General features: G+C 33.3%; 2 protein-coding genes across 2 annotated transcripts; both read right to left on the bottom strand.

The window, feature by feature from the left end:
- Positions 1–24,837: 24,837 nt before the first annotated feature.
- Positions 24,838–34,060, bottom strand: LOC143079445 (uncharacterized). The gene is made up of 7 exons (XM_076254790.1): positions 33,249–34,060; positions 32,089–32,277; positions 31,255–31,350; positions 29,779–30,572; positions 29,171–29,369; positions 28,181–28,291; positions 24,838–27,136 (listed from the first exon to the last, which is right to left on the bottom strand). Exons 1-7 carry the CDS (start codon positions 33,310–33,312, stop codon positions 26,364–26,366), a joined length of 2,226 nt encoding a protein of 741 aa, XP_076110905.1. The 5' UTR covers positions 33,313–34,060; the 3' UTR covers positions 24,838–26,363.
- A 15,040-nt stretch (positions 34,061–49,100) lies between these two features.
- On the bottom strand, positions 49,101–52,827 carry LOC143079436 (uncharacterized). Its single transcript, XM_076254778.1, has 3 exons — positions 52,517–52,827; positions 49,687–49,911; positions 49,101–49,369 (listed from the first exon to the last, which is right to left on the bottom strand). The coding sequence occupies exons 1-3, from the start codon at positions 52,740–52,742 to the stop codon at positions 49,134–49,136; spliced, it is 687 nt and encodes a 228-aa protein (XP_076110893.1). The 5' UTR covers positions 52,743–52,827; the 3' UTR covers positions 49,101–49,133.
- Between the last annotated feature and the right edge of the window lie 19,262 nt (positions 52,828–72,089).

The raw sequence follows: 72,089 nt of genomic DNA, 5'->3' as shown, positions 1-72,089 counted from the left end.
GAAACTGGATGTATTATGTGAATAGTGAAAGATAATAATATCACCTGGAATGTACTTAGCAATCGTCGAGATTATTCTATTTTTATACGACCGCAAAATTTGAAAAATTTTTCGTCGTATATTGCTATCACGTTGGCGTCGTCGTCGTCGGCGTCGTCGTCGTCGTCGTCGTCGTCGTCGTCGTCCGAATACTTTTAGTTTTCGCACTCTAACTTTAGTAAAATTGAATGGAAATCTATGAAATTTTAAAACAAGGTTTATGACCACAAAAGGAAGGTTGGTATTGATTTTGGGAGTTTTGGTCCCAACATTTTAGGAATTAGGGGCCAAAAAGGGCCCAAATAAGCTTTTTCTTGGTTTTCGCACTATAACTTTAGTTTAGGTTAATAGAAATCTATGAAATTTTGACACAAGGTTTATGACCACAAAAGAACGGTTGGGATTGATTTTGGGAGTTTTGGTTTCAACAGTTTAGGAATTAGGGGCCAAAAAAGGGCCCAAATAAGCATTATTCTTGGTTTTCGCACAATAACTTTAGTTTAAGTAAATAGAAATCAATGAAATTTAAACACAATGTTAATGACTACAAAAGGAAGGTTGGTATTGATTTTGGGAGTTTAGGTCCCAACAGTTTAGGAATTAGGGGCCAAAAAGGGACCCAAATAAGCATTTTTCTTGGTTTTCGCACCATAACGTTAGTATAAGTAAATAGAAATCTATGAAATTTAAACACAAGGTTTATGACCATAAAAGGAAGGTTGGTGTTGATTTTGGGAGTTTTGGTCCCAACAGAATAAGGGGCCCAAAGGGTCCAAAATTAAACTTTGTTTGATTTCATCAAAATTGAATAATTGGGGTTCTTTGATAACAAAAAATGAATCAGTTAGGTTCTTTGATATGCTGAATCTAAAAATGTACTTAGATTCTTGATTATTGGCCCAGTTTTCAAGTTGGTCCATATCGGGGTCCAAAATTAAACTTTGTTTGATTTCATCAAAAATTGAATAAATGGGGTTCTTTGATATACCAAATCTAACTGTGTATGTAGATTCTTCATTTTTGGTCCTGTTTTCAAATTGGTCTACACTACAGTCCAAAGGGTCCAAAATTAAACTTAGTCTGATTTTAACAAAAAATGAAATCTTGGGGTTCTTTGATATGCTGAATCCAAAAATGTACTTAGATTTTTAATTATGGGCCCAGTTTTCAAGTTGGTCCAAATCAGGATCTAAAATTATTATATAAAGTATTGTGCAATAGCAAGTCTTTTCAATTGCACAGTATTGCGCAATGGCAAGAAATATCTAATTGCACAATATTGTGAAATAGCAAATTTTTTTTAATTAGAGTTATCTTTCTTTGTCCAGAATAGTAAGCAAGAAATATCTAATTGCAAAATATTGTGCAATAGCAAGATTTTTTTTTAATTGGAGTTATCTTTCTTTGTCCAGAATCAACTTAAATCTTTGTTATATACAATATACAATGTATATTCACTTTTTACTACCAACTGATAAATTAAAATAATCTTTACCATTCAGTGATAACAAGCAGTTTTTTTACATCCTAATATTTTATGATGTATTTAAATGAGTAGTTATTGTTGCAAACTCCATTAGAAATTTTAATTGAGATTAGTTTTGGAATAAGGGAAAGGGGCATGTGATTAAAAAAATTGGGTTCAATTTTTCTCATTTGAAATTTCATAAATAAAAAAGAAAATTTCTTCAAACATTTTTTTGAGAGGATTAATATTCAACAGCATAGTGAATTGCTCTAAGAGAAAACAAAAATTTTAAGTTCATTAGAACACATTCATTCTGTGTCAGAAACCTATGCTGTGTCAACTATTTATTAGAATTGGAATGTATTTTCAACAAATTAGTTATCAACGGAAAATCCCTTTGCGTAGCTGATAAGTGAGACATAGTTATTGACAAATGGACATCTTTAATTAAACAATATAAAGAGAATGTCCTATGTGTAATCAAGCATTTGAACATGTAATGTTCTATAAATAGATTGTACATGTGTGATATCAGAACTTTAAGTCTGATGAATATGACAATAAATAATAGATATGAATATACTGTTTTGGACTTGTATTTATATTTACATTTCTGAATTCTAATATCTTGAATTATATCAAATAAATATTCTGTATAATAATTGCTGTTATTATTCATACATGACTCAATGTGAGGCGATTTATATACAAATTCATTCTTTTTGTATCTTGTGTTACATTTAACTATTTCATATTTTCTAGTTTCATGAATATTCATCCCTGAATGTATGTAATCATTTATTACATCACACTCATTTTTTTTTTTCATTTTTTACTTGTGATAAAAATAAGCTATCTAAAATAATTATATACAAATATTTACAATTGCTAATCATGATTATTTATTTTGATCTTTTGGTATTACATAACTTTATCGTTTCTGGACTTAAGTTTTAGTCTTTTGTATAAGTCCAGCTTCTTTATGTTTATCTTCTGTCGGGGTTGTTGCATTTCTCTTGCCTGTGTTTTTAACTTTAGGTGTATCAGTATTTTCAGATGATTGTCCATTAAAATACTGTTCAATATGTCCTTCAGGTTTATCATTCTTTTTGTTTTTTTTGTTTCTACCCCTTTTGTTTCTACTACGGTCTCCTACAGGATCTGGTAGGTCTTTCACATTATCTCCACTTTTTTTTGCAGGTGATTTATTGCCTTGATCTAGATTTTTGCTGAATGACGCCATTGAGGTTAATGGCTGAAGTATCGATTGGGATTGAGGTGCTTCATTGTCTTCAGTATCTGCATCATTGGCATCTGATTGTTCATTAGTAGCGTCCTCATGATTGCTACTTAAATCATCTGTACAATCTGCTTGCTTATGTCCAGGTTTTTTGCACTGTCTACAGACCCAGTCGTTAGGACACTGCATTAGTTTGTGGCCGGTCTGTAGACATTTGTTGCAGACTAACTTTTGACCATCTGTATTTTGCCCTGCGTGAAGTACAGTGGCAATATATTTGCCAACAAGCATTGTTCTAGGCAACGGTTTACTAACTTGGTCGCACATTACAATTATATCTCCGGTTTGACAATTTGTCAACATTCCGTCAACTCGGAGGCGTTCTCTGTAGGATTTATAAACGACACATCCATAATATTCTAGGGTTCTTTCAATTTGTCCGTCATCAGCCGAACATGGTACATTTTTAACTTTTAGGTGATTTGGGTTTTCATGTACAATGATTCTAGGATTTCGTGTGTAAACATTCACTAGTTTGTCTCGAATTACAAGCCCTGATGTTATCATGGATTCTCTCTCTGAATCGTTGTCGAGGTATATCCTCCACAGACCTTTGACTCGTTGTAGTCCTTTAATATGACTTCCCAGACATACAGTGGCGTCTATTATCTTATATAGTTCAATGTGTGTGAGGAACTGATCTTTATTGGGTCTGGTGTATCCAAAAAGATCAGTTTCTTGTATAAATACTGGTTTGACGTCGGATAGTACACTTTCAATAACAAATGTTTTTTGTGTCACCGACGAATATGTCTCACCTTGATTTTTGTTTTCGGCCATCTTGTTTTTGCTGTTTTCATCTGACATTAAGTTTTGGTTTTTTTCTGTCATTTGCGACATTATTTCTGACAAAACTACTATTCAACTATGATTACTAACCACCAATGAGTGCTAGACATCAAAACAGTCAACTTGATACAATCTAAACTACGATTTTCATCTATTTTTCGGAAGGAACGAGAAAAACCGCCTTGGCAATTATAGGTCCCTTATGTCCTCCCTAATCTGTTATTTTTATGACCACACATATAGGTTATCCAGTGTAAAAAAAAGTACATCCGATCCGTTGCTTACAAGTCTTCGTGCCAGAACAAACGTTTGCATGGTTTTACTCCAGTGTAGTCCATTTTTCAGTTTTTATGTTCTGGTCAATTTAGAACAGAACTGTGTTTACACATAATTAAGAAAAGTCTCTGATCAACAATGTATGAATGTATAGTACTTTCTCAGTCATGTGTGTTTTATTTTTTGGATAAACATAAATTGGCAAAATATAAGAACAAGAATTGCTTCTACTCAACGGATTTCCACAAATCTTTGTACAAATAGCTGATGCATGTGATATGTTATCTAACTTCACTTCGTGAATCTTCTCACTTTCATAGTCATTTACAGATTGAGACCCATTATATGTGATCTATGTTTTGGTCTTGTTGGTAAATGTGCAAAGCTGTTGGATGATTTGAACTTTTACAAATATTCACATGCTAAAAAACTTTAAAAATTAGTCAAGAGAAAGAAACTTATATTTAAAAAGAACTTATATCAATTAAAAACATTATCAAATTTGCAAGAAAAGGACCCCCAAAAATATTGGGAACTCATAAAAAAAATAAAAAATGAAGACACTAAACAGGATGCTTGTTCAAATATTAACTTAAATAACTATGAAAAACATTTTTAAAATCTTGGTAAAGCTGAAATTAAAAATATTATAACTCTTTTAAAGAAAAAGTTAAAAAAGATTTTTAAGAATGCTTGAGAGTACAGCAGAACATAATATTTGTACTGATAGTTCATTTTCAATATCAGAAGTAAACAACTGTAGCAAATAATTGAAATCAGTCAGGGAAATGCGCTTGAACTGGCTTAATATCTAATGAAATTATAAAATGTAGTAGCATTGTAACAGTTACAGCCATAGTTAAACTTTTTAATCTTATTTTATCATCTGGTATTTACCCCACCAGCTGGAGGAAAGCTTTTATTGTTTTAATCCATAAGTCTGGAGATAAAGAAGACATATGTAACTATATATAGAGGTGTTTCTATTTTAAACTGTCTAGCAAAATTATATAGCTCTATAAATAAAGGACTAATAAAACATAGAACGTCTGATAGCAAATTTAAAAAACTCTTGTCACCAAATACTTGAAACAAAATAAGACAAAGCTGTTTGCTTGTTTTGTAGATTTGCGTGGTGCTTTTGACTCTATTTGGCACAATGGCCTGTTGTATAAATTGATAAATGATGGTGTCGGTGATTTTTTTTTATACTACTTTGAAAACTATGTATATAGCTTATCCCAGTCTGCACTAAAGATTGGTAATGAACACTCTTTGTTTTTCTCCAATTATAAGAGGTGTAAGACAAGGGGACAGTTTAAGCCCTACTTTGTTTAATTGTTATATTAATGATTTACATTCAGCTTTTGATGAAAATTGTAACCCTCCAGTTCTTGACACTTCAACTGTCAAACTCTCAGTTACGCTGATGATTTAGTTTTACTGTCTGAGGCACACCAGGGGCTTCAAAATGCGTTAGACAAACTAAATAAATATTGCATATTAAATGACAGTTGAGTGTAAATACAAATTAGACTAAAATTCTAGTTTTTCAGAACATTTATAAACAATCCCCTATTGTTCAATAATAAATTTTTGACTGAAGTTATGGACTTTAAAGTTTCTAGGGAATATTATCAACTATCGGGGGAAATTTTACAAAAACTGCTGAAGAGCTGTCTAAAAAGGGTATTAAAGTTTTATTTTTATTGAGAAATTATATGTCAAATTTCAATCATGTTCCCACTAATTTGTCATGTAAATTATTTGATACTCTTATAATGTAACGTGCAGGGGATCCCACACGCCAGATGGTACTTTGTGTACCCGTAGATCCGTACCAGGGTTACTTCCCTAGATTTGTTGTGTATCGTTGGTTAACCCTTACAAATAGTAACGTGTTTCCTGAACTAATTCAACCTTAGATATAAAAGCCTAATAACAATTAACAAAAGATTACTTCTAGTAAGGAGACAAAATGTAACCCTTAACCTAACAATGGAGTACAACACAAGGGACACTTAATTGGAGCTATGACTTAACCTTGATTCAAAATAAGATATATGACTATTAACCTATTTGCCTTACAGTACTTTAGTTCTTGATTCAAAGGTAATATGGAAATATGGTTTCCAGTGCGCCCCTGGTCCTTGTTCAGGGCCAAGGTGTCACTGGTCCAAAGGGACAGTATGACGTTGTCACCTTATTTATTATATACCACAGGACAATATGTCACCACCTTATTCAGATAGTACAATTGGCTCTTGCTTATAAAAGTTTAACCAAAGGTCCTTGGTAGATCTTGGTAAGCTACTTCTTATTCAGAAATAGTTATAATTACCGTTTCTTTAGTCTTCGCTTTAGGAGCTCTGACGACCGAACTGATTAACGTTACGAGAAACTCTACTTATATACTAGAATAATCTCTAACCAAAATGCATATAATCTCTAAACAGAAATAAATATATTCCGTATTACTGTTACGTTTTAGTATAACACCTATAGTAATTTAATATCAAACACTTACTTTTCAACTAGTTAGGATCGGAACCAGTACCAAAACTACGGAAATCGTTTTCCGTATTACAACCGTAATTAACGTACTTCATTAAGAAACGAAAGTGAAAGGATTTAAACATTTGCCGACTTCCTAACAGATAAACTTAAAACGTCTTAACATAATTAAGGTAACTGAATAATTTTCGTCACATTACCCACGCCTCAAAAGAAATGCGCCCCGCATTTACAATACTCGAGCTAAATCGTCGACCTCTGGCCCTTTTTCAGACCCAAACTCTATCAACTATCTATTCGACAGTAACCACTGATCAGGTTCTCAAAATGCAAAGTACTCTCCATGGTACTAGACAAAATAAATCGAACAAAATAAATGTCCACCTTATCAGCTCGTAGACATAATATCTACCATATGCTCAGATTTCAACCAGCTCCTACCAATACTACTACCAATGGATAATGGATTCCTAACAACACTACTTAACTTAATACCTTACCCTTACTATATGAAATCAAAATACCAGAGGCATACATCAATTTAAACTGTCACTGGAAACTTAATCTTCCGAAATAATCCTGGTTGCAAAATTTAGCCTATGTAGCGGCCCCTAGGAGCCTACTCTTAACGAACTCTACAAAGGGATTTTTAACGTGCACAGGACGTGACATTTCCTGAACACGGGGCATCGGATTTAACGTCCCCAGTCCGACCGGACGGTCATACCATAAAATTAAAACTAAAACACAATAATAATATCGGGTATCTTTTATCATATTTAGATCTACAATTATAAAACAGATATTTTCTATTAAAAATACATATTTACACTGTCTATTTACATCTCAAAACAAACAATTTACCGTTCGTAGTCCTTCATCCACGATGGAGGTTTAGGATGGAGGTTTTCTAAACCTCCTTGGCCGATCATTGTCTACATCCTCATGATCATCTAGATCTAATAAGGGCAAAGAGTCAATGATAACTTCTTCGTCATGAATCTCTGATTCTACCTCTCCTGTTTTCTCAGGACTTTGTTCGTCAACAAGTTCTCCCCTTAGTATTTGTTGGGGACAAGGGCGCACCCTATCAACATGTGTTACTTGACCCGCTCCCTTACGCCCACAATCGACGGTGTATGTGACACTTGAGTTTATCTAAATTACCTTATATGGACCACACCATTGGTTAGTGAACTTTGGTGACAAACCCGGATTTCTAAGGGGAAAGTATACATAAACCATGTTGCCAGGTTCAAATTTAGCCCAACTGACATTTTTGTCATGGTTTTTCTTTTGCCTTAACATTTGACCAGAGACATGTCTCTGAACAATCTGGTGTGCCTCTTCCATGTGTTCTTGTAATTCCCATGCCCACTGATTCTGAGGTATTGCCTTAACTTGGGATGGCTAATTATATATTAAGTCTAGGGGGTAGACACTTCCCTCCCCAACATTAATCTATTGGGAGTGTAACCAGTGGTCTCATGTTGAGAGGACCTATAAGCCATCATGACATAAGGTAGTAATACGTCCCAATTGGAGTGATATTCATTTACATACCCCGTGAGCATGGTAGCAAGAGTTTTATTGAATCGTTCAACCATCCCGTCAGATTTCGGGTGATAAGGAGTCGTCCGGGTCTTTTCTATCTGAAGCAACTTGCACATCTCCTTAAACAAGTGGTTCTCGAATTGACTACCTTGATCAGAATGGATAATAGTTGGTACCCCGAAACTAGAAATAACCTCAGTCATAAGAATATTTGCAACTGTAGTTGCCTCCATGTTGGGCATGGGATGACTCTCTGTCCACTTAGTATAATAGTCACTTATAACTAAGATATATCTGTTGCCTTTTTCACTTGCTGGGAGTTTCCCAAGGATATCCATAGCAATTCTCTCCATGGGATATCCTGACTCTTTAACTTGCATTTTGGGCTTTTCTCTTAGGAATTGGTTTCTTTCTCTTATTACATATTGAACAACCAGCAATGTAACTCCAAGTATCACCTCTAACACCTGGCCAATAAAATTTTTCCTTAATCCTAGCCAAAGTCTTATTATCATGAGCAAACTCAAGAATTTTACGTCTTTCCTTCATTGGTATGACAACTTGTTTCAAATTTGTTTCCGGGTCTTCCCTAAACAATATACCATCTTGAACCTTCATAACATTCCATTGGGACCAAAGGGACTTAACAACATAACTGTGTTTGCCGGTTTGTGAGTCTGAAGGTTTTGAGCCAGTAGTCAACCATCCTATGACAGTCTGCAAGTCCTTGTCTGTTTCTTGCAATTGTCTTATATCTAGCTCAAGATCATCAGCCTGGCCCCCCTGAAATTGTACCATATTGACTAGGCCAGCTGCTTCCCAGTTCTCAACAAAGCCACACTGCTTACAAGAGATACGACTCAAAGCATCGGCATTGCGATGTTGGGTACCTGGTCTATGTTTAATAACCATATCGTATGAACTTATAACTTCCAGCCAACGGGCTAGTTGACCCTCTGGGTTTTTGAATCTAATGAGCCATTGTAATGAGCTGTGATCTGTCCTTATAATAAACCGCCTACCGTACAAGAAATGCCGAAAATGTTTAACAAAATGGACCACGGCTAGTAGTTCCTGCCTTGTAACACAATACCGGCGCTCTGTTTTTGAAAGGGTCCGACTCCCATATGCAATAACATGTTCCTCACCATCAATAACCTGTGATAAAACAGCACCTATCGCTCTGTTACTTGCATCCGTATCAAGAATAAATGTTTGGGAGCAGTCGGGATGACTGAGTACTGGGGCACTGACTAATTTACCTTTCAGCTTTTCAAAGGCCTCCTGACTATCATTTGTCCACAGAAATTCGCGACCCTTTTCGGTCATTTGGTGTAAGCTCTTAGCCGTATCTGAGAAATTTATTATGTACCGGCGATAATAACCACACAAACCCAAGAAGGATCTGAGCTGTCACGTTCTGGGGTACTGGCCATTCCTTTATACACTTAATTTTATCGGGGTCGGTAGCAACACCCGATTCTGAAACAACATGTCCGAGAAAAGTAACCTTTTTAGCAACAAACAAATGACACTTTTTGGGTTTGAGTTTAAGCCCTGCCCCTTGTAACTTTACAAAAACCCTGCGTAAATTATGTATCATTTCGTCAAAATTCTTAGCCATAACTATGATGTCATCTAGATATATGAGACAAATGTCCCATTGGAGCCCTGCCATAACATTCTCCATTAGACGCTCAAAGGTGGCAGGGGCGTTTACCAGACCAAATGGCATACAGCGAAACTGATAAAGACCCTTCCGTGTGGCAAAGGCTGTGTTAGGGCGATCTGATGGCTCTACTTCTACCTGTCAATATCCAGAACATAAATCCAAAGTTGAAAACCACTTGTTTCCTGACAACTGCTCCAGTGAATCATCAATTCGAGGCAAAGGATACGCGTCTTTGATAGTACATGCGTTTAACTGTCTATAGTCCACGCAAAACCTAGTGGTCCCCTCTTTTTTTCTCATCAAAACTATTCCGGAGGACCATGGTCCTTCCGAGGGCTCAATAATGTTTCTTTCCAACATATCGTTAATATGTTGATCTACCTCTTCCCTAAGACCTATTGGGGTGCGCCGTGGTGGCTGCTTTATTGGCCTTGCAGCACCAGTGTCAATTCTGTGTTTCACAATATTTGTTTGTCCAAGATCCGAATCTGAAGAAAAAAAGATGCTTGAATTTTCAACAACTCTGTGACCTTGTCTTTTTGTCCAAGTCCAAGATTCTCACTAGACCTATCTAATAATTTTTTAAATTTCATTATTAAGAGCATAATCCTTGTGATTGTCTACCTGACTAACCATTTCCGCTCCACTGAGATTTCCGACCACAGTACCGACATTTAATACTTGGACACTGTCACTTATATTCAACAGCCTAACAGGAACTGTTTTATCAGACATTACAACAGACTTCCCTACCAGAGCCTTTCCTCGATCAAGAAATTCTTCACTGGGTTCAATAATGCCAGTCACCTGAACAGCTGAATTATAGTTCAGTACTTCACCCTGGATTACTACCTCGGACCTTTGGGCTATGCTAACTTTGTCTTTGACTGCCACCCGATAAACGCCTAACTTTCCATGTAGTAACAAAGGTATATGTTGATTATCCCTTTCCATTACTTTATTGCCTAAATCAACTTTACAACCGTTTGTTTGCAGAAAATCTAGTCCAAGAATACCTTCCACTGACAAACCTGCTATTACACCTTCAATGACAGTGTGAAAACTACCAAGCTTAAGAGAAAACAGTGCCTTACCAATGATTTTTAAAGACCCTCCATTAGCTGCTATTATTTCATGGGTGACCTGCCGTACACTTGGCCTATCGCGGGACTTCAATTTCTCAAAAAGGGTATCCGACACCAAACTAACTGTAGCGCCTGTATCAATAAGAAACTTGGCAGGGATTCCATTTATGAATAACTCTACATAGAGCCCTGCCTCATTGTTAAGAATATTTGAGCCGAGGTACAAAGATTTATGTTTCCGTTTACCACTGCGGTTGTTCGTACGCCTAACCGAAGGTCCTGGTGATCCTTGGTTGTTCTGTCTCCTATTTCTAGGAGCATTACAATTTCTAGCCATGTGGCCGGGTTTACCACAATTATAGCAAAGAAATTTTGACCTATCTACTGACCCAGACATGTTGGCTTTATTCTTAAATTCATCTAACTCTTTACGCATATTTGCCAATTGGTCATTAAATGCTGCTAACATGCCCTCTATTTTATCTGACAACCTATCATGAGACTCTCTAACCACCTGTTCATTATTGTCTACAACTCTTAAATGGGCTTTCCCTACTTCAAATTGCTTTTCTGCCTTGTAAAATGTTTCTAATTCTACAGCTAAACATATAGCGGAATTAAGGTCAGGGGGGGCCGTGATTGTTTGATTTTTATACGCATTTCCGTATTAATCAATGCATCTAAAAAGTGTTCTTTAGCCAATGTTTCTTTGACTTCTCCAGGGGCAGTGGGGTACGCCTTATTCACCAGCCGGCGTATCGTTTGTCCTAACTCAGGAAGCTTTTCTGAAGCCCTCTGCTTCCTTTCTTTTAATTGTAGCCGGTACAACTCTGACTGATTTGGGGGAGCAAACTTCTCTTCTAGAGATCGCACCAACTGATCAAAATGACTTTTCTTGTCATCTGATAAATCCCCAAGAACACCTTGAGCTTGACCTCTAAGGGAAGCCGCTAAGTACAACCCTTTCTCTAGGTTATCCCAACCGTTAATAGAGGAACAAGCCTCAAAATGTGACCGGTAGTCATTCCAATCACCTGACCCATCGTACGTTGCAACCTTAATATCTCTACGCTTACTCATGTTTGTCCCTGGGGCTTTCCCTGGTGACTTCTTATCGGACAAGTTGACGGCGTTTTCCCTAACAATTTTAATGTCATGAGGTTTCAACGGATTCGAGACTTCTATATCTTTGAAAACCTTTGGTCTTGCGCCAATGCCTATATGAAGTGGACCAACTGGGGTACTATGATCGGGGTTGTTTTGTCAACATACGTTTTGTCATTACGTTGTGTAGTAATAATTCCTGAGTCACTTGCAAACCCAGGAATTGGTGTAGAATGTGAATGACGACTCCTTGACAAGGTGTCCTGAAGATCTTTGTCAAGCCTAGACAATTGGGCAAATAAATTTTCGGCTTTATCCATATTTAATCCCACCGCTGCCACCAAATTCTGTAACATAAAGGGGGTCCTACACGCCAGATGGTACTTTGTGTACCCGTAGATCCGTACCAGGGTTACTTCCCTGGATTTGTTGTGTATCGTTAGTTAACCCTTACAAATGGTAACGTGTTTCCTGAACTAATTCAACCTTAGATATAAAAGCCTAATAACAATTAACAAAAGATTACTAAGATTAAGAGACAAAATGTAACCCTTAACCTAACAATGGAGTACAACACAAGGGACACTTAATTGGAGCTGTGACTTAACCTTGATTCAAAATTAGATATATGACTATTAACCTATTTGCCTTACAGTACTTTAATTCTTGATTCAAAGGTAATATGGAAATATGGTTTCCAGTGCGCCCCTGGTCCTTGTTCAGGGCCAAGGTGTCACTGGTCCAAAGGGACAGTATGACGTTGTCACCTTATTTATTATATACCACAGGACAATATGTCACCACCTTATTCAGATAGTACAATTGGCTCTTGCTTATAAAAGTTTAACCAAAGGTCCTTGGTAAGCTACTTCTTGTTCAGAAATAGTTATAATTACCTTTTCTTTAGTCTTCGCTTTAGGAGCTCTGACGACCGAACTGATTAACGTTGCGAGAAACTCTACTTATATACTAGAATAATCTCTAACCAAAATGCATATAATCTCTAAACAGAAATAAATATATTCCGTATTACTGTTACGTTTTAGTATAACGCCTATAGTAATTAATATCAAGCACTTACTTTTCAACTAGTTAGGATCGGAACCAGTACCAAAACTTCGGAAATCGTTTTCCGTATTACAACCGTAATTAACGTACTTCATTAAAAAACGAAAGTGAAAGGATTTAAACATTTACCGACTTCCTAACAGATAAACTTAAAACTTCATAACATAATTAAGGTAACTGAATAATTTTCGTCACAATAAGACTTATTTTGACATACAACTCTGAAATTTGGTTTATGGATAATATTCAGTTAACTTTTATGGCATCTAATAGAGCTGCTGTAATTAATACGTTTTGTGATACTCTTGCATTAACAGAAAAATATTCTTTTGAGAATGTTCATTCTAAATTTTGTAAAGCAGTATTAGGACTGAAAAAGACATCCACTAACATAAGTGCACTGCTAGATCAGAATTAGTAGATTTACTTTGGACTCTTATATAAAAACTCAAACACTCATGTACTTTTATAAAATAAACTGTAATGATAATCCCCTGTTTAAAGAATCTCTACAAACAAACATAAATTTACATTCTGCAGGAATTTATTCTTGGTACTCATATGCAGATAAAAAATTTAAAGATGTGAAAATAAACCCAGAAAAACTACTCTAATATCAATGTACCTTTTAAACAATCAAAAAACGTGTGCAAATGTAATATTAAAAAGTGTGTTTTATTTAAAAGTTGCTTATTGGTTTAACGCGCATAAACAAAGTTATTATCTTGCTGTCTGTTACATCACATATTTCTTCGTGATATAATACTGCCGTCAATTATTCTGAAAAATACCTACTTTTGCACTCAATTCAAAATTACTGAAATATCTGTGTCATGGTTTGGTTCATTCGTGTCATGGTTAAGTTCATGTTGGACATGGTTCAGTTATGCAATTCATGTCGTGTATAATAAAGAGTTACTATCAAAATTAACAACAATTGTTTCATTTGAAACACAAAAAGGAAATAAGAACGCACATACAATGTAGTAATATGTTATCAGTAGATGCAATATGATTGCCAATGAGACAACTATCCACCTAAGATCAAATCACGTAGATGTTAGCAACTATATGTCATCAAGAGGCCTTCAACATTCAACAATGAGCAAAACCATACTTCTTAGCAAGTTATAAAAGTTATAGCAATAAGAAAACCACCAGCCTAATTTCTGTTCAAAATAAATAACAAAATATGATGTACAGTTACAAACGATATTCACGGCATTACAGAGACAGTATATACAAACTATTGCGGAGTTAAACATGTTTGCGGGCTCCCCAACCTCTTCTTCGACTTAACCATGGCAGACATGCAAGATTTACCAGATCGGTTTTAAACAATAAAATCAAGTTGATTTAGTGGGACCTAGTTTCAAACCAATAACAAATTATAAAAAAAATCATGATTCCAAGATAGCTTCCTTTTAAATTTCAGGATGGAATTCTGCTGCCAATATTGTGAGCTGTACAATTTAGATATATTTTCAATTCTAGGACACACCATACTAAATCATTACATAAAAAGTAAAATATTGGAAAGAATTAAGTGATACTATACACGATGCATTTATGCAATATTACTGCCATTGTATATAAAGTACGAATCCAGTTTGTTCATTTTCACTGTTATATGCGAGTATTTCTATTGTAGAATAAAGGATGACGGGAAAAACTGCGTTTGTTTACTTTTTGAAAGTACGAAATAATTGATTTAAATGTATGTTTTAACACAATTAAATAAGAATATAACTTTCTAATGTATAATCACAAGAATAAAGTCCAAAAAAGTGTAATTAAAGCAGAGCTAGCTGAATTCATAATATCGTTGACTGGATGCTATTCATTTCAACTATAATTGCGATAAATTATCACTGAAAGTGCAATCATTTCTGATGTGAAATTTTTGCAGGTGCGATGATTTTTCATTATCATTTTGTATGATAATTCGAAATGCAACAACTGAAAATAGTCTTAAAAAATTTCTTTAATACTGATGACATTTAAAAAGCAAGCTGGTCGTAGATGATCATTTGAATATACACGGGTATAACCAACTTATGGTTGATTTCGGACATTGTGTACTGTTCATCGATATTTTTTCTGTACTAAATTTTATGGGTTTTTTTTCGTCATAGTTCTGTACCGTTCGTAAGTAAAACATCGAGAACATAGTTATGAGAAATGCTAACATATATCAAAGTGACTCGATTGTTGCTGGAACTTTTTTTACTGTATAAGATGTATATAAAATGGCATTACAAAAACTAATTACGCAGCCATCCAGACGTCAAATGTAAAGCAATTGTTTGTGCGAGACGAAAACGCTACCACTCATCAATCGTGAAATGAAGATCTTTATGTGACTTCTCTTTGATTTTCATAGATGCATCCATTAGAGCTATTTTCATAATGCTTGTAGTTAAACGGTTTGGATGACTTGTTTGCTTTTTTTAGTAGAAATGTGTGCTCTATCTCAATTACAATGCCTAGGCAAACATGAATACAAACCAAGCAAGCAAGTCTTAAGTATGTGCTGTATATTTAGACAAAAATTGTAAACTGCTTTTCCGGTAGCAATCGTTTGATTTTCGGGGGAGGAGGGGTTACTTGAAATGGCACATTAGTTTATATATCAACATATTACTTTTTGAAAAAAAAGAACAATATTAATGTGTTATTGAAGAAAATGAGTATAGTCTAATTTTCAAAATTTTCCTAGGGGGGGGGAGAGGACCCAAACCCTCCTAGCAGAAGTTACTTTGCCTGGAAAAAATTACAGGTTATTTTGAATGTAAAAACATACATTTTACTTTGGCTCAATGTAAAAAAATATCCAAAGCTCCCTCGCTCTCCCCCCCCCCCCCTCCCCCAATCTGAGAATCAAATGGTAGCTACTTTAGCTGTCCAAGTTATATGTATAAAATAATGGCGTGTAAAAGGAAAGGACATATTTCATCTTACATATAGATCTGGGTCTGAACAAATTATCAGAGAATATAGGATTGACAATATAAAAAAAAAAGATATGGTATGTATGCCAATAAGACAACTTTCCACAAGTGACCTAAATGACACAGACATTAACAACTATAGGTAACCGTACGTTCTTCAACAATGAACAATACATGTCATTTTTACGGCATTTATTGAAATATTACCTCAGACTTTCACACTCACAAAGTATGCTTACATAATGAATCCTTCTGACTTCATAAATTATGTTAGAGAGTCGGCTAAATTACGACTTTATATAATGAAAATTTATTAAAATCCTTCTGTGAAAATGCATCGCATATACAACAGTAATGAATCGCTCTACAGTGAAAAAGAAATTTATAAATCATTAGTCAACAGTAAACATGAATCGCATCACAAAAACAACAAAGTGGAATTTTGATTCAATATCAACAAGCTGAACAACAAACCCTATTTTAAGTTATACTACATTATTAACCATGTTAAAAGGTACATTTTTTTCTGCAAATGAAACTTGACTGCTACTTTTAAAACTCTTGTCCGCTCTGTTCGTTAACTATTCTTTATCAATCTGTGAATCAATTTTACACTTAGATGGCTGTAGGGTCCGCATGAAATACATTTATCATGAATTTATGAAAACAGTACGTATTGTATATTATATCTTATTTTATTCAAAAATCGCGAATTTGTCGTCTGTTTATTTATCATTCTACATAAGAAATTCATCACGGATACAGTGAAAATGGCATTTCAGGATTCGTACATTACATACACTGATTACAAAGATTTTTATTGATTTGTAATTATAATTGATGAACTTGAACGTTATGTCGGCTTAAATCCAAATCGAAATTGTGATCTTTCATATTTTAAATTCGAACTTTGAAAGCGTTTTTTTTTATTGTAAATTCACATATAGTTTTAAAACCAATATGTTTTAAAACTGGTGTCCATGTCACGTGTAACGATTCGGTTTCATAATTCACGCTTTGACAATTACACCCACTAAATTTGGTTAAACTTGAAGGCTTTTTTCTTCTTAGGCAGTTAATATATAGTGTAACTTCGTTCAATAACAGGCACTATCAAACACATTTTCAGTATTAAAGTGAAACACATATATATTTATTTCGATCTAAACCATGACAAACTTGACCAAAACCATGACGAATTTCTAGACTATTAACCGAACCATGTCAATCGCTTAACCAAACCATAGCAGTTCCGATATCTTGCTTATTCTGCATTAATTTCGTGAAACAACAATTCCAATGTAGATCGTTTGACATCCAATACAGATTCAAACATCTTGTGTGCCCTTCCTCTGCTTGTGTGAATAGAACTGAGTCAATAGTTTAGAAAAGTAACATAAATTAACCATGTCAAAATTATCCAAACTATGACAAAATCACTGTACTAAACGCTCCTCGATATGACGACCTTACTACCTGTGCAGTTACTCTCAAAATTTAGACTTAGTGATCATTCCCTAGGCATTGAATTGGGAAGGTACAGAAACATTCCAAGAGCACAAAGATTATGTAAAAAATGTGGAGTCCTAGATGACGAATTTCATTTCTTGCTGTATTGTGACATTAACATATCATTGGTTCGAATTTTTTGGCTTATCTAAAAGACTATGTACCATCATTCCAACATCTTGATGCATTTAATAAACTAAAACACATTCTAAACCCCATCCCTGAACTTGTTTGTCATATTGGAGTCTTCATTAAGCAGTCTTTAGAACTGAGGGGGTCAGACCCATGTCAGACAAGCTCATGATTGTGTTTTATACATAAATTTCAAATTGAACTTTTAGAATATGTTCTATTATATTGTATTGTATTTCATTGTATTGCATTGTATTTAAAATTTATATTTGTTTGTTTGTATTGATTGACCCTTATGGGTGTAATTTTGCAATAAAGATTATATAATAGAAAACCACCTTCGTATAATAGTAAACCACCTTCGTATAATAGAAAACCACCTTCGTATGATAGAAAACCACCTTCGACCGCTTATAATAAAAAAAAACACCATCGTATAATATAAAAGCACCTTTGTATAACAGAAAACACCTTCGTATAATAGAAAAGCACCTTCGTATAATAAAAAAAACCACGTAAGTCAGCTATGGCGTTCCATAGATTGTCGTATAATAGAAAAGCACCATCGTATAACAGAAAACACCTTCGTATAATAGAAAAGCACCTTCGTATAATAAAAAAAACACGTAAGTCAGCTATGGCGTTCCATAGTAGGGTGTGTGCTTGGTTTTTTATAGGATGAAGACATATTCTATCAATCAGTTTGAGTTAGTTCTGGAGCTGGCATGTCTGTCACTACTTGTAGTCCCATGTTAATTTAAGTAGCATCATGATTGTCATTTTGCTTAGTTTTTTTTGTTGTTACCTATTCAGACATCGGACTCGGACTTCTTTTAAACCGATTTTAACTGTGCGTATTGATGTGTGTTGTTTATTGTTCACTGAATAGATGCATAATGGTAAAATTAAGATCTCACACAACATGTTTAACCCTTGTTGCATTTTTTGCCTGTACCAAGTCGGGGGCCTCTGGTCTTGACATAGTCTGGTATGTTTTATAATTTTAGTTCATTTGTAAGTTTTGGAATTTGGTGTGACGTCCATTTTTACTGAACTAGTTGACACATTTTGTTAAGGGGCCAGCTAAAGTCCGACTACGGGTGTGGGTTTTTCTCCACGGGTCGAAGACCCATTGGTAGCATTCGGCTGCTTTCTGCTCTTTGATCAGCTTTCTGCTCTTTGATCAGCTTTCTGTCTCTTTGAAACATTCCCTATTTTCATTCTTAATCTTATAAACAGGTCCCGTTTTTGTAACAGTAACTGTTAACCGACAAAAAACATTATTATGGACAGTAAAGCCCCAGTATTTCATTTTTTTGTTATACTAAACTGAGGTACAACAAAACAGAACTATTTCAATCAAAGAGAAGATATTCCAGAAATATACCGCATTTTTGACAGATCTTGTCAAATTTCGACTTTTTTTTACATTTAATATGTATGGGTTCGAATCCCGGCGAGGGAAGAACAAAAAATTTGCTTAATTTACAGATCTAACATTGTTTGGTTGATGTTTAGACGAGTTGTATATAGATATATAGATTGTTACATTGATACAAGTGGGATTATCGGATTTATCAAATCGAGATAGTTAAATTATCAATTTTAAAGTCCGAGGCTCGGCGAGGACTTTAAAATTTGTAAATTAACTATCGAGATTGGATAAATCCGATAATCCACCCGTTACTATGTAATACTAGTAATCTGTTTCTCTAATGATTAAAAGATAAATTTCCTTTTTTCTAAAACAAAATCCCCTTCGCGTGCCTTCCACTTTCCACGAAGTTGTCAATTTCATTAACACCTGTTAGAACATTTTGATCATTTCAGGGAGCTGAGAAAGGTTAAGACCCTTTGACTCAGCCAATCATCTTCTGAGATCACCGGCAACCACACGTTGATTTTTTTTATACAACGGGTTCGGACAGGGATATTTTTCCATAGAATTAGAGAAAGTAACTTGGTGTTATTTCGACCATACGGGGAAATTCGACCGGCAGTTAATATTTCATAAATAAACTTTAAATTGGAAGGTGTACCTTCCTCAAAGTAAACGTTTTACTGATTATGTGGTAGATGAAATAGTATTTTACCTGAATACGGTGACAGTCATCAATATCTGCATTGTTTCAAATTAAAGTATCGCGTGATTTTGCGGTCGTTCTCGTTTTGAAGTTGGAACAGCGGGAAATTTTAAAATATATGCTTTGTAGAGAACTGGTACGTATCCATTAAAATCCATATATTAAGACTTCTTTACCTTTATCAAATTACATTTTACTGAAATGGTATGGTTTATATTTTTATTCTGTGCAATTTTTTATAATATTTCCTAACTGTAAATCTAAATATTTGTAAAATAATAAGTGGTCGAAATTACCCATATGGAGAAATTATATATTGTGTTATTTCGACCACCCATAAGAACAATATGTACACTAGGATATGCTTAATGTCTATATACCTCCTTTACAAAATTTATCTCAATTGATGGTGCACCAGGCAAAGGAGAAGTATACGGAATACAAACATACAAATTTTTATCCAGGCTGTAAATGTGTGGGGGTCCAGATGGGGTCCTTCATTTTTGTATTCTTCTATTTTTAGGCCCTTTTCCATTTTCATTTTTCTATTCTTTCTTTTTTAGCACCCCATTGTTATCTTTTTTTTAAATTTTTTGTCCATTTTTCTCTCTATTTGTCAATTCTCCATATTCTGTAAACCCCCATCCACGATCCATACCTTCACGTATAAGCCAACCATATTGAAAAAAAAAAGAAATGTCAATTTGATGGCGACTGAAAACATAGGATAAAGAAATATCTGATGAAAAGATAAAAAAAAATAAAAGACATGATAAATAAAAAGAGTCATCATTCAAAAAAAACTACGACTGCTATTATTCATTTCTTTACAGAAAATGAGCCAGTTAAAAAGTTTTAGAGAAAGGGAATTAAGTGGTGTAAATACTTCCTACCAATGGCTAGCGTTACGTAATTTGAAGGACCTATTTGACCAAGAATGGTATTTTGAACACGGTGATATGTTCAAACTGTATTCAATTTTGTGTGAATTGTGTACAAGCCATAACATCGCCCTAAAAGTAACAGAAATAATAAAAGAAAAAGAGTGTGAGGAAATACAGAGTATTGTTTTCACAGCGACACGTCTCCAGTCCAAAATAGACATTAACTATCCAGAAATGTCAGAATGTATAGAAAACATTAAATCGTCTGCTTTCTAAACTGAATTCACACTGAATATATGTAATTTTTTTTCTTCTATTCTTGATTAAATCGAATAAAAATATTTAGCCTAGCCTTTCTTGTTATTTTCAGATAATTGAAGATGCCCAGAAAAGAAAAAAAATTGTACATGAAATATGGCAAAGAAAATCTGGAAAATGCCATTAAATCTATTAAAGATGGAGTTTACAGTTATAGAAGAGCCAGTCAAGTATTTGGGGTTCCGAAAACTACTATAATTGACCATGTTAGTGGCAGGATTGAGTTGCATGCAAAACCTGGGAGGAAACCAGTAATTCCAATAGAGATGGAGAATGTTGTAGCGCGGAAAGTAGTTGAGGCTGCCAATAAGGGATTTGGCATCACAAAAAAACAGCTGCAAATGAAAATATCACGATTGTGTAAATTACAAAAGATTGAGACCCCTTTTAAGAGGGGAATACCGGGAGATGACTGATGGCGAGGTTTTAAATCTCGCCATCCTGAAATAGCTCTGAGAAAACCAGAAAAGCTGAGTACTTCACGCTCAAGGATGCTTAATCGGGTGGTCGTAACAAAGTATTTTGAGGATCTTGGCAAAGTCATTACTGACAACAATCTAACAGCTGCCACGATATGGAATATGGACGAAACAGGAAAACAATTCGAACACAACCCTACAAATGTTTGTGCACGTAAAGGTTCCAGAAATGTCCCAGGCCGAACAAGTAATTCGCGGGAAAATGTTACCATACTAGCATCAGTAAATGCAGAAGGGAACGTTATGCCTCCAATGTGTGTGGTTAAAGGGAAGACCATAAGATCAGTTCAATCCTTTTGTTGCTTGGATGCCCCAGTTAATACGGTTTGGTCTTTCCAAGAGCGTGCTTGGATGTGTGACATGCTGGGTGAACTATGGTTCAAAGATGTCTTTCTAGCACATTGTGGGCCTGAAAGGCCACAACTGTTGCTACTTGATTCTCATAGATCCCATGAAGTTTTAGGTCTTTTGGAGGAGGCTTGCAAAGAAAATATTATAGTGTTCGCTCTTCCTCCACATTGCACACACATGCTTCAGCCTCTTGACCGGACGGTGTTTGGACCCTTTTCAAAGGCATATGATCGTGAATGCACAGAATTCCTGTCAAAGCATCCAAACAATGACATAAATAAACAATCATGGCCAAGAGTTTTCAAAACGGCATGGGAAGCAGCACTCACAGTTGACAACATTAAAAATGGATTCCTTGCCTGTGGTATTTTCCCCTTTTATGCATCTGTAATACCAGATTCAGCATTTCTTCCTTCAGATCCATTTGACGTACCTCTTCCAGTAAATGAGAACAATTCAAACAGCTTGCCAGCTACTGAAACTCAAGCCATAGTAACTGTTGCATCGGACTCAAATTTGGACATAAGCGTAAATGAATCAGCAGTAAGAAATGACGAATTCTTACCAGTTATTATTTCCACACCAAGCAAAGACGAAATTGAAGTACTCCAGCCGGCATTTTCACCAATAGCCGAAACAAGGGATATTGATGATGGATTTCCTTCACTTGATCAAGTCCCATTACTGCTAATGGCCCTCGGCAATGGCGAAGTCCAGCTTGAGGAATTACATACAGAACTAGAGAATGTTGAAAGCGTCACTCAAGTCAACACTTTGACCAATTCAAATCCCTGGAACCTGGACGTAGAGGCCATATTTGGTTTAGAGACGGCTAGTTCGGAGAAAAAGAAAAAACTGAGAAAATCAACAAGTCTGACATCTCATAGAATTCTGACAAGTGAAGAGGTGATGAGAGAGAAAAGAATAAAAGAGGCCGAAAAAGAAAAACTTATCTTTGAAAAGGAGAAAAGAAAAGAAATTAGACAAATGAAAAGAGAGTCCCGTTAAACTGTACTTACATTGATGAACTACGTTGTTTTTATGAAGTATTAATGGAATATCTGAGTTTTCAAATTGATTGATCTCTAGTGTTCTCTATATTGTTATGTGTGTTCATGTCATTGACCTCCAAACTAAATTAAAAGATATTATAGTGCACTTCATTAAGGTGGATCAACACTAAATATTTCTTGAGACAGAATTTTTTTATATTTTAAGTAAATGCAGTTTATAAAATACTCTTTCGAAAAAAACAATAAAAAATGGGGGTCACCGTGCTTGTTTGGTCAGTACCCTCATCCAAAGTATTGTGTATTTTCGAGGTTTTTTACATAGATATTACAGGGAAATCGGCATTTTTAATCTTTCCCTAGTTGAGAAAAAAATTCCATGAGACAGATTTTTCTTATTTTCTCTAAAATTGTAGCAAAGATATAGATCTAAAAAAAAATAATAAGAAAACATAGGGTCACCGTGCATTTTAAAGAAATATTTCATCATTTGCTTGAATATTTTCGGATTTTCAGAAAGGGGAGATAACTGTACCCAGATTTCCCGGAAAAAGATTAATGTAAATACTCATTACTAATAGAACTAAATTAAGTCAATTCTCAGTCCTAATTATTATTTGAAACACTTTTTAGTTATATTGAAGGAAAGCCTCATAAGTAATTTTGAGATATCTGGACCAAAATTTGGGTAAAATCCAATTTTTTTAACACAAAATCCCAAATTTTGAGAAACTAATTTTTGTACTTGAATTTCAACCAAATTTATATACAATTTAGAAAATGTTATGTTATTAAAACTTGATTTTATACACAAAAAAATAATTCGATCTTGTAGATTCTTCTCGTTTTAAAAAAAAATCACAAATTTTGAAAAATGATGTAAAGGTAGTGTTGGGCGTTCCAAATCATATCCAGATATTTATCAAAATTTTTAAATATGTTGTAAAAACTGACTTTTTGACCCCATGAATTGGAGTTGCATTCACTGGATGATCCAGAAGTAGGGGTCTGCATCGGTCATGCTTCAGGGATTCCCTACATAATCAACCCCCCCCCCCCCCCCCAAATGCACTACCACCACCTACACCGCCCCTTTTTCCTGCATGCATCAATCTCTCTGTGTCTCATAAAAATGTGCAAGTGGTTTTCTAATTGTCGTCTTCTTACCTTGTTTTCATGTCAATTTTTTTATCATGTATTTTGTGGGAAAATGCTAATTTTGATGTACTATTTGTGGATTTTGAGGATTAGCATCTCTTTCTGAACAATTGACCAAAACAGTTCCAACAATCAATTATCAATGTCTTGAGTACTTGTAATTACCGTTTTTACCATGTTACAGATTTTAGTGGAAGCCATTTTGCTAATGATAATACCATAAGATAAGGTGACCTATTGTTGCTTACTTCAAACTACACCTGAATAGTTGTTTCATTGTCAAAAATATCACATTCTTATTTTTACAATAAAAATTTGATTAATGTTTACATTTCAACATTTTCACAAAAGAAAGCAAACAAAGATTTGTGGCTGGTCATGTGTTGTGGGCTTTGCTCATTGTTGAAGACTATGGTTACCAATCGCTGTTTCTGTGTCTGTGTCATTTGTTCTCTGGTTGAGAGTTGTTATATTAGCAATTGAACCACATCTTTTTTACATGTATGCTCTGAGATATAGTTATATACAGACACGTGTTTGGGCAACATTCACTTCACAACTTCTGCTGGAAAATAAATGAGTATTTATATTGTGTACCAATTTGCTGAACACACATTCTTTTTACAGGTTGATCAATAATTTGAAATGGTCCTCTATATGTTAATCAGAAAGAGAGATGTCAATTGGCTTTGTTGACTTTTATTCCATTTGCATCCAAGTTAAAAAAAAAATTATAAAATTAATTGAAGAAAACACATGACCTCAATCTGATGAAAGGGATCTGTATTATGTATCCAAGATATATAAGATTGCACTTATTCTGTTCAATATACAAAAAGAAATACAAGCACGAACTATAAGCAATATTTATTTATTAAAATAATAGACTGGTAATTTAGTCCATTATGTATCATATTATATGAATTATAATGTTTAACTCTAAATTAACATTTGCAATTTTATTATCTGTCACGAAAATTTATCACAGTAGTAACAAACACTAATTGTATTATACAATACAATACAAATAGTTTATTTACGTCTCACCATCAATATCACAATACATAACATAATACATACAATAATATAAAATATTAATGCCATTCTAAAAAGAATTATGAGAGACGGGATTAAAATATATATATGTATATATATTGAAAATTAAATATCACTGTACAGCTAGATTAAAAAAAAAATCCTTAAAATATTTATATTTACAGTTACAAAATGTTTAACGATATAAAAAAACAATGTCTTCTATCTAAGATAAATTTTCAGATTTTGGCACTATAAATAATAATACTATCACAGTTACTGGCTAGAACAACAGACAATTTATCCAGATTAGAAAAATTTAAAAAAGTTTGAGTGTTCTGACAAAATAATTTTAAAAAGTTCATTTCGCAGATCATCGTACAACGGACACTCTAACAAGACATGTTCCTCAGTTTCAATATTACATATTGAAAACTAAAATGTCAGTAGGAACAGTAAAATTTAAAAACCATCAGTCAAGATAATCTGAAAAAATGTGTTAAAGAAAAGAAAAAGACTTGCAACCTGTATAAAATTTAAACCACATCAACTCTTATTGATCTTTGCAAAGTGTTTGAATTCTTTATTTGATAAAAGGCAAAATAAATTCCAGCACATATTAACATACATGCAAGAACAGTACTACATCATAACCCTTCATGTACAAGATTGGTAAAATAACAAACCAGATACTCACATGTACGTGTATTTTCTCATATCATTTTTCTATAAATTTTCTTTATAAACATTTTTTTTTATAACAAATCATTCTCACAAGTCATTCTTTAATACTATCATTCTGAACAAATATCTATCTTACAAATTTCATTAATAATCATGTTAATTTTGGATAAAATTTTACCATCAAGTGTCATATAAAATAGAATATTTCATTTTAAATTAATAGAAACATGATGTTATAAACTATATATATACAGTAGATATAAGTTTAAGTGGTCTTTTTCTTGTCTAACAACCAACAATCAATCAATCTTGTCTAACAAATTACATTCACTAGTCTAATATGGATCACACAACATATGTGTGGTACACAATATGATCATTCTTACTGTGGTAAAACAAAATGTCACCTTTGACTTTAAATCCTTCATATTATTTAAGAACTATAATAGATAACATTATAAAATACAAAAAATTTTACTACTAAAAATTCTATTTCCTGACATTCAGCATGGACAGATCAATCAAATTGCTAAAAATAAGGGATGTGTAGTAGACTACAGGACCACTCAAAATTTTCTAAACTCTTATCCAAATATTTAGCTCACAAACAAACATTAACTTTAACATTTATGGTGCAATGTAGTATTTTTCAATCTTTATATTATTTATATTGACCTGATTCGCCATAAGGTCAAAGATTTGGCATCATAAGAAATGAGTTTCTTTGATAATAACAATTATTGCTTATTGATATAATAGAAGCATGGTTACAGGAGCAAGACATAGTATGCCTGTAGATTGAAATTTCTGTTAATCTCTAGTAGCATTCACTATAATTGTATCATTTAGATTCTACAATGTATAATTAGATTCATATGGAATCTAAAACAATTTACTCTTCATTTCACATAACAAAAATCATACACCTTCTGAATTATAGATTTTGATGCTGTAACACGTACTACACCTGAACTATTTTTTTGAGACAAAAGTGCCCTCAGTCCATCAATACCATTTCTTTGAATTGATAAAATAAAGTGCTTCTTGCACAACCCAGTTGAAGCTGCCTTTTTGGCTAATTGTTTTGACATTACTTTATTTTCAACAAGAGCTTTAAAAGATAAGTCATTTTGGCAATATTTTGGGTACATTCCATCAAATGTATGCTTACAGAAATGAGAAGCTAAATTTCCATGTAATTGCACCAGTTTAAATAAAGATTTACAGTCATACAAAGCATTATGTGCATCATAGCTTTCCCCTAAAAAATCTGACACTAAATCACACTGCTTGTAACTTTGACGACCTGGATATTCACTCCTAAACAACATTCTTGTGTCAATAAACCCATTAAAATATAGGCAAAATTCATCCCACATCTTTAATTTATTCAACTGATTATACAGTATATGGCAGTCAAACGTTTTTATATTGTGTCCAACAAGTGTTGGTTTAAAAGGAAACTTGGACAAAAAAGCAATAAGATTAGTAAACACTTCAAATGGTGGTGAACTTTCCACAGGAACTTCATCATAGTACATTTGCCCATCAAAGAATGCAAGTTTCGTTATATCAGATGCCTGTGGTGTTATCTTCTTCGATGGCATAACATAGGCTGAGAAAGTTTCATTTTCAGTAACAGCTGCTATTTGTACAATATCTGACTGACGAGCTGAAATTTTTAAAATGATCTGTTAATCAAACTCAAAAGATATAAGAAGATGAGGTATGAGTGAACTGTTCATCCAAGTCACAACTTATAAAAGTAAACTATTATAGATCAAAGTACGTCCTTTAATATGGACCCTTATATATATAATTAGCTCACATCCAACTACAAGCTAGAAAGGGTCCCAAAATATTACTATTGTTAAACCATATAAACGGATAAACAAAAAATGATTGACAAGAAACACTTATATACCACATCATCAATGGACAACTTCGGAACATCTGGTAAACAAATTTGTTATTTAATTTATGAAATAAAATGTTAATTTAATAAAAAAAAAAAAAAATAATAAGCTCTGTATTTCTGTAATTGTTTTGTACATAAATCAGGTGGATAGTTTTTTTCTGGTTTTGTCATTTTGTGGCCTTCCATACCTGACTATGTGGTATGAGTATTGCTCATTGTCAAAGGCTATACGGTAACCTATATAGATAACCACCCCTTTGCTATTTAGTCTCTGGTAGAGGATTGTCTCATTTGGAAACCATACTACATCTTCTTATTTTATAATCATTATGATAACTTCAAAACACGAACAACTGAAAATGCCAAGGACGGTTCTGTATATATCAGAGTTTTATTGTCGTGTAATAGCAATGACTTAGGCACATTTAGTATTCATTGGGGAATCAATTAATAATTAGAATATTTTATTATGAGAATATACCCAATACTATCACAAAAAAGAAGCATTCAATCTTGTAATTATAATATTAAGCTACCACCCAATGAGTATAATATCCCGATTTCGTTCTTTTCCCATGCATCATTGTGACATTGTCATAGGAAGCACACACATTTATGAATGTTGTATTTTTTTGAAGAAAAGAAAGATATTTTGGAATTTTTTGTGATTTTTGTTAGCCAGCAAAAGCATACATTTTTAAGAAATGTAATTACATGTTAAAATGAAGCTGTTTACACTAATAAATTTTGATTGATTATGTCTTAGAAACACATAAATTTCTCTATAGGAATACTTACACAAGCCTGTAGTTTCAAGATCAAATACTATAATTGGAAAGTTTTCTTCAGCTGTAATCTGTTTCCAAGTTGGAATTTCTTCTAGTTGGTCAGTTATATCATCCTCAATGTCTACAAAATAGTATTAGTTACACATTGTGTAATTGTCCTATTACAAGAATTTATCGGGTGAATAAAATTCATATTCATTGAGGCAATGCAAAACCTGATATGAATTTTATTCACAAAATAAATTCCATATTAGGACAATTGCACATGTGTAACGAATTTCTCCTGATTTTGTTATATTACATATTATTATATTCATATTCAATTATTTGGACAATACTAACAAAATATATTTAATTTAATCTTTAAGTATTAGGAATTTGAAGCCACTAATTTTTCTTGTTTTTTTTCATAATCTCAATGGTATAAGGGAGATAACTCCAATTTATGTAATAGAAAATTGTACTGAAATTTATAAGGACAATATCAGGTAATCAAATTGTGAGAAATTACTCTAAATCATGATAATTATTCTTGTTATTTGATTATTGCTAAACATTTGGTTTATTTCTGTTAGTTAATTGTGCTAATGAGGATAATAGTTAAAGAAAGAGATATTCTATGTCATTTTGTAACTTGTGGAAAGTTGTCTCATTGGCAATTATAAACTGTTATATATTTGTTACAAATGATGTTGTATTAGAATTATATTTGGCTTATAACCAGAAGCTTTCAGGAGTTTGCTAGAGCTTATTTGCATTAACTGTGACATGAATGAGAAAATTTGATTTAAAACATGTTGAAATGTAAGGCATGAGTTTCTTTTCAAAGGAAAAACTGATTGTGAGAAGTGAATTAATAAAAAATGACCATGAATGCAAAGTGACGGTATCACCTCACCATTGCATCCAGCAAGGTGACCTTTAAATTAAAAGTGGCATTCTCCTGTGATTGTAATTGTGTCAAACATGATATTTAAAAACAGAAAGAAGATGCATGTACCAATATTGCTTTCATAAGTTGTTCCCTCTAGAACTTCTGCTATACCATTACTGTTACTTTTCTCTGACTTTAGCTCAATTCTTCTCCTTTTATATTTCCTCGTCTTCTGTAGTTTACTGTATTTTTTTCTGATTTTATCCATTAAGGTAGCACGCTTTATGGTAAAATTGCCTGGTGAGAGCCCCATTGATTCATGAACCTGTTAAATGCATATCAGAAATTTTTTTTTTTAAACATTTAGATGACTTTACAGAGTTATCTTCCTGTAGTGTTAGGTACCTTAATAATTACAACTGTAAACATGTGCCATTTTCAGCTTTAATTTTAATATTGTACGCACTCACCGACTGAAATGTTATGACTAAAATTTGAAGACGATATATGTCTCTGTTTGTATACCTTGCTGACTCTACATAAATATTATTAAACTATAATAATATTGAGGATTCATTTATTTTGATGGGTATCAATGTTCTGTAATTTCTAAAACCGTAGGTTTACCATGTTTATGTGGATGTGATTTTGTGGTTCTGTCAAAGTCTGGATACAACTTTAGAAAAATTTAATAAAGAATAAAAGATGTTGTTCTAAATAGTTTATTTAATTACCTCATGCACATATCTGTGGCCTTCATTTTTCTGTGCCACTGTTGCACTGAACCTGTAACTCAGACTGTTAGATGAAGAGTAATGTTTATATTTAGGTGCTTTTGTTGCTAAAATTTGGTTGAGGTTTTCATTTGTTTGAGTGCTAGCAAGATTTGCAAGTTTTTCTGCTTGAATTGATAATTTTTTAATAAAAATTCTATCAAGTTCCTTCTTCAGCTCTGGATTTTGAAGTGGTTTGCCGTATGGTAACTTACTGAATTTTGCCAATGGGTTTTCGAGGAAGACACACCACTTGGTGTTACAAAAGCTATGGTCACCAAAAATGTGTCCTACCATGGCTTTCAAGCCAGTTGTTACACCTTCTGTGTTTTTTTTATTTTGTGCAACCATGTATGAAAAATTCTGCATGATGTAGTTGATGACCCTTTGTGACAACTCTTTGTAATTCTTTTTTATGGCATACAACTGTTTTGAAATGTTTTTCTTTATATGGTTTTTGTCTGATCTTTTCTTAAGTTTTATTTTAAGAACATTTTGTGCCCTTTGGAAACCTGTCGTGTCATCATCACCAGCAATTTCTTTTATATTGACACCCTTATCTATTACATCTCTTATCATGTCAACCACTAAAGCTGGCTCCATGCCTTTAGATGAGCCTGTATGATTTTTGCTGCATTTGTGGTTTTTTGGAACTATACCTTTTCTTTTTGCAACATCACATGTTCTGCAATTTTTGGATTTTATTTTTACATTCAATACCTTCCCGGTCTTCTGTCCAATCAGTGATGCACATCCTAAAACATGCGTAACATATCAAAAGATTTAATGTTGTTTGTATATAAACATGATATGTTTTGTGCATGTTATCAATAGGATAATAACAAGCATTCTGTGAGCATTTCCTTGCAATACATAGTCCCCATACAGATTGAAATTACATTGTACTACAATAAAATGTTAACCAGAACTATAACTTGTCATTGTGTAAACTATACAACAAATATCAAGTTATTATTGTATTCAAAACTGATAAACAAAAATTTTTTGAACATTTATTATTAGTGATTTTTTTTATGTCCAAAGACCATAACAAAATAATCAGCCTGGAACTCAGTTCAAACTTGATATTTAACTTGTCACGATAAAACTATATACCAATTTTCAAATAAATATCTTCAAGCAAGAAGAAAAGATGAGGAAAACTGATTAAGTGAGTGAATTTCATAATTGCAAGGACCATAACTCTTTACAAAATCATTAGATCAAACAAAAACTGAACTTGATCTGTAACTTGTTACGATAAGACTACATACCAATCATCAAATTACTATCTCTAAGCATGACTAAAAATTTGTGTTAAACTTATTATTTGAGTTGAACATCAATTGATACTTAAAAATAATATTCTTCAATTTTTTAAACATACACTGACATAACAAATACTAATATATATAGTGTTAATTTGTGTTACTATACCAGACAAACTGTTATAGGATTTCCCGGAGCCTTTTTTCTGCCAACAGGTATCAGTGGATACTGCAATCCCTTTGTTTTCTTCATTGTCATCAGAATCTTTTGATAAAATAACAAAAAGAACATGTATACAAAAAATTTCACAGAATAGCAAAGTCATCCCAAGGTATATACAATATTTACTCGTACATTATGAGAAAAAAATATGAATTATTTTACTTGTATGAGCTTTATAAACTGGAGAAACGGTGAGACTTGTTCAGCTTTTCCAGCTTTTGTAGAGAGTACAAATAAATTTTATATTTCAGACAATGTAAATATATATTTGTATTTTTAACAATCTGATGAGTTAAGGCTTTTACAACTGATTTTTATAATTCATTCTTATATTGTACTGTTACACCACTTGTTCTTGTATTGTAATGTTATACCACTGTCGCTGTCCCAGATTAGGGGATGGTTGGGATCCCGTTTGTAACATAATAAAACCAGCCACATTCTGTATGTATGTGCCTGTCCCATATTAGGAGCCGTACATTCAGTGATTGTTGTTAGTTTAGGTGTTACATATTTATTTTCGTTTTTTGTACATAAATTAGGCTGGTAGTTTTCATCAGAGGCGGACTAAGTGGGGGGCCTAGGCCCCCTTTTTCTGGTAAATGTTGTTAGTGGGCCCCCCACTTATGAAAATTTCTAGATGTCCCACTGTTCTTGTTTGAATTGTTTTTACATTTTCATTTCAAGGCGTCTTTACCTGATTATGTGGTATGGGCTTTGCTCATTGTTGAAGGCCATATTGTGACCTATCATTTCTAACATCCCTAAGTTACAACAAACCGTGAGTATTTTCCTGTAAATTAGACTCCATATTTAGATATTTTGTCATGGATTCTTCAGCATATGACTCCAATGCTGCTCCAACTTCTTCTTCTCTCGTCTTTAACCCAGATACGCTCAAATAGTGAAGATTCACTGAGGCCAACAGATTATTCAGTTGGGTCTCACCAAGGCCTACGTGAAGCATGCCTGTTGAAAATGAAATTATAGCAGTGATTTGTATTATACATTTTTTTTGTACATGTTAAAAATTGAGAAAAATAAAAACTTCCTTAGTAACAGCAATAAATATTTGATTTAAAGAGCACTGATATATAATGCTTCTTCTGAAGACAAAAGAAGTAGTATAACTTGTGTATATACATATATTGTATTGCAAAAAAATGTTTAAAAAAGTATAAGGTGTGTGTATAGACTGAGGGTAAAGTAAATTAATACATGTATATAATAAATTATAATTTGTGTATATTAAGTACATGTATATAGTGTATTTAGTAGGTTTATATTTTAAATCTATATTAAAACTTGTGGGTAAAGTGTAAAGTAGTTAATCTAACATGTTTAATATTAATATTATTTTCAATAAAAATCTTATTGATAGATATATATATATATATATATACATGTACATGTATATATGACATCTCATCAACATGTTTAACCCATGCTGCATTTTAGCGCCTGTCCCAAGTAAATAGCCTCTGGCATTTGTTAGTCTTGTATTATTTTTAATTTTAGTTTCTAGTGCATAATTTGGAGTTTTGTATGTTGTTCATTATCACTGAACTAGTATACTTTTAATTAAAAGAAAAAGAAGAAGTATAATGAAATTAACACAAATCTGGAAGACCTCTGACATCAGTACATGAAATAGCTGTAATTATGCATGGTTGTTGTTTATTATACTATTTATACTTTACCAAATTTATCAAACATTTGCCACACATGGAGCCATTCCAATTTTATGAAGTGTTTATAGGAGCTGCTTAATAACAAAGAATTACAAACAGTTGACATAAATAACAAACAAGCTGATTGTAATTAACAATTTAGTAAGCAGTCCTTAATCAAGTAGACAGCACTTCTGTATCTACAAAATATTTTTGTAATATTTGACACTAGTTTAAATATATCATGTACTGATCTCAAAAATTGCTTACCAATGAAAATAAAACAATCAACAGTCTTCTCTGATATTTCCATGCAAAACAAATTGTACATCATTCTCTTCAGGTTTCCATCAGTTCAATTTAAAATTACAGAATAAACAAATGGTAAACTATTCTCTTCAATTCCACCATTTGACATGGAAACCAGCATGGCAAGGAAAGAAAATCAACTGATTTACTAGTTTCTTTCACATTAATGCACAGTCCTAGCTGTTAGGGGAATTGAGCACTCACAAACTCTTTAACCCATCAGCATTCTTAATGTGCCTGTCCTAAGTCAGGAGACTGTTCAGTCAAGTTCAGTGGTTGCTGTTGGTTCATGTCTGTCATATAGGTTTTTTATCAATTTATTGGTTATAAATTAGTCTGACTATAGTCTTCATAATTGAATCAGTGGCGCATCCAGAAATTTTTATAAGTGGGGGTCCACTGACTGACCTAAGAGGGGGCCTGTTCCAGTCATGCTTCAGTGATTCCCTATATACAATGTAAGCAACAATTTTTTTCCCAAAAAGGGGGGGGGGTCCCCTAAATCCGCCTCTGTTAATTGTCTCATATTTTTCATGTTAGGTATTAAACAGCTGACTATGCCATGACATAATTTTTTTCATTGTTGAAGGTATTATGGTTGCCTATAATTGCTGACATCCACCATGTTGTTTTTATTGTACATGTGGATGCATCATTTTAATCAGTTCACCAAAATCAATTTCTTATATCCCTTTCCTTTTTGGCTGTCAATGTCATACGTATATAACAGTACTGCATTTTTAGGCCTTTAAAACAGATTTATGTCAAACACAATTTACAATCCATGGGTTAACTGTTTAAGCCAAATTTCTCCATGACCCACCAAGAAACGGGCTACTATGCATGTTAATATTTTTTTCTGTCTTCAAATCATGACTGAATTAAACCTGAAGAAAAAAAATCATTCATTGATCACATATATAACAAAAATGAAAAAGCAACACAAAAATACAATTATAATTTTTCAGAGTGCCATTCATGTACCTGTTGCAATTTTGGTGTTTACATCAAAAACTCCTGGACCCCTTTTGCTCGGTGTTGTGAAATGACGCTTGGACAGTGGTATTTTTTTAACTCTAATACATTGTTTACACTCTATGTACAGCCATCCTCCTAAACCTCTAGGTAAAACACCTAATGAATCCTTCAGATGAAGGGGTTTCAAACAATTTGAACAGGACTCAAGGCCTTGAATTATCAGATCAATTTCTATAATAAATCTACAAAAATTTAAAGGAACCAGGTTGTCTGGTAGAATATCTGTTCTATCATAAATAAGTTCAACTTCTTTATCACTTCTGCCTCCGGCGATACTTGACACAGGTTTTATAAAATTTAAATTGTCACTGACAGTTACACAATAATCGTGCTCTCTTATTCCAGATGCCAAATTTGAATTACACTGATTTTTTTGATGCCTGATTTTTTTAAATGTCGAAGATTTGTTGATTAATTTGTTTGTGGAAAATTTACCCTTTTTACATTTCAAAAATACCATTTTAAAGCGTTGCAGTGTTGATATTTACATCTTTACGGCTGAATGACGCTGAAGAATTTCGAGTTTCCGGTACAAAGTCGTAAATATGAAATGCGTCGGAAAAGGATCTTTATAAAATAATGATTGAGTTTTTGATCATTTATTAATAAATAAATTACCTCTTTAATAGTGAAAAACCCATTTTCATAAATTAATCCCGAAATAATATTTCAACATATCTGACAGTCTTCGGATCGTAGTTGCGCAAGTTTTATGCGCGGTGGTATTCAAATGACTTACCTTAAGTGCATGTGACGACATGTATTTGTCTGTTAATCTGTCTGGTAGTCCGTACGTCCATCCGTCCCCTGAATGTTTCAAAATTGTAACTTGAAAACAACTCGAGACAACACTTTATTTTAAGGAGTAACTTCTCGTTTGCAGCAGGAAGAACTGAATACTTAAAAAAAAATTGTCTCAGAAGTAATTTGTTGTACCTTTGTGATAATTGTTTTCTCGATTTTGAGACTGTCATTAAAGTGAGGGGGTTAGCGCTATAGAACCAGGTTTAATCCACCATTTTCTACATTTGAAAATGCCTGTACCAAGTCAGGAATATAACAGTTCTTGTCCATTCGTTTTGATGCGTTTTGTTATTTGATTTTGCCATGTGATTATGGACTTTCCGAACTGATTTTCCTCTAAGTTCAGTATTTTTGTGATTTTACTTTTTGGTATTCAACTAATTTTGTCTGTGAATAATATCCAAAGTGGTTAACCGGTTTTTCCTTTCATACTAGCTTTATTGTTTTTTTTATGATAAGGGTATTGCTGATGATATTTGCGTTCACCGCACAAAAGGTTTGACTTGGCCGGAAAATATGAAGAAGAAAAAAACTGACTGATATTGGAGAGTATTAAAACACACCAAACGATAGTCTCAGAATAGTTAGAGTGGGGCGCTCATATTCGCCGTGGACACAATTTCACCGTTTTATGATTTTGGGGTGTAAAAACTTCAAAGGATAGTTGAAATTGAAGAAATATGCCGGTGAATTATATTTGTATAACAAATATGATAATTTTTGAAAATGAGACCAAATTTCGGCACTTACCGCAAAGGACCGAAAAACGGACAACGATTTTCTGCCTATTTCCTGAATGAAAAAAACGATTTCAAAGAAGTATTTCTTTAGTCATTCTTTGACTGATTGCCCTAAATTTCAATTTTTTACACCTTTCAAATGTCTGCTATTCATCTATAATGAAATTTATTTGATACATATTGTTTAAAGCTGCAGTTATTTGGTTTTAAATAGAAGTGTAACAACGGCGAATAGTGTCCCCCGTTGACAAAACATCAGGAAATTTCAAACACCCTTTAATCCAACATTTCAAATGATTTTTCTCAAAAGAAACACGTTTTAAAGCTAAGAATATTTTGCATTTGAAGTTATCTTCATATAGAAATATCAGTATACTTCAAAAACATAAGGATCTGAACCTAAACTGAAGAAAACATGGAAAGATTTGGCGAAAATGAGCACCCCACTCTATGTGGAAATACGGTAAATATATCACAGTGAACCGTTAGTCATATAACATATGACTTCGCATTCTTCTTCAATTCTTAATATTTTCATACATTTTTTTTTTATAGTAAAATAAAATATCAGAACAGAAAAATAAAAATAGTAAATAATGCCCCTGAGGTCATATATGTTATAGGACTAAGTAACCGTGAAATACCATATGCATGCAAAGGTGGATGAGGGAAAAAAGCAAAAAAAACCACTTTGATATTATTCTATTTTAATTAATACAAGGTCGAAATTAAACCAAGGATGTTCGAAGTTATACCTAAGAGTGGTCGAAATTAAACCAAGGATGGTCGAATTTCCCCCAAGTCACTGTTGATGTTATTTTGATTGTTAATTCGGAAAATCTCGGCGTTTATCTATCTACTACTGGAAAAATAACCTGGAAACGGACTCCTTGTGTGACAGTTCTTATCCGGTAGTATTAACTGAACAGGGATCCAGTGTAGGACCCGAGAAGTAGTACCATATTGATCCAGTGGTCGAAATATTACCACCCTATAGAGAATAATACATGGCAAAATCCGTATCATATGTCGTATCATCCCGAGACACCAATATCAGCCCAAGGGCGTTTAGGCCCGAGGGATGATATTGGTCGAGGGTGATACGGCATGTGATACGGATTTTGCCATGTTTTATACGCTTTATCATATATTTCAACAGGAGAGTTATATTATATGAACTGTACACTGAGTAACCTTCAATTTTACTTTTGTCTTGTTTTAAAAGCCTCAAAAGAACTGCTCAATTACTTATCCAAAGCACCTGGGTTACCTTACAATTTGCGTGCTGTTGTTTTAAAAATATTTTGTTTGTTATTGTTTTTTTCGTGTGTGTGTTTTTTTTATAGTTGAATTTAGTGCCAAAAAATATGAAAACTTGACGTTCTTGACGTCACATGTACATACCAAACGTCATTCAATAAATTGCGTCACGCCCGAATGACCGTACCTATTTTGAGGAAAAAATAAATAAAAAAAATAAATAAAAACTGACTATGTAATAATAAAAAAAAGTAGGGGTGTGATAAAGGGTATGCGATAAAGGGTAGGGGTGTGATAAAGGGTATGCGATAAAGGGTGCGCATCAAAATTGCGCGATATGGATTAAGCAGCAGGCTATTTATCAAATATTCAATACTACTGTATTTACTACTAAACATATGATAAATATATATATATAAAATTGAGAATGGAAATGGGGAATGTGCCAAAGAGACAACAACCCGACCATAGAATAAAAAAACAACAGAAGGTCACCAACAGGTCTTCAATGTAGCGAGAAGTTAACTCTCGTTGTCTCGAACTCGGTTGACTCGAAATTTCGGATGAGTCGAAGTTTTCACGTGGTCCCGAACTTTGTTCTATACAAAAGTATGTAATTTGAGTCCTGATGAGTCGAAATTGGATGAGTCGAAATTTCGGTTGAGTCGAACTAAATTTACGGTCCCAAGGTTAACAAAAGCATTCAAAATTCATTTTTTATCTCGAACTAATACACATATGTCAAAACATGACCTCCGGTATTTAAATGGATTAAAGAGTTAATCTGACAATACACGTGTAATTAAATTTCCGGTCACTGACCACTGTATTGATTTATGACATGCCATTTCCATGAGTGTTTACCTAAGATTATCTTTGATAGAATTTTTATAAATAATTAGTGAAACATTGTTAATGTACATGAAAAAGTATTTAAAATGTTTACAAAACAATCAATTGTGATTTACGCTAATGAGCTTGGGTGTGTATAAAGTGAGGATTATGGCTTCCGTTGATGATCACCGGATTTATTTTAGCTTTACCAAGCTAAGCAAGAGTTGTGTCCCTTAGATTGTCGAACTTCCGGTGTTCGTTTGAGTCGAACTACGTGTATCTCGAAATATTTCTCTGGTCCGGCTGACTTCGACATAACGGGAGTCGACTGTATATCGTTTAGACGAGTTGTATATAGATATATATATATTTCTCTAATTCTTCGTCAATTTATCCCTTTCTGCACCCGTTGTATTAAAAAAATTAATCAATCGTGTGGTTCGTTTGATCTCAGTTCTTCATTGTTTAAAATCCGATTGTGATGTCGAATTTTCTTGTTTTCCTTTGAATTTCCTTTTCTTTCTATGCGACGTCACGATAGGAAATTCAGAGGAAAACAAGAAAAGTTAACGTCACAATCGGATTTTAACCAATGAAGAACTGAGATCAAACGAACCACACGTTGATTAAATTGCAGAAAGGGATCACCTGGGCTTCATAAAAATGAAGGTTTCGATGGCCGGGTGTTACCTTTTCACGTCAGTTTTAATCTAGCGTCGTACTACAGTACATGCTATATAAGGCATGAAGATGTTATTTTTACAGATCAGCTAAATTATCTATAGTAAAGGATCCTACAAATTAATGTAAGATACAGTCACAGAAAATAATTATAATTTATAATTACGTCTGAACCGTACTTATATATTTCCCTCCAGTTTATATAATCCGTTCATCCTATTTTGACTCTTAAAAAATTCAAGAGTCTATCCTAAATTGAGGTAAATTAAATGGCCTTCCAAATACTTTTCGATCCCTAACATCACTGAAGAGACATTAGTTGTCGAAATACGGATATGGTGTAAAAATTTAGCACCCCCTGTTGTGGTTTACCATCTTTGCCGCAAGTTTATTGTTTCTACTTGGCATTGAATTAATATAGAGTTCCATTTTGTTACACCTTGTGATAATTTTTTTCTGCAATCGTCAATGGCAGTCAACAGGGTTTAAGAACATCAGTTGTTCAACCTGTTAGTCAAATGTGTTTTGTTAAATTATATTTTTTCACTCTTTTTGGTCTTTTGGAAATGTTGTAAGGTTTGTGCTGTATTTAGACCCCTCTTAGTTGTCAGAATCCGGATATAGTGTAAATATTTAGCCCCTCATGTTGTGGTTTACCATCTTTGTCGCAAGTTTATTGTTTCTATTTGGCATTGAATTAATATAGAGCCTCCATTTTGTTACACCTTGTGATCAATTTATTGGCAATCGTCAATGGCAGTCAGCAGGGTTTAAGAACATCAGTTGTTCAAACTGTTAGTCAAGTTCGTTTTGTTAAATTATATTTTTTCACTCTTTTTGGTCTGTTGGATAATGTTGTTTGTGCTGTATTTAGACACCTCTTCAAAGAAATTTGTTACATGGTCCGAGAACACAATTATTTCGTAGTGCATTTCTTTTAGAACATAAATGAAAATAAAAAAAATCCCACCTGAGCTTTCTCAAAGAAACTTTTACAGTGTGTTGTACTACTTTTGGGACAAATTATATCAAAATTATAGAAATTTTCATCGGCTCTAACTCAAAATATGGATAATTTTATGTTTAGGGCGTCTTGAAATCTTTTGACAGCTTCCGAAGTGCTAATTTTCAACCTTTTTCAGCTGGACCAAATCACTACTTTCCTTTAAAATTCTGGACCCAATTTTTTTTACAGCGTAATTTCACCCCCCTACTTGCAATTTGAGCCATTGACAAGGTACGATAAGCATCAGAGAACGGCCCCCTAATTTCGTTCAAATTAAAAGTGACCTGCCATTAATTATAATACATTATTTTTAACGTTTAAAACCTATATTTTTGTAAACATCAATAGATTTTTCAACTTCCGCTGATATTATTCATGCTCTGTTGCTGTAAAGACCTCAAGATTCGCGAAAAGGCCAGAAAAATGGCAGTTTCTAAACCTTTTTCTGTATTTTAAACTATGAGCGTACCTACGACCCACGATCATATTTATACCAGACATTCCTTGAACATAAATGTTGATGCAGTTCAAATATTTTAGTGGGTCGTAAGTACGCTCATAGTTAAAAATTCAAAAAAGTGACAAAAATCGTCGGTAGTTTTCATTGAATCATCGAAATTTTTAACCGAATTGCGGACCGGAGATGATTTCCGGTATTTACTGGATCCGACGGAAATGTATTCACGGTACGCTATAAGAGGGTATGGATGGGGGGGGGGGGGGTCTGTTATTCTGTAAACATTTAATTTTCACCCCATTTTTCTCTAATCTTTAAAAAATTAACCCCTTTTTTCTCTAATCTTCCAAAAATTAACCCTTTTATTCTCTAATCTTCTATTTTTTGGCTCATTATTCTCTAATCTTCATTTTTTAAGGGCATTATTCTTTAATCATTTAACCCCATCCAAACCCTCCTATAATAATGGCTAGTTTCTTCAGGACGAAAAATAAACATATTTGAGACAGGAAAACAGGATATTCCTGTATAATTCATTATTCTTGAATTTAAAGTGACATTTTAGCAGACCGTCGAAATTTGACCCAAATTAGACGGAACTGTGACAAACTTCAGAGAAATTCTGGGAACGTAATTGTGAATGAATATAATAACTGGTTCATACTCAAACAGTGCATATACTTATTTTGTTTCATAATTGACGAAATCGTCGCCTTGGAATGTTTTAATCTCCGATGACACTTTTGTGAAAAGTGCTTTCTTTCACGTCCGCATTTCTACCAAGTATGGCATGCCAAGTTAACATTTTAGACAATCATTTAATATAAATTTACAGATGGCGATGGCGAATAAACTACAGAACTGTGAATAATAACATACATTGTAATTCATATGACATAAGAAGACACCATGTGACAATTTTAATTAGTTAATTGTGTAAGTATAACAATAATCAAGATTAAACAAAACTATCCAACACTTTTATGATCTAAATTATGTATCTTGAGTTATGTTTTGGTCATGGTGTTGAATTTATTGGACTTATTATTTGTAATTGTCACCCGCCTTCCCGTTGTTCTATCTTGACGACAACGGGTGCTACTTCGTATTTCTTGTTTGCAAATCATTCTCTACATATCTTTTCATTAAAATTTGCATGCATAAAGTATTTGTCACTGGACGGTCAGGAAACAACATTCAATCAATCATATGTGTTCTTAAATAACAGCACTACATGTAGAATGAATTTAAACATATTCAAAAGAATAAAAATAAGTATTGAATATGAAAGGAATAAAACGCATCATAATTAAAGACATCTTGATTGTAAGACGTGTGTTTCGCATACAAAAGACTCATCAGTGACGGTCGAATAAAAAAAATGTCAAAAGACCATAAAAGGCTCAATATTCCGGGGTTTTTTTTGCGATATACAGCTAATAAAGGTTATTTATTCCTGAATATATTATCCGTAGTTTTTGCAAACAATATAAAGTTTTGTAAACAGTTAATTCATATAATTGACTATTTTAATAATAATTCATGTTTACACAAAGTGCTAACTTTTGGACATCGTGTTGCTGCATGGGTTGTTTGTTTCATTTATTTTTATTGTGCTATAGCTAAAAAGGTTACAGTCCACAGGAAGACATATTACCCTAACTTGACACTCCGATCCAACTAGTCTTTGTTCTTACCCCTTAATGCCAATTGATTAACGGAAATCAGCAAATACCAATTTTTGAGTCTTAGGTTTGACCAGGCCGGTGTCAGAACCCACGATATCAGGCGTTTTAATTCATTTATTATATTTATTTAATTGTACAATGCATTAATAAAAGGGTGCATACTGTAAGAATCCATCTTATATGAATCCACGCTTAAACATACACATCCACCCAAAAGAAATAACTTTTGCAACATATATAGAAATAAAAAGATGTGGTATGAGTGCCAATGATACTACTTTCCTTCCAGGACACAACATGTAAAAAGTAAACAATTATAGGTCAAAGTACGACCTTTAACACAGAGCTTTGGCTTACACCGACCAGCAAGCTACCAAGGACACACAAGTGACTAATGTAGAAATTCAAACAGGAAAACCAACGGTTTAATCTTTATATAAAAAAAAACTAGAAACGAGGAACACGTATGAACCACAACAACCACCGAACAGGTTCCTTACTTGTTGCAAACAAACACAGCATGTGAAAACGTTTAAACAGGCGACAACCTTCACCCTAACCCGAACTTATATACTTTTATTAGTAACTTGCATGTCCAATTATAACTGTAGTTCATTTTGATAAACAAATTACAAAAACACAAAAACAAAACGAAGCAATACAAAATGCAACTTAATCACATACATGCATTTTACATGATATTTCACAAATCATTTGACACTGACAGGAAAGTGAAAACATTTTTCGTCATTGCCAGTATCCACATCATAATTACAGATAACAAAAATGTTCCATAGATATAGGAAGATGTGGTGTGAGTGCCAATGATACAACTCTCCATCCAAATAACAATTTATAAAAGTAAACCATAATAGGTCAATGTACGGCCTTTAACACGGGGCCTTGGCTCACACCGAACAACAAGCTATAAAGGGCCCCAAAATTACTACTGTAAAACCATTCAAACCATAGTCCATTTCATCGTGAAAGAAACATCAGTTTATTCTGTTCTCAGTTTTCACTTGTCTTTGTCAATTTTCCCTGGCTTCCAAGATGAAATGAATGGATACATTATGTTAAACATAACTATTCTTCTTCTTTTTTGGAATTTTATTCTCATACACACTTGTCCGGGTCTACACTTATTTAGTTTTTATACATTGACTTAGGATATTTGGCATACAGTGTATAGCCATGACTCAGATATCATAGATATCATAACAGTCTAATATCATTATGACATTTACCGTTGATCTCAAGGTACAATTAATTGACCTTTAACTTTCATGGTTAAATGATTGTCCAACCCTTAAACCATATATATATATATTCTTACAGGCTATGCCATTTTTTTTACTGCACAATAGGATTAATTTCTTAGGTCAATTAATGCCTCGTTAATAACTTCAAAAATGATTTAAACCCCCCCCCCCTTTTTGCCTTGATAAGTCGTTTCTAATTCACTATAGGTTTTGTACCCATGCAGAGGACACATTCCCATTCCAACCTCTACATCATATTAATTCGTAATTGCCTGGATTAGACATTTTATTCCACACAATGTCCAAGGCCGTAGCTACCCTTGAGGCAAGTGAGGCAATTGCCTCACTAAAATTTCGACACTGATTATTTTTTTTTATACATATATATAAATATAATAGTCATTTGTTGTTCTGTCTCAACCTTGATTTCTATAACTTGTCATCATTCCTTTTAAACTATTCTTCCTGGATATAACTCAGCATCTCAACAGGTGATGTTTCTCAATTACATTAACTTAGTAACGATAATCATCATGGATCTCTAGTTAAAAACAGGCTCTTGCAGAAAAAGGAAAAGCGACACTGAAGGTAAAGAAGGAATAATTCTAGTAAACTATTTTTGTGAACAGAGTCTGAGTATTGCATATAACTTCATTAGTACAATCCAAAAACGATAAGTAGACTGACAAATCAAGGATACTGGTCTTCGGAAGGGACGGTCCTGTCTGCGTATTCATTTCTCTGTTTCAACAACTTTTGACAAATCAAGTACTGGGCATCGCAAGAGGACAGTCCTGTCTGCGTATTCATTTCACGAACTTTAATCTTTCTCTTTACAGATAAATAAAATAATATAAAACACGCATAGATTAGTTTTTATCCATGTTTCTTTAACCTTAAAAATTGAAAGAATATCCCATATTCCAATTTGATATTATTGAGGAATGGTAGAACCTTTAACACAGGATTTCGTCTTTACTTATTCGGGACTACGGAATTTCGTTTCTTTATATTTGGGGTTTCGGAATCCGACACCCCCAACCCCTAAATTTATAGATTCTGGAACTAAAAAATACCACCAACTATTTCCAGAAATAATTGGAAATTTCGGACCTACATGTAAACGTCAAAAACTCCATTCCAATTTCCCCTGTACCCATATTAGATATACTTACTCTATAGATAGAATCATATACCTGTATCTTATCTCATTCTATCCTTAGTTTGTCTACTCTTTGTCAGCATAAAAGCGAGTTTAATATTTTGTAACTGCGACTGTATGATGGTGCTTACAGGAAAGCTTAATTCTTTTTTGCAAACAAAACTGTTACTACCGATGCTGCTAACGAATTACTGATGGAGAAGGAATTGGAAGAAGACATTGATCGTTGTGTTGATGATAATGTGCTACCTTTAGAAACACAGACTGCCCTAAAACGACTGAAAACTTGGAAAAGAGCATGCATGAGTGGCGAGAGATTGTGTGGTCTTGCCATGCTCCATGTTCATCGCGATAAGGATATCAGCAGACCAAATTATGATTCTGAAACGATTTGACTGAACCGGCAATAGAAAAATTTGGCAAACTCTACTGAATCGATGTTTGTTCTATGTTCTGACAGCAGACTCAAATCAGTGATATTTGGATGATTATCTAACATATAAGTTTAAATAAAATCTTATATTATTGCATGGTTGATATGCACTTGTTATGTATCTTAGTTGTTGATCAGCGTGTAGTGACCTACAATTGAACTAAGTGTTCATTTCTAACTAAACATGTTCACAAACAGACAATCTGCATTGCATTCAATTTAATTTGTTCAATATAATGACTAATTGATTTGTAGTTGGCTTTAATTCAAACATGTTTTGCTGTTGCTATGCTCAATACGAAATTTGTAAAGAATAAAAAAAGATGTATATGAAAAAATATTGGAATGAAACTCCAAATGGAAAGAAAAATCTTCAAACAACTGCTTAATTCATACTTAAGAGTGGCAAGCACCAATTTTTTAACCGTTGCTAGGCAACATTTCTGTTGCCAAGGTTGTTTTAAACATATAATAAACAAATTCAAAGGGTATTTTCATTTGTGACTTCAAGTTCTTCTTGGACAAACAATATTATTTGCAAATATTTCAATTTTTACTGATATAGCAATTATTAGGTGATAATTTTCATTCTTAATAAAAAAAAAACTGTTGCTAGGCAACCTTCCTTTCACCGGAACACAATAAAATCATTATTTTTTCAAGTGTCTACACTAAGACCATCAATGATATCAATATAAACTTATTTGGAGAGGGGGCCAAAAATAGCCCTTATCATACCTTGTCCTTTGGAAGCGGTATAAAAATTAATGGCAAGTAACCCACTGTCAACACTAGGGACTAAAAAGGGACGACAATTGTGGTCTCGGACCTAATATGCACTCGTATGAAAATTGCGGTTTTTATTCAACTAAATCATAGGTTTGAACGTTGTTTTCAATTTATACTTTTTATAATATCTTCATGCCTTATATATATCATGTACTGCAATACGCCGCTAGATTAAAACTGACGTGGAAAGGTAGCACACGGCCAGCGAAAGCTGTTTTTTAAGAGCCCAGATGGTCGTGCGGTCTAGCGGGACGGCTGCAGTGCAGGCGATTTGGTGTCACGATATCACAGTAGCATGGGTTCGAATCCCGACGAGGGAGGAACCAAAAATTTGCGAAAGCAAATTTACAGATCTAACATTGTTGGGTTGATGTTTAGACGAGTTGTATATATATATATATATATATATATAGTTATAGTTATGTTTCATATACATATTACAAATTGGTATTGGTAAGAAACTTCCTTCGTTATTTTTCTTTCTTTCAGATACATGTGCGTGTAAAATTTGCAATTTTGTATCAAAAAAATTTGCAATTTTGTATCAAAATGCACTCAATGGTTACTTATTGCTTGATAACTTCAGAATGACCAAAGCATTAATTAACCATAAAATTCATCAGCTTAAAGTTAACTAATTTGATATTTGGGTTGTTTTTAAATGTCTAGTTCGATATATAGTACATTTATCTATCGGTTTCAGTTAAAAAGACGACGAATCTTAGTTATATGATGTGCTTATCTAAACATACTTTAATGTGCATTTTTCACTGAACATTTCCCTGTGCGATTAATTGTATTATGTATAAGTTTCATAAAATTTGGTTGAGACAAACTTTAGGCTTTGCTCATTGTTGAAGGCCGTACGGTGACCTATAGTTGTTAATGTCTGTGTCATGTTGGTCTCTTGTGGACAGTTGTCTCATTGGCAATCACACCACATCTTCTTTTTCATACTTAAAAATAAGATAGTGAACGGAAACGAAAAATTTAGCTATTTTTCCATTTGTAAAGGAGCATAATTCTTGCGCGTGTAAGAAGCCAACAAAATCCAAACTTGATCTGTGTTTTGCGGTAATAAGCATTGTGTATAAGTTCCATAATATTTGTTTGAGGCTAGATTAAGGAATCATTAAGTTAGAGAACGGAAATGAAAAATTCAGCTATTTTTCCATTTGTAAAGGGACATAGTTCTAGCCTGTTAAAGTGAATTTGACGCCACCAAAATACAAACTTGATGGTAATAAGCATTGTGTATAAGTTCCATAAAATTTGAGTGAGGCTTGCTTAAGTTAGAGAACGGAAATGAAAAATTCATCTATTTTTTTCTATTTGTAAAGGAGCATATTACTAGAACGGTAAAAGTGACGCAACCAATATCGAACTCCATCTGTGTTTTGGGGTGATAAGAATTTTGTGTAAGTTTCATGACATTTGGTTTAGGGCATACGACACTCTAGTTGCTTATACGTTAATAAGTTTGGAATGGGAGTATACAAAAGTACAAAAATATGCAGCATAAATATTTAATTACTTTCTCCGTTAAGGAGCACACCAGCACACGATGTCCAACATTTTTTTTCGTAATACGTATGTAACAGTAATATCAGTTGTGTGAATAGTTGTGCATATAAATATAACAGGTTTCACTCACAACGCTTAAAAAAGATAAAGAAGTAAACAAAAATTACACGCTTAGATTGCAAAAAAAAAAAGACAACTAATGATTATTGGCCAAAAATAATAGAGGGAAAATCACTAAATTGATGTTAAACATATATAAAGCTTGATTTTAGAAATACACTTGGGTTAATTTGAAACGTGCACATCTTGATAAAAATCACATCTAGATTTAAGAAGACATAGCTAGATTTTAAAATAATTGCACAACAAAAAAATGATAAAACATGACCAATTCCATGTTAAATAAGAAGCAAGAGCTATATCTATAGTCATTTAAACTAACATTTAAATCAACTTTCATACTTTTTATGTTGTTTAAACACTTAAATTAAACATGGGATGCAACACGACTTCCGATTAGCTAAAAGTTTTTTTTTTCTATCAGCTCATATATTATTTTGTCATGTGACTGTCACGTCATCAACGTTTTTCCATGATGTAAAAAATGGAATTTAAGAATTAAATTAAATACTGATCGATATCAAAGTTCGTTTTAACAAGACTTGTTAGTGAAGTTTGAACTAGCTTTATTAACATCGAATACTCATAGTCCGGTGTTTCGTGTTTTTAGAGCTGTTCCTGTGTGGATCTTATAAGTCATGTCCATTCCAATTGAATTTTACCGTAAATTTTTGGTTCTTAAATTTATCTATAATTGATGTTACACTTCTGTCCCGGATTAGATACATAGGTAAATCCCTCAGAAAAGTGCTTTAGCCTGCCATATTCATTTATATGCCTGTCAGAAGTCATGAGCCAGTACTCCAGAATTAGCTATTGACTGTTGAGTGCACTGATGGTTTTAGGTCTATTATTTAAGCATACACTATGTCGATATTTTTTTCTCGATTCAATTGGTTTAGCTTTTGTGAGGTATCGCTTCACCATCATAAGAAACAACTATCTTAAGTTTCATGAAATTTGGATAAGCGGTTCTCAAGTTGCGGTGCGACATGTGGACGCCGGACAGACGGACAGACAGACAGACGGACGGACAGACGGACGCCGGACATTTGTATACCATAGTACGTCCCGTCAATTTTTTTTAAAAAGCATTTGAATTTGACGAAAATTAATACTTAAAACTTTTATTTTCAGTTTTTGATAATAACTCAAAAAAGCTGCTATTCAAAGAAACATACAAGAAAAGATGAAAGACATTTTCAGTTTTACTCTTTGATTTTCGGTTAATGATATTTGCTTAAACGAAAATCTAGTGAATTACACCAGTAGTTATGTGTTTCTTAGGTATGTCATATGATATATAGATTCAAAAACTGCACCTTTTGTGAGGTTCGATATTGCTTTAACGTCTGATGGCTTTTAAAAAAAGAATAGACCGTGTAACGTTACATCGCAAAAATTAGATATTGTCCACAATTCAATTATTATTGTACAATTTAGTCAAGTGCAAAAATGTTTCTAATTTTTCATCGAAATTTTAAGATTAAGATAGAAAATAGGCAGGATTGTTAGAATTTTTGTTATTAAATGTATTGCTTGCCGAAGCATAAGCCGGATAGTTTTATTCAGCAAGCTATCGAATGTTGGAACGAATAATATTAAGGACAATACATTATATAGTATTTACACAGAGATCAATTCTCCAAAGACTGACTGAATGCCAAATTTGATGTTTTTATTTCGACCTGAGACATTGCAACTTTTAGCACTATCCTACGACACCTATGCATATATCCTACTTAAGGACTAAATTTAGGAAATATCTTTTCTAAGAAGACTTTTGAAAACCTGACTGATGACTAAGTCGTGTCCTAAGACATGATTTAGTCATAGAACAGCTTCGATGACATGGCCCCTGGTACTGAATACGACTGTATACATGTACATATACGAGTCATTTGTATTTAACTTTATTTTTTGTGTTCAGTTCAATTTAACCTACTTTCATGATTCTTATTTGTTTTACAATTGGCTAATTTGTTTATAAATACAAGTAAGAAAGAAAAAAAACATTTAAAAATCAGTTGTTCATTTTAACTGTAATTTTACTTATATATAGATTCACAGAATAATTTTTCGGGGTTGAAAATTTCCTTTTTATTTTCAAAATCGCACATGTCATTGTATACGACTCTTTCATTCTTACAAACGGCAAAATATGGTGAGCCTTCTCTGCCGGTCCACGGATTTAATCCATTTGGTAATCCTTTACAACTCGGATATCTCACATAACAAGGTACACATCCTTGTGCAGATCTGCATTGATTTTCATCATAGTCGCCTGTAAAATAGTAAAAAAATATAGCATAATCTGTCGTCTCATTAAGATATTTTATCAAATGCACCCTCTAAATTGTGTAAAATTCATGTTGCAGTATTACATGGAAATCAAACGTACATTTAAATATAAATTAATCAAGTATTTTTCTTTAACAAGGACACCGCCGAGATTACCTCTTATCTTTTGTAAGAACTAGTAGACATCGTTATCATCAGCTTATACAATAGTTATAGACGAATGATTTTACATTACAAAAGAATCACTTTCTGGGGGTCATCTTATAAAAAGTACAAACTAATAAAAATACAAACACTTACATGGATCTTTGTAAAGTATTCTTGACCCACAATTTGCTTTTTCAGGTTGAACACATCGGCTGATGTTTTCATCAAACAATAAAGGGTACGGACATTCTTCCACACTTTGCGTTGTGCAATCGATATATTTAGAACAACTTTCTTCATAAGTTAAAAATACAGAGTTAGATTTTTCACAGATGGCGACTGGTGAAGCATTGATTGGCAGATCTGACTTCTTGGAACCTACATAAAATTACAAAGAGAATAAACGCTTTCAGTTTAAAGTTTTACTACAGTTTAAAGAAACAAAAACATATCAAGCGCATAATATATTATCGAAAGATCTCGGTTGTTCAGAGCATGCACTTATTTGGCTTTTTTGTGTATTAATAGGTTCTTGAATAGTCCCTTTCTTCATAGCCAATATTCATGATCGTTTTATGACATTTGTTGCAATAAGATACGGTCGTTGATTTCATAGGTGAAAGAAATACTAATGCTGTTTCTCACATTTTTATTTTTTATTTACAAAGTAGATTTATTACTCTTAATTCAAATATCGAAAATATTCAACTTAGCAACTCTTGCACTGGCATGAACAGATGGATATTGTTTTGATTGAAATTTACTGTTATAAAACTTCGAAAATGATATAAAATTAAGGAATATATGAAAAGCTCTGATTCATTGTCCTGCTTTTGTTATACTTTAGATCATCTCTCAATACTGTATTAGGTGTTTTTTTTTTTATTATTTTGGGTTCGTTCATAACCAAAGAGACATAAAAATGCCGAAACGCGCATCTGGAGCAATAAAATAAGCACCAATCATGTTATTAGATGGGATTCCATTAAGACACTACATTTCAAGAGCAATTTTTGCTAAAGTCAAACAACAGAAATAAAACTCGGTGCCGATATTTGTCGTTATTTTCCGTTAACTAATTCGATCCCTTTGCTCAATAACATGGCATTTTCTCACTTTCAATCTTGTTCAATTTTTCTTAATCGAATCTGCATTTGTTTTGCATTTACTAGTATTAAATTCGAGTTAAAAACTTGTGTATCGTAACTTTGTTAACTAATATATCATACTGAAATTGAGATTAAACTGATGTAACACAGTGGTAACCAATTCATGACAAAATAAACAGCTGCGTCATGAGAGCATGATACGCCCTTCGTCTTGTGTGAGAAGTTTTATGCTGGTGGACGTTTCGTCCCCGAGGGTATCACCAGCCCAGTAGTCAACACTTCGGTGTTGACATGAATATCAATAATGTGGTCATTTTTATAAATTTCCTGTATACAAAACTTTGAACTTCTTGAAAAACTATTTTCTTATCCCAGGCATAGATTACCTTAGCCGTATTTGGCACAACTTTTTGGAATTTTGGATCCCCAATGCTCTTCATCTTTGTACTTGTTTGGGTTTATAAATATTTTTGATTTGAGCGTCACTGAGGAGTCGAAACGCGCGTCTGGCGTACTAAATTATAATCCTGGTACCTTTGATAACTAATTATGCAATAATCATAAATAATTTCTGAGATACGGCGCGACATGTGAAAAAAAACCCGTTGTTTTTACAAAAAAACTCGCAACAACTGTAAAATAAAATTTTGAATCGTCACAACAAAATATACAGATCTTTAGAGTAATATAACTAATAAGTGTGTAAAGTTTTAAGCAATAGTCGTTAATGGTTTTTAAAATACGATGCAACATGTGAAAACCCCCCTCTTTTTAACAAAAAAGTCAATAACTCCAAAATAACATTTGGAATCATCACCAAAAAGTATACAGATCTTTAGATTAATATAACTAAGAAGTGTGTGAAGTTTAAAGCAATAATCCGAAATCGTTTTGAGATACAGCGCGACATGTGAAAATTACACCCCCTCCCCTGTTTTAGTTATAAAGTCCCGTAACTCAAAAAGTTTAAATCCTATTTTCACAAAAAAAAATATACAGATCGCTTCACCATCATAAGAAACAACTATCTTAAGTTTCATGAAATTTGGATAAGCGGTTCTCAAGTTACGGTGCGACATGTGGACGCCGGACAGACGGACAGACAGACAGACGGACGGACAGACGGACGCCGGACATTTGTATACCATAATACGTCCCGTCAATGTTTTTTTAAAAAGCATTTGAATTCGACGAAAATTAATACTTAAAACTTTTATTTTCAGTTTTTGATAATAACTCAAGAAAGCTGCTATCAAAGAAACATACAAGAAAAGATGAAAGACATTTTCAATTTTACTCTTTGATTTTCGGTTAATGATATTTGCTTAATCGAAAATCTAGTGAATTATAGTGATAAATCACACCGGTAGTTATGTGTTTCTTAGGTATGTCATATGATATATAGATTCAAAAACTGCAACAAGTGTATTACGATATTTCTCCACTGGAGAGAGTATAATTTTGATATTTAAAGCGCGAGGCTTGTCGAGCTTTTTAAAACAATTAAGATTCAAATGTTGAGAGTGGAGAAATATCGTAATACACGAGTTATAGTGGTGAAATCTGTTTCTGTAATGATTTTTATCCTTCCTTTTCAAACATTTGCAGAAAGTTTTGTTCGTTATAATATGTGACGCCATCAGGCATGGTCGCCTTTTTTCATAATGTCACAATAATTCAGAAGAAATAAAGAAAATTTAACATTATAATTAAATTTCAACCAATCATTTGCTGTGAACATATAATTCCCTAGTGACGAGGAATGTCGTTTTCTCACACCGCTCAGGAAATGTGAAAGTAGCACAAAATTTAGAGAAAACTATATTATAAATTGAAAAAATCTTGCTAAACGGATAGTGATCCTAGTTACTTACATTTGTCATGGTCAGAGCCTTTTTCTACACATGTCTTTGTTTCTTCATCATACACTTGATCTTTCTCACACTTATATTTATGCTGTAAAGTCCCAAAACACAAATAAAATACACCGCAGTCTGATGGATCCCTTTTCCAGTGTACTTTCTTTGACCCATCACAAATATTAGTTGAGCATACGGGAATAATGATGACAGTGAATGCAATGATAGTAAGAGTATTCATCTTTGTTTGTGTTTAAGGTACTTCGACTTTGAATGCAGTTGTTATGAGAATGAACGTACTCTTGATCTCTGTTTTAAACAAGTTAGTCCACCTACTTTCATTAAACAATAAAGCACTAATCATTACAACTACCACGCCAGATACACAAACATGCACATTTACCAAGTATTTAATGGACTCTCTCCCAGTAACATTACTATTTTGCTCGTCTTTTACTTTCATGTTTTATTTCCGTGCTTCTAATTTCTGACATCACAACCTGAAGAAGGGTTAGTCAGGTAATTTATTAAATTAATTGCTTCTGTAAATATTTACTTACGATTGGGATAGTCTTACTATTTTGGCGGAAGTAATTTTAACATATAGGGACTGACATTCAAGTTATTTAAAAACAAGTTGCTTTCTTTAAAAAAAAAAAGCAAGACATGAACCTTAGAATCGTTGACTGACGGGTCACCAAAAGATCATTGCTGTATTTGTGTTTGCTTTTGAATTGAAATAATTGACTGTGAATAGAAGAAGCCAGTTGAAAGTATATATTTACAGCTTCTATTTGAATAGTTATTTTAAAGCTCGACTATTTTACATATTTTCCCCGATTATAACCCATTGGCAAATCCTAATTTCTACTAACAGGATGACTTATGCAAATTACACAAACCTATCGCAATATAAATTTATGCACTCAGTTTGCTTTATAATCTGGAATTCTGGATGCATTTATTTTATCTATCATATCTTTTTATTTTGTTTCCTAAATGAATGCCTTTTTATTCTCAACTTGTATTTGAAGCTGTCTTTACTCATGGTAGATGTTGTATGCGGTTAAACCTGTGGCATGCAATTGATTGGGACCTCTCATGAAAAGACTTATTTTGGTCTCATAAAACATCTCAAAATTTAAGGATTTCCTGATTTTACTTAAATCAATTCAAACATTATACAGAGAAACTTAGTTTTGCCAAAGAATTTCTTAATTCAGATGTTTATGAATACCTGTACACACTTTCAAAATAAACAATTTATATAAAAAGGTATGTAGATATAAAAAAAACGCCAGACACGAGTTAAGTCTACAAAAAAAGCATCAGCGACGTTCGAATGAAAAAATTTAAAAGGCTAAATACATTACAAAGTTAAGGAATCTATTCCTTGGGTAGACAATCCTCAGCTTTTTGAAAAGGTCAAAGTTTATAATAGGACAGTAACTAAAAAAAGAAATAAAAGAGAAACAACTCGAGGTCAGAATACCGTTAGTAATGATGACCGTGCTTGAAAGTCACATGTAAAGCTCTTTCTGCCATGTCCTGAATTTAGATAACAAAAACGAAAATAAGCTTCCACGAGTCAATTTAATAGTATTGCATGCAAGCAGTATTTTAGCGCACGAAATAGTAAATAGACGGCATCTCACTGATACTCAGGAAAAGAATACGAATTTGCGTAATCACATATCTTAATCTAATAGTTGAAATCGAATGTCCAACGGCCTACATTAAATGTTTTGACTCCGGATTAACTGACATTTTATCCGGAATTTTTGAGAACGCAAACCGATATATATAGCGTGCTTTTGAAATGTGATCTATGATGTGAATGAATCAAGACGTGTAGAATAGTTGGTCAACACAATTAATACAATTTTCAAAACCGTACCGTAGTACAAACATTTAGATTAAACTATTAAAACAAACAAACAAAAATTGAATTAAAATTTTATAATAAACCAAGGATTTGTATAGTAAGACTATACAAATCCTTGAATAAACTAACGTTCCTGTTAGTAATTTTTTTCAAATTCTTTTGAATATATATAATAAAAAAAAACGCGAACGTGAAATATTTACGGATGGACTTTTTATTTATCGAATGAATCTATTCTTAAATTATAACATTCCACTATGTGACTATATTACCGTGCAAAATATAAGCTAAGACTTCTAAATCCATACTAACAGTATAAAATAATCAACATTGGGGGTTGTAAATTAGATTTTGGTGTAATTATTGTAAATTATTTGTACTGTTGTTGTAAGCTGCAAGGATTTAAAATCATGCTTTATGAATTGAAAACACATAAGTATTTTTATTCACGACCGTTTAAAATGTAAATATTTAATAAATTGATCTTACTTTCCGTTTTATGGATATCATGATGATTACAATACAAAAAAAATAAAAAATAATTACTCATAAAACATAAAAACTTAAATGGTATGAAATAATTAATGTAGAAATATAATGATTATTGTTTATACACATTTTTTTGGGTAGGATGCAAGAATTTATTTAGATTTAATTTTTATGTTTCCTTTACAAATGAATATTTAAAAATACCAAAGCAGAGTTTCTTGTCATATAAAATACTTTAATTGCAACTCTGAAAATATTCAGATCTCAATCATTGTTAGTTTCTCCAGAAACATAAATACAGTATTTATTTTGTATATATTTGTTTGATTCCGATTGAATTAAATACTTTTGATAAGAATATTATCTTTCAGTTTTCCGATCTAATATTAATATTTTAACCAGAATGTTATCTCCCGTAAGTCTAGTATGATGAAATACACGGTATCCCGTGGTTAAATCTTCAAACATAATTAGTTTACATGTTATCGAGACAATACCACGTTATAATTGACCCAGATACATACAGTGCACAGTGGTCGTTTTAAAACAAATATAATTGCGTCGTCAAGGGCCATTAAGGGACAATATCAAAGACGTAGATAACAACCTGTTAAGACCTGCATAAATGACCGAAAACTTTAGAGACGTTCCGAGAATTTTATTCTGACTTGCGGCCGAGAGATATCTAGTGGCCCATAGACACATCCAAAACTCGCCAATATATACTCATGAACTCCTCAGGGGGTTCATGCAAAAAAACTGGAGAGGAAATAATGAAAGATAAACGAACAAATATGTTAGTCGTTGGTTCATGTCTGTCATATTTATTTTTCGTAAACTATTTTGTTATAAATTAGGCTGTTAGTTTTTTTCACGTTTGAATTGTTTCATATTTTGCATGTCGGGGCCTTTTATAGCCGATCAAACGGTATGGGGTTTTCTCATTATTGAAGGCCGAACGGCTGCTTATAATTAATTGCTTTCATACACTTCATTTAAACTTTGGTGGATATCTGTATCATAGGCCACGTCTTTTTATTTTTATACGAATTTTAATTTCCTTAATTCATTCTTTTTGTATAATTGCTTATGTCAAGATTAAGACTGTTTTAATGAATGAGGCGTAACATACCATATATTGACCCGAACGATATTAATCGTCCGAACGAAAGTACAAATAGAAACATTTCAAAAGACGAAATTAAAAAATGTATTAAAAAATTAAAAAAAACCAATAAGTCCCCAGGGGAAGATTTGATTGTAAATGAGTAAATCAAGTCAACAGAAAATATATTCATAGATATTTACGAACTATTTATTATCATCTTTGAAACAGGTGATGTCCCAGATAGTTGGCTGATTTAAAATATTAAATCGTACCGTTTTTCATAAACAAAGGTGACAAAATGGACCCCAAAAATTATAGACCAATCACAATTCTGAGTTTCCTGGGGAAACTCTTTACTGCAATTTTGAGTGAGCGATTAACTGAATTTTCAGACGAATTTCTTATCTTAAACGAAAATCAATGTGGATTTCGCAAGGGCTATTCAACAACCAATAATTTGTTTATAATTTTTAACTTTTTTGAAATTCTAAAAAACAAAAAGAAAAAATGTTTTGCTCTTTTATTGATTTTGAAAAAGTTTTCGACAAAGTTTGGCGGGATGGACTATGGTACAAGTTGCTAGTGAATAATATGAATGGTAACATGTATAATATAATTGTAGATATGTATAATGGTGAAGAGTATTGTATTTCTTATAATGATTGTAAGTCAGATTTTTCCCCGTGTAGAAACGGGGTACGCTAAGCGGAAAATTTATCTCCATTTCTTTTCGCCTTATTTATGAACGACCTCGAGTCATATTTATCAAACTGTAATTAAAATGGTCTGCAAACGATATCTAACGAAATTGAAATCAAACTTAATACATATTTGAAATTATTTGTAATTTTATATGCTGATGATACTGTGCTAATGGCTGAATTAGCTGCAAATCTCCAAAGGCAACTTGACTCATTTCAAGATTATTGTACTTTATGGAAACTTAAAGTGAATGCTGATAAAAGTAAAATCATGGTTTTTTCTAAAGGAACACTTCCAAGAAACCTTAATTTCAATTTAAACGGAACAGAATTAGAAATAGTGAATAGTTTTAATTATCTAGGGATAGACTTAGCTAGAAGTGGGAATTTTAAGAGAGCGAAACCATCCATAGCTAACAAAACTACGAAGGCTTTCTATGAGGTTCTAACATTAGGCAGAAACCACGGCCTTGCAATCAAAACGCAACTAGAATTATTCGATAAAATGAAAAAGCCTATTTTATTGTACGGGTGCGAAGTATGTTTTTATTTTAGCAATAACGAAATCATCGAAAAAGTCCACCTATTGCTTTTACATTTAAAATCTTCTTCACCATCGTATATGATATATGGCGAACTTGGAAGATATCCTCTAGAAAATTGACATAAATAATAAAATGATATCGTTCTGGGGTAAAATTCTTCCTGGAAAGGAGTCAAAATTGTCAAAAATTGTCTATAACTTATGTTTTCAATTGTCATATGTAAATGGAGATACATGTTTATGGTTAGGGACCGGTCAAAATTTCTTGATGCATGGGACCGGTGCAAACTAATGGTACAAGCACATTTTGTAGTGTTTACAGGAATGGGACTCAATGTTTCTTTCATTATTGGCAATCATGGGACATGATCTTTTTGAAACAATGTCTGTATATGAAAAAAAAATAATTTGATAAATATTTAACAAACAAAAATAACATCATGAACATCTAGCAATTCTTGTTTTTCAAAAAAGTTCTTTGAAAAATGTGAATTTTTGGTCTTTTTATAGTGAAAATTCTGAAAATTTGTGAAAATCTCCATTTCATATGCTTTAAAGTTTCAATAAAAAGAAATGTGGTGTAACCAGTCATACTTTTTTTAAAAGAAAATTGACAAAACGGGTGATTTCCATGTACTTTCTTTACAAATTATCTCCCTTGGATGGAAACAGAAATTTTTAAAATGGCCATGCAATTTAAAGTGCAACTATAATTAAACAAAATGAATTGTTTTAATGTTTCATTTTGAGCATGTAGACCATAATTCCTTAAATAATAAAAAAAATCTAACATGCTAAGGAATGATGGTCAGTGATGAACCCCTGAACTACCTTAATTATAAATGTTATTATCATGATTATGCAAATTCTACAGACATTGTAGAATGAAAAATCTTTTTTTTATAAGACATACTGGCTGTAGAAAAAGAAGGTTTGTGGAAATTTACCAATACAGTAGCATACTACCAAAAGAAATGATTGGAATATTCATGCAAAGGTCAGAACAAATCTGGAACCCACACACAACAAGCTCTAAATGGCCAAATCTAAATATATAATCAATCAAGCTGCATATATGTTGAGATAGTAAATTTTCCTTTTTCCCACTTGTTTTAAAAAAAAATGTTTAAAATACAATATTGTTGTGAGTGGAAGTTACAGATGTTCACCTCTTTAATTTTGATGCTATTTTCACATTCCTAACGTTTTAAATTTGAAAATTTAACTGTCTCGAGATGTGCACTTCTTCTGGTATGCCTTTATATTCAAATAATGGGTGATTTGTTTTTAGTTCTAAGCAGAAAAAAAATCATATTTTTGTAAAAATATTTTTGGAAAATTTACCTTCCCACTGTTAATTTAGAACAGTCAGATTCTAAATTAAGCTGCATAATTTTTGAAAAAATGTATTGTACCATGATACACTTCATACATGTTAATTGTTTAATATTGCAAATATCATTTATTATAGTCAATAAAATATTGTCATCTGTTTGGGCTCCTGGGTTGGCAATCAAATATGCTTATCATATGTATTGTTTTGTTTACTTTATAACAGCAATATAGATACAGTTCACACAAAGTAGCACTATTTTTCAGCTATCCAAATACATTGTAGCATGAAAGGTAGCCACAACTTTGATCATGTTTTTGTGGTTTAACATGGAACAAACACTTTTTTTTACTAGGTAAAGTGCATGGGACAAGCACATTTTTATTCTACCAGTAACCATGGGATCAAGAGAATTATTTCAGACAATTTTCTTTTTGCACCGGTCCCTTATGGTCATGTCATTACAGCAGACCTAAACATCGTCGAAGACCGTGAGGTCAAAACTTTTCTTAAGAAAGAACCGAAATATCGTCCTCCATCTATTATAGATTGGAATCAACGTTGTGAGGTCATTAAAAACATGTCTTTCTACTGTAAAAGTTAGCGTAAACGTGAAAAATCTCATAAAAAATCTCGAGACAGTTATTCAATAATAATATCATGAATACTGTTACTATTCGTACCCTGAAAATCTAAATTTGTCAATTTGACCAATTTAATTGGTCATTTTGACTGTCCTCTTGATGACATTGCACTATTATCATTTTGACTATGCTCTTAGTCGTTTGACAAGATGGTTCATTTGACTAAGTAGGGTGGTAGTTAAGACTATGTTAGGAAGTAAAAATGACCGAAGTTATTTTATACCCGTTATAACGAATTGGATTGTTTAAATGACTATGCACATTTGTCGTTTTGACAATTGAATTAAGTTCACATGACTTATTGAAATAGCCGAAAGTGACCATGTTGGTTAGTGAACATGATTAATGTGAATAGTCACGACTGTAAGACTGTTATTTTAATTTGTGTTGTCTTTTGTTCTATCATTTCACGTTGTTTCTATCCGTTTTGTACTTTCATGTTTCATTTCATCTTTTATTCTTCTTTTTGTTGTTTCTCTTCCATAGGATTGACAAATACATCTGTAATATAATATCATTAAAAATACCACAGCGTTAATACTAACAATTACAACAGTATAGAACCACAAAGAGCTCAATGTTCAAAACCTTCCTATATCTTAAGGTTTCCATGTGTTACCATTACTCAGTGACATATATTAAAGTCTAATAATCAAATAAAGAAAATATATTTATTATAAACTCATTGTTAATTTGAAGTGTCTATTTCAGATATGTTGTTGGTATCAACTCTGCATGTGTCAGTGTAATATTCTCTCTGGTCAAAAATCGTATATGGCAGCTTTAGCTGGCACTTATGGTAGAAGCATCGTTTTGGAATAAAGAACGATAACTCTCTCTACACGACCCATCTGAAAAGTTTCGTCACTCTCGTTAAATCTCGTACGATTATTTTTTTTAATGGCGGCCGAATTTAACGTTTCAACGCGAGCTTGAAATACGGGACAAATCTGAATAATTTCGATGTTAAATACGTCATGAATTTTTGTTTGTTTACAAAATCAAGAATTCAGAAATTTTGGTAACTTGTGTAGCTTATTTAAATTTCGTTGTACCGCGGAAATTACCGAAGTTAGGAGAACAACATCTGACGCCATGTTTTTGTCTGCTTCAACTTTCCATTATCAGTGAGGTCAAAACAAATTACTTGAATAATCACCGGTTTTTCATTTAAAAGTCACAAAATCATAATTAACGATAACACATTTAGCGTAAAAGTTCCGTCTAGCCATGGGAACACAGAAAAAACTCTGTTTTGTTTTCTCTCTCTCTCTAGGTTTAATCATAAAATGAGACTCTAGTCTTAGTAGTACATTTAGTACTGTATATATTGTATGCTCCCATATTGTCCAAAATTGGATTTTATGGGAAGATTATGATAACCCATGAGAATACCATGACTTTGATAGGTACATGTATATACAGGGCATGTTACTTGGAAGTATTTTCTCTCTCACAGAAACACATGAGTTATTTGGTAAATAAAACACTTGTCATTGTTTGAAACTTTCAGTAATAAACATTTAGTTTAGCCTGTTTGAATGTTTCACTTATTGTGTGAAAATTTATCAGAAAATGTACAAAACACTTGATCAAATTTTGCATATCCAAAAGATAAAATCATTTTTGGTGAAGGTCTGGATTCAGAATATTTTTTTTGTCCTCTGCTTGAACAGATTTTTTATTCATCAATTTGGGAATCAGGATTTTTTTTTAGGAAAAATACCATAACCCCTCCTGCCTTTTCAAGTTCAATGATCGTTCCCTAAACATTTTCCATCTGAAATTATCATTTTATATTAGACATAAACAATATGTTAATGTAGCCTGGGACATTCGTTCTGAACATGCATGAAATATTTGCCACTGGACGTTAAATAACCAACAACCAATCAATATATATAGGACATTGTCTTAATATTTATTTAATAGTTAGCAATAGAGCTTATAGGTATATCATAAATATGTACATATATTTGTTTAGGGGCCAGCTGAAGGACGCCTCCGGGTGCGGGAATTTTTCGCTACATTGAAGACCTGTTGGTGACCTTCTGCTGTTGTTTTTTTTCTATGGTCGGGTTGTTGTCTCTTTGGCACATTCCCCATTTTCATTCTCAATTTTACATGTATAAAGCTGGCATTTAAGGTAGCGCCTTCCTCATATTATAATAGAAAACCACCTTCGTATAATAGAAAACCACCTTCGTGTAACAGAAAACCACCATCGTATAATAGAAAACCACCTATGTATAATAGAAAACCACCCTCGTATAATAGAAACCACCTTCGTATAATAGAAAACCACCATCGTAAAATAGAAAATCACCTTCATATAATAGAAAACCACCTTCGTATAATAGAAAACCACCTTCGTATAATAGAAAACCACCATCGTATAATAGAAAACCACCTTCGATCGCTTATAATAAAAAACCACCATCGTATAATAGAAAAGCACCTTCGTATAATAGAAAAGCATCTTCGTATAATAAAAAGGACACGTAAGACAGCTATGGCGTTCCATAGGAGGGTGTGTGCTTGATTTTTATAGGATGAAGACATATTCTTTCAATCAGTTTGATTTAGTTCTGGAGCTGGCATGTCAATAACTACTTGTAGTCCCATGTAAATTTAAGTAGCATTGTCATTTTGCTTAGTTTTTGTTGTTGTTACCTATTCTGACATCGGACTCGGACTTCTTTTAAACCGATTTTAACTGTGCGTATTGATGTGTGTTGTTTATTGTTCATTGAATAGATGCATAATGGTAAAATTAAGATCTCACACAATATGTTTAACCCTTGTCGCATTTTTTGCCTGTACCAAGCTAGGGGCCTCTGGTCTTTAACATAGTCTGGTATGTTTTATAATTTTAGTTCATTTGTAAGTTGTGGAATTTGGTGTGACGTCCATTTTTACTGAACTAGTTGACACATTTTGTTTAGGGGCCAGTTAAAGTCCGCCTACGGGTGTGGGTTTTTCTCCACGTGTTGAAGACCCATTGGTGGCATTCGGCTGCTTTCTGCTCTTTGATCAGCTTTCTGTCTCTTTGAAACATTCCCTATTTTCATTCTTAATTTTATAAACAGGTCCCGAAATTATTATTATTTAAATTCAAAGTTTTTGTAACAGTAACTGTTAACCGTCAAGTAACATTATATGGACAGTAAAGCCCAAGTATTTCATATTTTTGTAATACTAAACATAGGTACAACAAAACAGAACTATTTCAATCAAACAGAAGATAGTTCAGAAATATACCGCATGTTTGACACATCTTGTCAAATTTTGACTTTTTTCTCCCAACATTTAACATGGACAACTAAACCAAAAACATATATATATATACATATATATAGTGGTCGTGTGGTCTAGAGGGACGGCTACAGTGCAGGCGATTTGGTGTCGCGATATCTCAGTAGCATGGGTTCGAATCCCGGCGAGGGAAGAACAAAAACATTGCTTAATTTATAGATCTAACATTGTTGGGTTGATGTTTAGACGAGTTGTATATACATAATGTACACAGCCATGTATCACCATCACTGCTGGTGATCCGATGGATAAATCTGTTGTAGAGTTGTCACTGGCTCAGACGTACTTATAAATAATTATTTCTGTGACTGTATCTTACATTAATTTGTAGAATCCTTTACTATAGATAATTTAGCTGATCTGTAAAAAATAACATCTTCACGCCTTATATAGCATGTACTGTAGTACGACGCTAGATAAAAACCGACGTGGTAAGGTAACACCCTTCCACCGAGAGCTTCATCTTTATCGTATGTGGTCTAGCGCGCCGGATACAGTGTAGGCGATTTGGTGTGACGATATCTCAGTAGCATGGGTTCGAATCCCGGCGAGGGAAGAACAAAAAAGTTGCGAAAGCCAATGTTCAGATCTAACATTGTTGGGTTGATGTTTAGACAAGTTGTATATAGATATTTCTCTAATTCTTTGTCAATTTATCACTTTCTGCACCCATTGTTTAAAAAATTGAATCAACGTGTGGTGTGGCTCGTTTGATCTCAGTTCTTCATTGTTTAAAATCCGATTATGGCGTCGAATATTCTTGTTTTCCTCTAAATTTTCTATTGTGACGGCATAAAAAAGGCGACCATGCCCGATGACGTCACATAGAAAGAACACATCTTTTTGCAGATCAGTCGCAAAAAAGCAATAAGTTTGCCTGCGTATTGTTTGAAAATCATTAGAGAAACAGATTTCACACCAAATCTCGTGTAATACGATATTTATCCACTCTCGACAGTTTAATTTTAAATATTTAAAACGCTCGGCAAGCCTCGCGTTTTAAATTTGAAAATTTAACTGTCTCGAGTGGATAAATATCGTATCACACTCGATGCAGTGGTAGAATCTATATTTCTCTAATTCTTCGTCAATTTATCCCTTTCTGCACCCATTGTATAAAAAAATGAATCAACGTGTGGTTCGTTTGATCTCAGTTCTTCATTGGTTAAAATCCGATTGTGACGTCGACTTTTCTTGTTTTTCTCTGAATTTCCTACCGTGACTTCACATAGAAAGAACACGCCTTTTTGCAGATCAATCGCAAAGAAGGAATAAATTGCCTGCGTATTGTTTGAGAATCATTAGAGAAACAGATTTTACCACCAAATCTCGTCTAATACGATATTTATCCACCCTCGATAGTTAAATTTTAAATACTTAAAACGCTCGGCGAGCCTCGCTTTATAAATTTGAAAATTTAACTGTCTCGAGTGGATAAATATCGTATCACACTCGATGCAGTGGTAGAATCTATATATCTTACATTGTTGGAATGATTTTTAGACGAGTTGTATATATATATGTATATCTATATACAACTCGTCTAAACGATATATTTATATTTGTCTAATTCTATGGAAAAATATCCCTTTCCGAACCCGTTGTATAAAAAAAAATTAATCAATGTGTGGTTGTCGGTGATCTCAGAAGATGATTGGCTGAGTCAAAGGGTCATAACCTTTCTCAGCTCCCTGAAATTATCAAAATATTCTAACAGGGCTTCGTTCAATATCGTAGCAACTACGTAGTGCTACGTAGATTTTGACAATTGAACGTGTAGCTTTAGACTAGCTGTAACATAAATAGTGTTAGCCGCTACGTAGCTGCTACGACATTGAACTTGACCCTGGTGTTAATGAAATTGACACCTTCGTGGAAAGTGGAAGGCAGTCGAAGGGGATTTTGGTTTAGAAAAAAGGAGATTTATCTTTTAATCATTAGAGAAACAGATTATTACATAGTAACGCGTGGATTATCGGATTTATCCAATCTCGATAGTTGAATTATAAATTTTAAAGTTCTCGCCGAGGCTCGGACTTTAAGATTGATAATTTAACTATCTCGATTGGATAATTCCGATAATCCACTTGTATCAATGTAATAATCTATATATCTATATACAACTCGTCTTAACATCAACCCAACAATGTTAGATCTGCAAATTTTTTGTTCTTTCCTCGCCGGGATCGAACCCATGCTTCGGAGATATCGTGACACCAAATGGCCTGCACTGTAGTTGTCCCGCTAGACCACACGACCACCTGGGCTTCATAAAAATGAAGCTTTCAGTGGCCGGGTGTTACCTTTCCACGTCAGTTTTAATCTAGCGTCGTACTACCGTACATGATATATCAGGCATGAAGATGTTATTCTTACCGATCAGCTAAATTATCTATAGTAAAGGATCCTACAAATTAATGTAATATACAGTCACAGAAAATAATTATAATTTATAATTACGTCTGAACCGTACTGATATATTTCCCTCCGGTTTATATAATCCGTTCCTCCGATTTTGACTCTTTAAAATTCAAGAGTCTATCCTTAATTGAGGTAAATTAAATGGCCTTCCAAATACTTTTCGATCCCTAACATCACTGAATAGACATTAGTTGTCGAAATACGGATATGGTGTAAAAATTTAGCAACCCATGTTGTGGTTTACCATCTTTGCCGCAAGTTTATTGTTTCTACTTGGTATTGAATTGATATAGAGATCCATTTTGTTACACCTTGTGATAATTTTTTTCTGCAATTTTCAATGGCAGTCAACAGGGTTGAAGAACATCAGATGTGCAACCTGTTAGTCCAATGCGTTTTGTTAAAATAATTTTTTTCACTCTTTTTGGTCTTTTGGAAATGTTGTAACGTTTATGCTGTATTTAGACCCCTCTTCGACGAAATTTGTTACATGCACACGTATAAAAATTGCGGTTTTTATCCAAAGCAATCATAGGTTTGAACGTTGTTTTCAATTTAGACTTTTTATTTTTATTTCGTTTGGGCTTGTATCATATTTTTCCTCCGGTTTATATGATCCGTTCATCCTAATTTGACTATTTATAATTCAAGAATTTATCCTAAATTGAGGTAAATTAAATAGCCTTCCAAATACTTTTCGATCCCTAACATCACTGAAGAGACATTAGTTTTCAGAATCCGGATATAGTGTAAAAATTTAGCACCTCATGTTGTGGTTTACCCTCTTTGTCGCAAGTTTATTGTTTCTACTTGGTATTGAATTAATATAGGGCCTCCATTTTGTTACACCTTGTGATCAATTTATTTGGCAACCGTCAATGGCAGTTAGCAGTGTTTAAGAACATCAGTTGTTCAACCTGTTAGTCAAGTTCGTTTTGTTAAATTATATTTTTTTCACTCTTTTTGGTCTTTTGGATAATGTTGTTTGTGCTGTATTTAGACATCTCTTCAAAGAAATTTGTTACATGCACTCGTATGAAAATTGCGGTTTTTATTCAACTAATTCATAGGTTTGAACGTTGTTTTTAATCTATACTTTTTAGTTTAAATATACTTCTTCATTTTGTCGGTCTTTTGGAAAATGTTGTTTGAGCTGTATTTAGACCCTTCTACAACGAAATTTGTTTTACATGCACACGTATAAGAATTGCGGTTTTTATCCAACGCAATCATAGGTTTGAACGTAGTTTTCAATTAAGACTTGTTTATATTTTTTCGTTTGGGCTTGTATCATATTTTCCCTCCGGTTTATATGATCCGTTCAAACTATATTGACTCTTAAAATTCAAGAGTCTATCTTAAATTGAGGGTAAATTATATGGCCTTCCAAATACCGTTTCGATTCCGAACATCACTGAAGAGACATTTATTGTCGAAATCCGGATCTGGTGTGCTTACAAAATATCGACACCTTATGTTTGTGGCATAACATCTTGGCCACAAGTTCTTTTTTTTTTTGTTTAGTATTAAAGTTATATTAAGATCCATTCTGTTACATCTTGTTATCAATTTTATTTGGCAATAGCCAATGGCAGTCAGCAGGATTGTTCTACCTGTTAGTCAAATGCGTTTTGTTTAAATATACTTTTTCACTTTTTTGGTCTTTTGGAAAATGTTGTTTGTGCTGTATTTAGACCCTTCTACGACGAAATTTGCGGTTTTTATCCAACGCAATCATAGGTTTGAACGTATTTTTTTCAATTTAGACTCGTTCATATATATATATATATATATATATATATCTTAAGATTTGCACAACGGTACTGATATAAGATGTTATAATACGAAAATGTTGTTATTAAATCGTGTTGACAAATATTTCGGCTCAACAAATGGCCTTCTTCAAGTATCACAAGTTTTAACTATACTGATATAATTTTTTCCTTATCTGCATAGTATCGCCTATTCTAGACGATCCGGTACATAGCAACTTTGCTGGTTGGTCTTTTTCATAGACTTTTATATATATATAGTGTCTAAAAATAGCAACAATCAACATTCAATCTATTTAGGTGTGGATCAGTTTGTAAATAAACTGATGCAGTTACTAAATTAAATTATATAAGTGTCTAAGAATGTAACTTTAACACACTAATGAGTGTTATAAAATTAGTTTGTTATATTTTATATATTATTCACGCAATATTTCGCTAAACAAATTAGCTTCATCGGGCGTGTGCATCTATCTAGGTGAAATCGGATGCATGACAAAAAATATCTTTGTAGCATGACGGCTACACAAAATTTGTGTAAAAGTTTAACATATTGATTGATGGGGTATATAAAACATATTTTTGCCGTTTATTGTACATAACAATTTTTAAATCTAAACAAATAGTTGTTTGAGTTAAATAGAATGAAATTCATGATTTATTCCTTTGATTTTGGGTAGAACTGTTTTTCATCCCTCTCATTAAGTCCATCAGGTTCAAGAGTACGTAGCTGATGCATCCAGAACCTTTCTCTCTGTTTTCTCCTTTCGGAGTCCCAATTTTGATTTACCTCAATTATTTGAAAGGTGATATTATCAAAAGTATGTCCTGTTCTTAAGAGGTGTCTCGTAATTGGATAGTTTCTTCCTTTTGTATAGAACGACCGGTGATTGTTAAATCTGATGTTGAATGTAGTTTCTGTTTCACCAACATACTGCAGCTTGCAAGTTCCACAAGTAAGAATATAAATACTATTTTCCGTTTTGCAATTAGATGTAACATAGATGTTGTATCGCTGCTTTGTTACTGTGCTGCTGAAAGAGTGGTCAGTGTTGGCGGCTTTACAGCACTTACAATTGCTTCTACCGCATTGTTTGTAACACCCAAATTTAGAAGTTTCTTGTTTCTTTACTTTTGATGTCACAAGTATGTCTTTGAGATTTTTGGGTCTGCGATAGGCAATAACAGGAGGTGATGGAAAAATTTCTTTTAAGGAAGAGTCATTTTCGATAAGACGCCAGTGTTTTCGGATAGTAGATGAAATATTTGTCAAATCGGGATGGAAGGTTACGACAAACGGAATTCTATCTGCACGGGTCGTCTTATCTTTGTATTCCATGAGGCTAGCTCGATCTTTTTCTTGGGCTTTATCAAAAGCGTCTGTGATGTCTGATTAGGCTTGACTGTAAGGTATACTCCTGGAGCAGTGTTTCGGGTGACAACGTTTTGGAGAAAGGAACTGGTGTTTATCAGTTTTCTTTGTGTGGAGATCAGTTGTCATGACCCCGTTTTTTACAAATGTGGTGGTGTCGAGAAAAGCAATTTTCTCGCTTGAAAATTCAGATGTAAATTTAATTGAGTGATGGAACTGATTACAATGATCTAGGAAATCTTGCAAATGTTCTGCAGTATCGTTCCATTTCATGTCAATATCATCAATAAAACGGAGCCATGACAAGGGTTTGTATGGCACACTCAAAAGGATGCGTTCTTCGAGATCCCCCATAAAAATGTTGGCAAAAGAAGGTACCATTTTTGTTCCCATACTAGTTCCGTCAATCTGTAAAAAGTGCTTGTCGTTGAAAATAAAGTTGTTATTTTCAAGCACTAGCTTGAGCAATTGAACTAGACAGTCAGTTTGGGGATGTTTATCCTTTCGAGTATTCCATACTTTTTCACACACGGCAATTCCTTCATCTTTTGGAATATTTGTGTATAAAGAACACACATCCATTGAAACCAAAATTGTGTTGTTAGGTAAAGGACTTAAGGAATTCATTTTCTTCAAATAGTCAGTCGTATCTTGAATATGAGATGGTAGTTGTTTAACATGTGGTCTGAGGTGGTAATCAACAAATTCTGAAATTTTTTCGGTGGGATGGCCATTAGCTGATACTATAGGTCTCCCTGGAATCCCTTCTTTGTGGAGTTTTGGAAGTAAGTAAAATCGACCGGCTGTGCACGTTTCGTCTGGGCGTAGATAATCGTACGTATCGTCATCAATTTGTTTATCTTTATTCATTTCTGAGAGGACGTCATTAATTATTTTGCTGATTTCTTTGGTTGGATCACATGTTAGTTCTTTATAAAATTTAGCGTTTGAGAGTTGACGATTTCCTTCTTCGATGTAGTCTGTCTTGTTCATCACTACAACGGCACTTCCTTTGTCAGCTTGTTTGATAACAATTTCGTCACGGTCTTTTAAGTTTATCATGGCTTGACTTTCTGACTTTGAAATATTTCTGACTTGTTTACCACTGATTGAAGATCTGACTTCAGCTTTGACTGATGTAATGAATGATTCCAAATTATCATTTTTGCTTTTAGGGGGATTCCATTTACTTTTCTTTTTAAATTTTGGGATGCATATGTCTCCTTCATCACTCTCATAATCAGATTCATTCATTCCGGCTTCTTTTAAATTTTTCTTCTGTTGTCTATTGAAATGTTCTTTCAACCGAAGACGCCTGGCAAATGCTTCTACATCTGTCTCAAGTTGTAAATTGTTGACGGTTGCGGGAGCTGGACAGAAATTAAGGCCTTTACTCAATAGTTTTTCTTCAGAGGTAGTTAGTTCTATTGATGACAGATTGACAACTAACTTATCTTGAACTGTGTGTTTCTGTTTTTTAAAACGTTTTTTCCTCGGTTGTTTTGATTTACTCTATTTAACAAGTTTAAAATTTGATCTTCTTCAAAAACGGAACTTTGTTGGTTTAAACGGTCTCGTTTGAACTTTTTATTTTGTTTAGCTTTGAAATTTTGTTTCCCTATTTTTGAATGTCGGATAGTCTTCTTTGAATTGCGTCCATGTCTTCTGGAGTAACAGACAGAGATGTTTTTATATACGTTTCAATTATTTCCGAATTAATTTGTTTGTAGCCGTAGATAGAAAAGGAGAGTAAGAGTTGAAGAAGTCGGAATGAACAATTGAATAAAATATCGTCCCAACGTTTCATAAATCTGCTGGACTTTACACCCGGTGTCTGAGGCGTCAATTTGATATTTGTGTTCTACCCAAAACCAAAGGAATAAATCATGAATTTCATTCTATTTAACTCAAACAACTATTTGTTTAGATTTAAAAATTGTCATGTACAATAAACGGCAAAAATATGTTTTATATACCCCATCAATCAATATGTTAAACTTTTACACAAATTTTGTGTAGCCGTCAAGCTACAAAGATATTTTTTGTCATGCATCCGATTTCACCTAGATAGATGCACACGCCCGATGAAGCTAATTTGTTTAGCGAAATATTGCGTAAATAATATATAAAATATAACAAACTAATTTTATAACACTCATTAGTGTGTTAAAGTTACATTCTTAGACACTTATATACTCTTCTAAACATCAACCCAACAATGTTAGATCTGTAAATTACACAGCCATGTATCACCATCATTGATGGCGATCCGATGGATACATCTGTTGTAGAGTTGTCACTGACTCAGACGTACTTATAAATATAATTATTTTCTGTGACTGTATATTACATTAATTTGTAGGATCCTTTACTATAAACAATTTAGCTGATCTGTAACAATAACATCTTCATGCCTTATATATCATGTACTGTAGTACGCCGCTAGATTAAAACTGACGAGGAAAGGTAACACACAACCAGCGAAAGATCTTTTTTTGAGAGCCCAGGTGGTCGTGTGGTCTAGCGGGACGGCTGCAGTGCAGGCGATTTGGTGTCACGATATCACAGTAGCATGGGTTCGAATCCCGGCGAGGGAAGAACCAAAAATTTGCGAAAGCAAATTTACAGATCTAACATTGTTGGGTTGATGTTTAGACGAGTTGTATATACATTATGTACACAGCCATGTATCACCATCATTGATGGCGATCCGATGGATACATCTGTTATAGAGTTGTCACTGACTCAGACGTACTTATAAATATAATTATTTTCTGTGACTGTATATTACATTAATTTGTAGGATCCTTTACTATAGATAATTTAGCTGATCTGTAACAATAACATCTTCATGCCTTATATATTATGTACTGTAGTACGCCGCTAGATTAAAACTGACGAGGAAAGGTAACACACGGCCAGCGAAAGCTCTTTTTTGAGAGCCCAGGTGGTCGTGTGGTCTAGCGGGACGGCTGCAGTGCAGGCGATTTGGTGTCACGATATCTCAGTAGCATGGGTTCGAATCCCGGCGAGGGAAGAACCAAAAATTTGCGAAAGCAAATTTACAGATCTAACATTGTTGGGTTGATGTTTAGACGAGTTGTATATACATTATGTACACAGCCATGTATCACCATCATTGATGGCGATCCGATGGATACATCTGTTATAGAATTGTCACTGACTCAGACGTACTTATAAATATAATTATTTTCTGTGACTGTATATTACATTAATTTGTAGGATCCTTTACTATAGATAATTTAGCTGATCTGTAACAATAACATCTTCATGCCTTATATATCATGTACTGTAGTACGCCGCTAGATTAAAACTGACGAAGAAAGGTAATACACGACCAGCGAAAGCTCTTTTTTGAGAGCCCAGGTGGTCGTGTGGTCTAGCGGGACGGCTGCAGTGCAGGCGATTTGGTGTCACGATATCTCAGTAGCATGGGTTCGAATCCCGGCGAGGGAAGAACCAAAAATTTGCGAAAGCAAATTTACAGATCTAACATTGTTGGGTTGATGTTTAGACGAGTTGTATATACATTATGTACACAGCCATGTATCACCATCATTGATGGCGATCCGATGGATAAATCTGTTATAGAGTTGTCACTGACTCAGACGTACTTATAAATATAATTATTTTCTGTGACTGTATATTACATTAATTTGTAGGATCCTTTACAATAGATAATTTAGCTGATCTGTAACAATAACATCTTCATGCCTTATATATCATGTACTGTAGTACGCCGCTAGATTAAAACTGACGAGGAAAGGTAACACACGGCCAGCGAAAGCTCTTTTTTGAGAGCCCAGGTGGTCGTGTGGTCTAGCGGGACGGCTGCAGTGCAGGCGATTTGGTGTCACGATATCTCAGTAGCATGGGTTCGAATCCCGGCGAGGGAAGAACCAAAAATTTGCAAAAGCAAATTTACAGATCTAACATTGTTGGGTTGATGGTTAGACGAGTTGTATATACATTATGTACACAGC

The sequence above is a fragment of the Mytilus galloprovincialis genome, chromosome 1 (assembly GCF_965363235.1).
Source record: "Mytilus galloprovincialis chromosome 1, xbMytGall1.hap1.1, whole genome shotgun sequence".
In the NCBI taxonomy this organism is placed as follows: domain Eukaryota; kingdom Metazoa; phylum Mollusca; class Bivalvia; order Mytilida; family Mytilidae; genus Mytilus; species Mytilus galloprovincialis.
Note: the sequence above shows the minus strand (reverse complement) of the source record. Positions and strands in the feature narration are given on the sequence as shown.

Bases quoted from the DNA above. Each gene is read 5' to 3' on its own strand.
- LOC143079445 (XM_076254790.1), bottom strand. From the start codon at position 33,312: ATGATGTACAATTTGTTTTGCATGGAAATATCAGAGAAGACTGTTGAT. The intron at 31,351-32,088 runs GTTTGTTGTAAC...TTTTATCAAAAG, and splicing joins TTTACAGGAAAATACTCACG to ATTCTGATGACAATGAAGAA. The intron at 27,137-28,180 runs GTAAGTATTCCT...TAAAAATTTCAG, and splicing joins TCTTGAAACTACAGGCTTGT to CTCGTCAGTCAGATATTGTA.
- LOC143079436 (XM_076254778.1), bottom strand. From the start codon at position 52,742: ATGAATACTCTTACTATCATTGCATTCACTGTCATCATTATTCCCGTA. The intron at 49,912-52,516 runs GTAAGTAACTAG...AATTTTATGTAG, and splicing joins AGGCTCTGACCATGACAAAT to GTTCCAAGAAGTCAGATCTG. The intron at 49,370-49,686 runs GTAAGTGTTTGT...ACTATTTTACAG, and splicing joins AATACTTTACAAAGATCCAT to GCGACTATGATGAAAATCAA.